The sequence below is a fragment of the Euleptes europaea genome, chromosome 9 (assembly GCF_029931775.1).
Source record: "Euleptes europaea isolate rEulEur1 chromosome 9, rEulEur1.hap1, whole genome shotgun sequence".
In the NCBI taxonomy this organism is placed as follows: Eukaryota; Metazoa; Chordata; class Lepidosauria; order Squamata; family Sphaerodactylidae; genus Euleptes; species Euleptes europaea.
The window spans coordinates 41,810,211-41,871,540 of record NC_079320.1 but is presented as its reverse complement, the minus strand read 5'-3'; the positions used below and the strand labels follow the sequence as shown (position 1 = coordinate 41,871,540).

Sequence of the window (61,330 nt, the reverse complement as noted above, 5' to 3'; positions counted from 1 at the left end):
TGTGTGGAGAACTGGTAAGAAGTTCAGTTTAGTGGTGAATTCTTCCAGGCAGTCTTAACACTGGTATGACCCTAATGGTGCCTATGCCAATTATGTATTATAAGAGAAGGGTAGATGCTGTGCATTTCTAAAATAGTTTTGCCTGTTACAATACAGTTTAAGACACTTTTGCACTGACAAATCCCTCAACAGTTGCTACAGGAAAGATTAATGAAATAACTCCTGATGCTTTTTTTCTAAAGCAAGGCTTATGTGATGAGTTAGTATTTAGTCTCTTTCCTTTATGCACTGTTAAGGCTAGTTATACTTTATAACACTCCTTGCTGATTTTTTTTTAAAAAGCAGTAGCAGTCTTGTAGAATGGGAGGCCTCTGTCCTGTTTTACAATATCAGTCTGATTGCTGCCTTCTGTAAGACTTTGTGTATATTTGTATATATGGGTGTAAAAGGTGAAGGTTACTTTTTACTCATGTCCAAGAGATTCTATAGCCTTTTTGAGCAGAAGACTTGAATGATACAATGTTTGTGAATTATCTTCAGCTGCATGCTGTGTACTTCTGATTAAAAACATGTTTGTTCTTTGACATAACATTTTATTGTATGCATGACTTCTGTATCTACTAGAACATATTTTCGATTTACAGCTACCAGAAATATCAGGTTTTTGACTGTAGAGCTGAGCAGAAGACAACTTCATGCTAAAATTACTAGTTACTGAAAGCCTGACCTTGAAAATACCTGCAGGTGTGAAAAAAAAGTTCAGCCATATTCCCGTGTTTTTCAGGCTGTGGGCACCTTTGCAACTTTGAAATAGGGACACACACTCCCATGACTGACTGATGGGAGAAAAGAGGAAAAATACACAGAGAAGCCTCCGCTACATACTAGCCCCCGCTGCCTCACAGGTCCTATTTATGGGATCCTGGTTCCTTCTCCAGTGAATGGTGGGAGAATTCAAATTAAAAGTCCCTTATTTGTGTGAAGGCAGTGACTGGCAGAGCTTACTTTTCCAATGCGCAGGGTGGACCTGGGGAGAAGTGCCTGTGGGTGCTACATAGGGGACCCTGAACTAGTAAAGATATTTCCAGTTGAAGTAGTAGGGTTCTCATTTACTTTTCCATATCATACTTTAAAGTTTTACTCCAGGCTGAATGCCTGTATGATCTCTCTGTTTTTGCCTAAGCATGAGTACATCTTCCACCGGAGGGATTATTCATTTTGAGAGTTAAGAAAAACTCTAGGACAGAGAATGCCCAGAGAATAAGGGGTTAGAATGAATTGTATGACAGTAAAACTGCAGGTGACAGATTCTGGCTTTGAATGTTCCATCACAAACTGTGCAAACGGAAAACTAGCTCAACAGGGAGGCTCTAGTATAGGAAAGCAGTGCAAAATGAAAACTTCAAAGAGTGCTCAATCTACCTCGCTCTATATGCAAGTCACACCTAAAACGTGAATGTTATTTCCATAAATGAGAAATTAATGGAAGTGCCAGCTTGCATGTCATAGTCAACTCCCACTGGAAGCAGGTAACATTTGAGTTTGGTGAGTCAGTTGACTGAAAGCTAGCTAAAAGTAAATTTGTATAAAAGAATCCAAGAGAATAGATAGCTGTACTAATTGGTAGAAGATATTAAGAATAGTGAAGACCCAGTATCGGTTTTGTTAAAAAATAAAGCCTTATGCAAAGTTAGTAGAATGTTAAAAATGTGACTCTGGCTCCTTGGAATTTGAAGAAACATTTAGTTGAGAATGTCTCCTAAACAATTTTAGCAGTGAGATCAGGTCGCTTTATAGTCTAGTGATTGGCTAAGCAAAGAAAACAGCAGGATTAGGAATAAAGTGTAGTAAAAATCCTCTAATATGTATTGAGACTGGTCACAGTAATGTAATCCAGTAATCCAGATTATAGCAGACACCAAACCCTAGGCCACAGGAAAGCTCCGCTCAACTTGAAATGCCAATAAGCTTTTCCAAGCTCAGACCATGGAATATTGCAATTTTCCTTACACAAATTAATAGAAAATTGGGGAGGGGATGTGGCTCAGGGATAGAGCAGCTGCTTGGCATGCAGAAGGCCCCAGGTTCAATCCCCAGCATCTCCAGTTAAAGGGACTAGGCAAGTAGGTGATGTGAAAGACCTTTGCCTGAGACTGGAGAGCCACTGCTGGTCTTTGTAGACAATACTGACTGATGGACCAAGGGTCTGATTCAGTAGAAGGCAGCTTCATGTGTTCAAAATTAGGTATTTCCCTTCCTCTTGCTATCCTACACACTTTGAAAGCAGAAATTCTCAGTGCTGCATGCTTAAACTTAGAGAATACCACCACAAATTCAAGTTGTATCAAGTGAACTACGCTTTCAACTAAGACTCCTACCTCTTCACCATCCCACGACAACAAAACAGCACTGTCAAAATGAATGTCTCCTTATGACAAGTCTTCCTATTGCTATAAATTAACAACTTAGCTGCGCAAGCCAAGTTAAGTATGTCAGCCTGAAGGGTATGGAGAAAAAAACCTGACAGCAATCGCATCCCTTTAAGACACACTATGCATATTATTTGAACTGTAATAATCAGCATCATTAACAACTGTAGGTTTAGGTGGACATTTATTTATGAAACCCTCAGTCAGAGAGATTCAAGTGTTTTTTTTTTTAAAATAGCAATCTATATTTTGACTTTTTTGTAAACCATCTTGTACAGAAACCAGCTTAAAGACTGAAAATTGGAAACATGTCAGCATTTGGTACATTAATAAGTTATATCTGAACCCAAATCTCCCCAAATTGTGAAAAAGTTCATTATCTCTTGGGATGGTAACTTAAGCTGTCACTGCTTTGAAATATTACATCCAAAAGATGGCCTTGTCACTGTTGTGGGGCAGTAGACCATGCCACTATTTTTATCTCTGGAATGAGTGCGGGATTTTAAAACCTGATTGAGTTTCATATAACAAAGGTTTCAGTTTTATAAACTGATTAACATTTCATTTAATCATCCAAGAAAAAGTAGTTTCCACTTTTCTTCTGTTCCACATCCTAGAAAAAAAAAAGAAATTAGCAAGTATTCATCTGTTGAATACCCCCCCTCCAGCTTTCAGTGCCAGCTCAAATTGTGCTCCTGCAGCTAAAGGAACAGCAAGGAGGGGAAATTGGAAGTCTGCTATGGGGGGGGGGGGGGAGATCATCAGGAAACTTCCTCCTCCTCCTCCCCTCTACAAACGGAAGAGGCGCTTCATCAGAGGAGCTGCTGCTGGGCCAACAGAACAGCAAATTACTTTGGACCCAATACCATAGATTTGGCTCACGGGGAAGAAAAGTTGGTTTTTATATACTGACTTTCTCAACCACTTAAGGAAGAATCAAACTGGCTTACAATCACCTTCCCTTCCCATCCCCACAACAGACACCATGTGAGGTAGGTGGGGCTGAAACAGCTCGAAGAGAGCTATGACTAGCCCAAGGTCACCTAGCTGGCCTCGTGTAGGAATGGGGAAACCAACCCAGCTCAGCAGATTAGTGTCCGCAGCTCATGCAGAGGAGTGGGGAATCAAACCCGGTTCTCCAGATCAGAGTCCACTGCTCCAAACCACCGCTCTTAACCACTACACCACACTGGTAGAAAGTAATTCATGTTAGGATTAGCTATGCCTGCTATTCTTACCTTGATTGAATTGAGTTTGTTTATTCTTGGTCTGAAATTGTTTGGATCTCTTCTGAAAGTAATCCCAAGCTGAGACAGAAATTTATTCATGCCGGCCAACAGAGATTGGGGACTGTAAAGAAGTCAAATGTACACATTACTTTCCCAAAATTAGCTTGTGATTAAATGAAAGCCACTCTCCATTTTTAATGCTCACTGAAACTTAGAAAGATTAGTAATTTAACCCTATGCATCTGCTTATACTTTAGAATGCAACAAGTGCTAGAGATGTCAGCATTTCAGCCACAGTGGGGTCATACAGTAATCCAAGCCAATGTTCCTGAACAATGGGCAGCACAATAGGATGGATTTCACATATACAATTAGCCATGAGCAGGTACTGTACAAAGAATCTGATTTTCAATTGTGCCGTACTATAAAATTTCCATCAGTACCAGACCTCAGTTCAGTTATATTGTGAAGATGGATATTTTTACAAATGACATTCATAATCCCTTTGGTTTTAGAACACACCACATACAAAATAAAACTTGGAAGACATTTTCAGTCCACCTGCTTCTCATGAAGGACTCAAGGTGCCTTATGGTCATGTCCACCAGACATGAAAATAAGAGCCGTCTGTCACTTGACATTTCCAACATGCACCTTTTTTCCCCCTGGAATTGTCATCTGGGAAAGCATATTAGGAGTCAGATACCATCTGTAAAAAGTTTTATACCAATTTTCTTTCACTTCTTGACAGACAGTATATTTCAATTCGGAAGTGCAAAGTTTTTCCCATAAATCCAAAACTACAACTATATTGGAAAAGAATTCATCGAGAACTACAGTTGATGTTAGATATGAAGTTCACATTCGATCCCAAATTCTATCTACTCAGTATAGTGCCGCCAAATTTACCTTCGAAATCGCATGACGTTTTCAAATATGCTACAACAGCTGCTAGAACAGTGTTAGCAAGAACCTGGAAACAAACTCATACACCTGAAATCGATGACTGGAAAGAAAAACTTTTGGAATATGCAAGTATGGCCAAAATGACATTCGAATTAAATCCTAAACTCAGCAAATCTACTGAGCAATTCAAGGAGAAGTGGGCGTCTTTTTATGTTTATATAAAATGTAGCTAATTTAAACGAAGCATGTTTAAACACTTATAATAAACCATGTACCATATTTTCTTACTCCAACTAACTGCCAAGTAGAATATGAATTTTTAGATATTAGAAACCAGCCTGACACAAGTATAACAAACTAATGATACTCTATAATTATGTTTTATTCAGAAATCATCTTATAATACTGTATTGTTTTTATAAATATAACGTTTACCCCTTCCCGTTTTTCTTCCTGTACCCTTTAATTATATAAATAAAAAACTATTATTAAAAAAAAAAAGTGCCTTATGGTGATAGCTAACAATACCACCTTGCTGCAGTGGTAACACAAATGAAACAATCCCTAACAAAAAGAACAACAAAAGGTCCTCTTTAAAGTTCTGCTTCATGTTGCATCCTAAAAAGAAGTGTGGGTACCATCCTCACACATTCAGGAAGGCCATTTCACTACATGGGATCCTTCACTGAAAAAGCCTGAAATTGAGCAGCAGATTTAACAAGCATGTGAACTGGGACAGAAGACCCTGAGGATCATGGGTGCTGCACGGGTTCCTATTTGAGTGCCAAACCATGAAGAGCTTGAAAGGTAAGAACCTCAAACCAGAAACAAATGGACAATGAGGGTAAACTTTTTAAAATGAGTAACATATATGGAGGACCTTGCTCCAGGCAGCAAATGGAGTTGCCACGTTTTGAAACTGATTTAAAATATTTGTAGATCTGAAAGGAATTTAAGAATATGGTGTGAGATGCAGACAGTTTGTCACTTGGGAAAACAGCTTTCAAGCAGAACAACAACATGCTTACACGAACTCATAAGGATGGAGATCTGGCTTCCTGTACCTGTTTCCCCAACATGAATCAACTGTTGAGAATAATCCAATACTTGCCTTGACCTCCCTTAAGGAACTCCGCGGCTGTAACTACCCTAAGTACCTCTATATTCTTTTTCCTACGGGCTGTCTAATTAATGCAAGCATATGGTTCACTTATCTTTCTATTACTGTCTTCAACTAAAGGAAATCTCATTGGGATTTCCCCCGCCCCCCCTCATTTGTATTCTCAGAGGGCATCAAAACTAAGAGTCAAACCTCATGTAATGAATATCCAGCAACTTACTTCTAGAAGCTCTAATGGGAAATTACAGCCCTCAAATAGAAGAAATTGTTTGAAACGCTGGAAATCTGAAAATGTGAGACATAGCAGTGATGCATGAGCTGAAAGACGAGAATCCTACATTTGTCAAATTTCCCCCAAAAGAGGCCCATTATCTCTGGAAATGCAGGAAAATGAGAATGTTACTTTTATCTCTATGTTTTAAAGTCTTGGAGAATAAACAGCCAAAGCGCAACCTTCTTTTCCCAGCCTCTTTCTACGTTGTCTTTTACTTCCACGTTCTCTTTTCCTTTTTACTCACATTAGATAACTATCTCTGCTTTGGTTAGCATTATGCTATGCTATGTCCACTCAAATTTCAATACCTTTATTGGAATACCATCAAGCAGTCAATCAAATAAAACCAACCCTCTAAACATCATTTAACCTCCGCCTCTTAACAATTTCATCAAAAAATTTAGCCAAATGTCCTTCACTCTAAAAGTGTACATCAATTAAAACAAGCTTTATTCATAGCCCAGGGCCTCTCACAATAGCTTTGCTGGATGGACATTCAAGAGCTAACTATGCAAATATACGTATAGGTTGTTGGCTTTCCAACAACTTAATCTTGATTGACACTAGAATGATAGAATCCTAAATTGCTATTCAAATGTTCCACTAATCCACATGAAGAAGAGGTAACTCTCAAATACATTCTTTACAACTGTATGATATGAACTATGATTGATAATTGATTGACTAACATACTAAGTTAACGATTACACTTTTCCCTAGGTGTTTTCTAGCCTGCTTCTAATGGTTATTGTAATGAGATAAGCATGTAATACCTTCAACGACACTTCCGTAATCATTCCAACCAAATTACAATAGGATGTGACTTCCGTTCAACTTTTATCCCAGCACATAATCCAGTGACAGAAATTAACAGGATTTATCATTAATTATCTGATTATCATTGTCTCATATCACTTGCATGACATTCTGTTTTAGTTTGCAGGCTATATAGGCTCTGTGGGGCTGAACGTGTCATGGAATAAGAATCTACATGGTCTTCGTCTGCAGAATATAGCTGCTTTGAAAATGCGAAACCCGTGCCTTGGGATCCCACAGAATGTGACCTTCCCACCTCCCCCTTCCTGCTGCAGCCCAAAATGCTGCTGCTGTGAGAGAGGAGGAGGAAGGGGGGAAAAGTCATTCTCCGCTGATGGTAATCCTTCCATTAGTACAAACATGCCATGTGATCCAACCCCATTTTCTAGCTGCAAAGGAAAAAACATGTAGTTGCTCCCTGAACTAGTGGAAGACACACACACACACACACACACACAGTTATGCATTATGTTTAATTCTTTGCTGCCCATGTTTCTCATTACCTGTTTGCCACTGTGCACTTAGATGGAATGCCATCAAACACGATAACACGATCTGCTAGGTAGGTGGCCATGATGAAGTCATGTTCCACAACAAAGGCAGTTTTTTTAGCATGAAGAACGAAACTGAAACACAAAAGTCACTCAGTGAGGCTTTTGAAATAATGTTTGTTTCTTTTAAAAGAATGACTGTCTATAAACGCATCAAAAACGAAATCAGGTAAGCGGCCCCCTTCCCCCTAGACTGCCCAGATTACCGTTTGATAACTCTGGCTGCCATCAAACGTTGCTCCGAGTCCAGGTAGGCAGAAGGTTCATCAATCAGGTAGACATCGGCAGGCTTCCCAAGACAGAGTGTGAGAGCGACCCGCTGTAGCTCACCACCAGACAATGTTTGAATCTATCAAAGGCAGAGTTAGAAGCCACGTTCATTTGCTGATTTTAACGAGTGGGAATACCGAGCATGATACGCTACAGACAATACCTCTTGATCAATGATATTTTCTATTTGGAGAGGCTTCATTACATCAGTCACGAACTGCGGGTGTGTATAGGCATCTCGAATCTTTTCATGAAGCAGCTGACGTACGCTTCCCTGTTCAAATAAGAAGCACACATATAGTGTACTGAAGCACTCTTTATCATTTATTATGCCATTTCCATTCTTAATGCCTTTAGTTTTTCCCCCAAACAAAAACAAAGCAACAAATACTTACTGTAGACTTAGGACTGATCTTCTGTGGCTTGTAACTGACATTTAAAACTGGCACTTCGTCTGTTAAAAAAAACACAGAGCGAGAGAGTCCGCATGTGGCCACCATTAACACAAATAAAACCAATGTTTTGAACAGTATATTAAATCAATTCAAATACATTACTTTTATCATCGGGTGTAAGTCTTCCTGCAAGCATGCGAATGAATGTTGTCTTGCCAGTTCCTAAAAGTTAAAAAGAAAACACCACTCAATATTGGCAAACACACAGCTGGCTAAATAGAGAGATCTGTGTGTGTGTGAAGTGCCATCAAGTCGCAGCCGACTTATGGCGACCCCTTTTGGGGGGTTTTCATGGCAAGATACTAGCAGAGGTGGTTTTGCCAGTGCCTTCCTCTGCACAGCAACCCTGGTATTCCTTGGTGGTCTCCCATCCAAGTACTAACCAGGGCTGACCCTGCTTAGCTTCTGAGATCTGACGAGATCAGGTTAGCCTAGGCCATCCAGGTCAGGACAAATAGAGAGATCTACATATAATTAAATTATCAAAACTATTACAGAGCTGCATTTTCTCTGAAGTTTTAAAAACATGGAGATACCCGGCAATTGTTGGATTAAAAATTTCTTACTGAAAGAGCAAAGATGATGATAATCAATTCAGTTTTTTAAAAAAAAATTTAAAACTTTGACATTTACTGTAAATTGCTGTACTGCTAGTTTATTGTCCTGTGCCGTGCATGAAACTATTGGGGGGTGACTAAGGAGCTTCACGTGGTGCAGAACGTGGCTGCTTGTGTGCCTCTGGCCAGTGCACGTCACAGAGCACACTACTGCAGTACTCCTGCTTCACATGCTCTCAATTCTAGATCAGGCACCATTCAAAATGAGTGACACTCTTTAAAGAACTAAAAAGCATCTATATCCTCAAAAGCCACCTCCTCCCTTATGTACTATCACTACCTTAAGGCACTACCCAGAGCACAGCTGCTAGAGAATACAGATATTATGCATGTATAATGGGACTGTTTTGCATTTAGGTACTGCAGTTCACAAAGTACTACAGAATAAGTGGTGGGATATAATTTAGTATGGTCCAGCCACAGAAGATTAGCAACTTCATTTGAGAGGGTTCTTGGTTTCACTGAGTCTGCAAATAGCAGAACAAACAAGAAAGGAGGGGGCATTTAAATAAAATTCACCACTAGCACCACCTTTCTCTTTGGAATACTGATTTTCAATCTGTACACTCATTTTGCCGTCCACTGGGACACCAAAATACTAGCATTAGCAATTAGTCTCTGTGTGCACCATCTCTACTACTAATGGGAATTTTGAAGTGTAAGCATTATTTGGGACTGGATATAACTGACACGGATAAAAGTGATCAGAAGCGAGAAATATCATTCAGCAATATACTTGACACACCTTTGGACTATAAAACTGGACCAACCATAATATGGAGTTTGCACTCACCATTTTCCCCCAGCATGACCATGATCTCCGAGTCAGTGAATTCTCCAGCAACAATTGCCAGCTCAAATTCCCCCATCTTTTTTCTCATTCCAGGATATTTATACATACACATCTTCTTTACTTCTTCTTCATTAGCTGTCTCTGCCACTTTGAAAACTAAGGACGCATCGCGGAACCTTAGATTCTCAGTGGGAACATAGCCATCCAAGAATATATTTATGCCTGTAAGAAAAAAAGCCTGCACTTGTAAACAAATTAGAATAAGAATGCCAGATTTAATAAGATTATTGCAGAACAACTGACTGCAAGAGAGATAAGTGAAGAGATCCATTATGGCAAATCATGCAGAACTATCTAAGGTTAAGAGATGACAAGTTATTTATATTCATTTACTAAAAAACCTGCTCCGCAAACTCTATCCCACCTGCACAGCATAAAGGCAGAACAAACTACTCAGGGAATAAGTAGAAACATCATACCATATGGAGGATAGCCAGAGGCCATTCAAGCCAGTAGTTGGTCTAATATAACTTACTTCATTGTATGATATGCCACAAAGAAGCTAGGAAGTGGTTTGATCTTTACAAGTACATTAAAAACAATCAATAGTTTTCAGTAGTAGAGGTACTAATTTTTTTTTTTTTTACAATTCATAGCACACAATGGAGCAGACAAAAAAGGATTTACCTTCTCTTACACTGAAAGGCATGGTAACGACTCCGTAAGCACTTGGCACACCATATAAGCAGCAGATAAAGTCTGAGAGATAATCCAGCACACTCAGGTCATGCTCCACAACAATAATGTATCTGGGAAAAATACAAATGTTATTTCAGCTTCAAATACTCAAATGTTTAGAGCAGGGGTATCCAGCATGCTGCCTGTGGGCACCGTGGAGCCAACTGACAACTTTCCTGGTGCCCACCGAGTGTTTTTAGAAAGTGGGTAGGACTAGGTGGGCTTCCTGCCTAACAGGGCCTCTGATACTGGAGAACTTGACTGCCTGTGCTGATTAAAATAACGTTGTTTTGTAGAGCAGCTGCCAACACAGTGTTGGTTTTATTCTTTTTCCCAGTGTCTTTTTTTTAATCACTCATTTTGTCCCCTGCACTTGGGCTTCCACTGTGGGCATGTGGTTGGCTCCTCTTTCCATGGAAGCCATTTTGTGGTTGTGACCCCCACCCTGGGTCAGAATTCCAAAAGTACCTGCAGGCTCAAAAAGGTTGGGGATCCCTGGTTTACAGATTAGCAAATGAACTTTTTCACCTTTTGTCCATTTCAAGCAAAAATGTTTGACAAACACAAAAACAACACTTTACTACTAATTTATAGTAACAGCAGTGATACTGTTAATAACGACCTCAACACCTTCTCAGCATGATGTGGTAAAGTGGTAGTATCCTAAGTTATATCAGTCTTCTTTCCAGAAACATGACATCAGTAGCGTTTGATAACGAATTCATTCTCTACTTCAGCTGACAATTACGTTCAACAAGACACATTACTGAAATGGTCTTTATCTTATCTTTCATTCTTAAAAAATATGTATAGGCAGACAAGATTACCAACACTGGGTAATTATAATTAATTTTACTCAAATGCTTTATTCCTCTATCATGTGTAACTATACCAAACAATAAAATGTTGTGTTATCCAAGCCATATATAATGACTTGTTATATTCAAAGTGGCAAAGTTAAGATTGCATTAAAAATCTATTAATTTTTAAAATTTCTCTCCAAATTTGTTTTCCCTACAGCTACAAAATGTCCAGAAATTTTACTTGTTGAGAAGACATGGAGATAGCAAGAATCCATTTACAGACAAATCTTTTCTATTACTTTGGTTAAAAGAAAGCCTAAGCTTATATTGTACTTACCTGTCTGGATTTATTAATGATCGAATAGTAATGGCAGCCTTCAGACGTTGCTTAACATCTAGGTAACTGGAGGGCTCATCAAACATGAAGCTATCCAAGGGGAAAAAACACATTAACTCATTAGGTACCCAAGGGGGAAAAACACACTAACTCATAAGCACTGGGTCAATACTGACCCATGGGGTGATGCCATATCACAATGTTTACCAGGCGGACTATGTTTTAAGGGGTGGTTTGCCATTGTCTTCCCCAGTCTTCTACACTTTACCTCCGGCAAGCTGGGTGCTCATTAGTCATCCCTAAATGACACTCACACTCAATAGCAGCAAAATTTCCCCTTTTCATCTGAGCTCTTGTTCAGCCATCTTATTAGGTAAGACAGGGATGGCCTACTGGAAGCAAAGAGACCAGGCTCAGCTTGCGAAGCAACACAATCTGACCCTACCAAATTTTAAGCAAGCAATGGTAGAAGGCATGCCTAATTTTAATCATAAGGCAACTAATTTTTTGTTTTGTTTTTGGAAGCTATCCTTGAATTGGTAGATAACATCCTGGCAGGAAGCTACTTGCAAAAACAGTGAGACATTCCAGTTTTGTACAAACTTTTTACTATGTTGCTATTTTATAAGTAAGTGTTCCAAAAAGCACTGTTTTGCTTTATGAGCCCTTCCTCCTGGGTGTGAAGGCTTCATATTAACCAAGCATATTACCCACTCCACAGTTATAAAGCCTTTGCTACTCTGTGACACCATCTTTGTTAGCAAGACTAAGCATGCATGAGGAGAGCGGGTTGATTGCTAAGTTATGTGGACAGTGTATTTGCCAATGTATGTATAACATGCTGAACAGTACTACTTTCAATATTCTCACACCGAAACTTCAGTTTTCAATAAAAGTGCTGCCAATTTCTCTCAGACTCGAAAGATGGACATTTGCCAGCACTGAAACCTCCAGACTTTTAACATCACTGCTTCTTTATCATTAGGGCAATACAGTATTCCAAAGCGAAGCTGGAACAGAACGTTCCCGAAAAGGTGGGGATTGTGACTCAATGCTATAGAAACAACAACAAAACTAATGATACCCTTCGCTGCAAAACTGTCTGGCCTGAATGGCAGAATAAGTAAAAGCCCGACAAGTTTATTACAAGCCATCAAAAATATCCTTGCCAAATAAGGCTGACTCCACCTCCACCCCCAAACTCCGCAGCCACAGGACAACAAGTTTATCCATTCTAACCACAGGGGGAAATTTCTCAGAGCACAGAATTTATTGAAATCACAGATTTCATACATACATGTCAGCTTTTTGAATGCAAACCACAGCACAGGCAAATCTTTGAAGTTCCCCTCCTGACAGATCTTCAACATTTCGTTCTCTAAGATGGGTCAAATCTGCAAAGATGGTTAACACTTGGCACACAGAAATGTACAGTAATGTCCACCTGCCACACATTATATAAGCAGTAAATAGCCCAATTTAGGTGCCCTTTAAGCATTTGAGTTTCACCTGTGTAAAAGAGGGTATATTCACTTTGACATTGGGGGTAACTGTGGCTGTAGTGAACACATTTATTTCCCTCCAGCAAGGAAGTGAATACTGAAGCTCCTACTTGGCATTTAGGTTAAGAAGCACAGCATACCTAGGAATGTGAGCCAAAAGGAACAGAAGTTGTCGTTTATTGTTAGTTGACTGTTACTATTAGGGCTCTGTTGCTACTAAAAATGTAAAGGTCTCAAAATTAATATGTCTGCAAATGACCACTGAGAGGTATCCGATAAGGTCTAAAAACAAAACCCATTTTTTTTTATAAGCGACTAACACAATGCAACTTGTGGTAAATGTATCACGTTTTTAAAAACTCAGTAAAGTTACCGAAGTGCATTTTCCAATATCCCGCACAAAAATATCACTTACCCAGCTGTTGACATACAATGGTCTGTGTTCCAGTCTCATCCTTCCTGTCCAATATAGAGCCCACTGTTCCCTGTCACAATAACGCAACTGTCAGCCTAAAACATCAGCCTACTCCTAACAATCTTAAGAACATTAGTGGCTTGAGCATTATTAAAAACTTGTCATTCCCCCCCCTCCCGTTAGCTTTACTCACTTTAGCAGCTTTAGGAATCTGGTCCACATACTGAGGTTTAATGATGGCCTTGAGGTCATCTTCCAGGATCTTTGTGAAGTAGTTCTGCAATTCAGACCCTCGAAAGTAAGTCAAGATTTCTTGCCAGTCAGGTGGGTCCTGCACAGAAGAATTTAAAACCAGGATTGAGAGACACAAATACACACCTCAGCACAATGATATACCAATTAAATGGCTTTTTAAAGGGCTGACAAAAGGGGTTGTGAGCGACTAAGAGTTCTTGGGACAATAATGCCAGATTTATTTGGCCGCTGCTGCTTTATCTCCCCTAAGTTCTCCCACTGTGACTCTCAAATCAAGGACTTGCCAACTAATATTTTCAGAAGGCATACTTAAACTGTACAGGAGGGACGTCTTCAAGAAACTAATTTAGTTCATCTGCACTGTATAGAATACAGCTAGGAAAGGTCACTCTGCATGTTCTCACTGAAAACTTCTCTTCTAGGAAAACTTAAATATGGATACTAAATCAGGCTAAAGAATACAGGGGTACCAATGCTTTACATATTGTGTAACAAATATCAAACTTTTTATAGAGCTATTAAAATGTCAATCCTAATATAAGAGTTTAATAGAAGACTTTTTGCCAAGCATGATGCTCATTTCAAAGTAAAATACTCCATAGCTACAGCTGGATCCAGCCAAGTTTCCCCTGTAATTTCATCCAATCTTCTTATTACAGCTCCTGTCCTAAACAGTTTTCATTCAGGCAGGCCCCATGATTTCCAATATAACCTCTTTGGTGGTCTTCTCCCTGTTCCACCAGAAGAAAAGCTGGTTGGATCCAACCTCTGTGCTTCATGAATACAACACTTTTTGCAAAAGGCAAGATGCTACATGTGTCCTTATATGAATTGAACCAAATGCACAGTTGTAAGAGGTGAAATGGTGCCAGGAAAGGAAGGTCTGATTCTGAGTAGTGTGAAGGAGTGACTGATGGGAAAGACATAACCTATGTGCTCTAATGATGTCCTCTTCCTATAACACTCTCCCTCTCCCACCTGTCCTCACAAGCGAGTCACAGTTAACAACCTAACATCAAAGAAGACATTGGGCGGGGGGGCAGACTGCTTTTAGATACTGCTGGTAATCAAAAAATGTACTGAAACTTAAGCACTTTTGCTGAAAACTAAATTTCCTTACATACTACTGTGGCTATTTTTTAAAATAATTATAAGGGCTCAACTTATTGGAAGTCAAGTTATTTCTACTAGCCTAGAAAGCTCAACTGGTTTTCATTTACGTAAGAACTCAGAAAATGCAAAATACAGGATACTCAAGTCATCACACTTTAGGTCGTAACTTTATTTGTAATACCTACATCATATTTCCCAAGGTTTGGCTTCTGTTTTCCTGCTAAGATTTTCAAGGCAGTTGACTTTCCAATACCATTCGTTCCAACTAATCCCAGCACTTCCCCTGGGCGTGGAATAGGCAACCTAAACCCAAGAGTAAATGCAATGGAAAATGGACACAGCACAAACAGGAGGACATCATATATTCAAGAAGTTTTCATCTCTCAACCTCAAAACGATATATTTACCAGTGAAACTGCAGTGCAAAGCAACACTCTCAGGGCCCCTTTACCACATGCTTGCATGGCGGGAATGGCTTCTCTCTTTTAAAGGTGAAGCTCGTCCCATTGAACATTTTATTGCTACCCAGACTGGTGTCCTTAAAGCGCTATTTAAAAAGCAACAACAACAACAACAAAATCAAACTGTGAGTGTACCTACTAATGAAAGCAACTGCCTGTCTACCAAAAAGAGCTGACCCAGCTTCCCTATAGCGGTCCAGCAGAAAGCTTTCTATGGACAAATGCCATTCTGTTGATCAATGGCTTGAAAATTGATAACCCAATCATATTCCTTTCAGGCTATTGTCTTCAAGCTCACACATGGAAAGAGCATTATGTGAAAAGAGCACATGCATGCCCACAGAACACAGCTTGGTTCTCAGTAGCACCTTGCAGAGCCACTGAGACTGTTACTTTAATCTATCTTCTCCATGCTGTTAGGGGTTTTACAAAGTCCAAGAACAATTGAGTGATGGGCATTCAGTGATAAAATCCCGAAGGGTCTGATACAGTATAAGGCAGCTTCATGTGTTCTCCAGCTGTCAGTCAAGGAATTTCATAGTTAAACTAAACCTTCTTTTAAAAATTCTACACCAGGTTTCCCCAACGCTGTGCCAGTGGGTGTCATGGAGCCTGCCAAGTTTTTCAGAAAGTGGGTAGGGCCATTGTATGGCAGGAATTGTTATTGGCTGCTCTCAAATGAAAGGGCTTTCCACAGCTGCAATATCATCTGCACTCACTAGAGGATCAGGACATATAAGCACCTGGGCTTATATGTGAGGTTCCATTCTCTCTTCAGGCTCTCCTTTTCATTTCCCCTTCTCTTTCTCCTACCCTCAGGCTTTTCTTCATTTCTTTTTATCCCCCTTCTGTGATCTTTTTACCATGTGAGGTTGGAGGTATTGCATTTGGCTCCACTTCCTGCAGCAGCCATTTTGGGTTCGGTTCCATCGTCACTAGCAGCCTTTCTGGGGTGGTGACTCACCACCCTCTCTCAAAATTCCAAAGGTACCTGTAGGCTCAAAAAGACTGGGGACCCTATTCTACACCAAGATCATATAAGTGAATTACATTTCATTTCTATGAATAACTTTCCACAGATTGTAGGAGATACCTGTGAAGTTTGAAGGCATTGGCACAATATCGGTGTGTTGTTTCTCTCTCCAGGTTGCTAGGTAAGTTCACAATTGACAAGGCTCCAAAAGGACATTTCTGTAACACAAAGAAAATGAGTTCATTAAACTGCACTGTAAGACATGGAAGGCAATTACAGTATTGTAACAAAATTTCTTTGACTAATTTATTATCAGTACTAACTACTCGGAAGTGACCTACATTCACTTTCTAATGTTTCCATATTAATTCACAAGCAAAATAAGATGTTCAGAACATTTCCCATCCCTTTCTAAAAACCAAGACTTAAACACACAGTACAGTCCTGCAAAGAATTATTTCAGTGGGCTCAGATTACAGTAACCCTGCAAAGGACTGCATTGTTAAACACACATTTGTGTCTGACTGGTTTCATCAGGATTCGATGAGACATGTTTAAACTTTGAAACAGTTAAGACAACACTAACTATGTTAGTGAAGAGGATGGAATTTCCTAATTACAAAACAGTAAAAACACAAGGTACTCAAGTTGAAGGTACCCAAGTTGAAATGAATTTATTTGAAAAAGCAGGATTAATTTACACCGAAGAACAATAAATTATCTTTTCACCTCCAAACTAAAACAATAGGGGTTAACTAAAGGCTCTCCTCACTACCCACATGGCAATACCAGGAACAGGCCTTGGCTTATGCTTATTTGAAAGAGCAGGAGAGGGGAAAAGAAGAACACTAGCCCAGGGGTTTCACCTGGCATGAAGGGAGGAGGTAAGGAGAAGAGAAGTCCAAGGAGCCTCAATGTTATGTATAAAAGTATGTCAGTGATAAGAGATAATCGTTACCTTAATGCAAATACCACAACCAATACATAGTGTTTCAGAAATCCATGCAATCTTGCACAGCGATGTTACTTCTATGCACAGTTTTCCTGGTGAAAAAGAATATTAAGGTAAGGCACAATGCCATACATTTGTGATTAAGTCTTCCAAAGGCCCTAAACTTAAGCTCCTGAACCCTTATTACGTGGCTTTAATTGTGCCTTGCGGATTCAGAAATTTAAAAATAGTGGCAAATGATATGCAAGATATCAATAAAAAACTGACTCTGCAGTTGAAGGCTTTACACATGTGGGAGACTTGGGGGGAGGGGAGAGAAAGGTGGTGAAATGCTGAAGTGGTAGACAGGACAGCCCCACAACAGGCTGAGGAGGATCAGATTTTGGAATGTTAGAACTTCCTAAAAAATAGAAAGCTGGCAGAGCAAGCAAAGATGAGATAGAAGTTTCCTTTAGGATCCATTCGTTTTTTATTTGCACTGAGGTATTTTTATCCAAAGGAACATTTAAAACTGGGACCCACCACCTGCAGTCCATTCTACCACCACATTCTCCTGCATATGTAAACCAGGCCTAAGAAAATGTAGCCAAAATGTTATTCCTACCCTCACTTTACGTATTTACAACTGTGTTTATATAAAACATCTTTACGTTTCTTACCCATTCGAACCACAGGACAGCTCTTCTTGCATTCCTGGCGGCATTTCTTTGGCTTACACTTGTCATGGTTGACAATAGCAATTCTTGTCAGCTTATCAGCCATAATGAGGAACTTGGAATTATGTATGTACACCAACTAAAGATTCCAAAATGAAGAGGAAAATTCAAATTCTAGACAGAAACAAACAAACAAATGATTAATAAGAGCAAAGAAATACTAGGTTTTGATAAAGAGGTATAGTCAAAGAATAAGCATACTCTGCCTTGGGTTCTTACCTTATTACAATAGTCTGTGTTTGTGTATGTTTGCCCATGGCCCTTAGTATCATATGTTTTGAGGCCACACTTTCCAGGGCAGGCTTCAGATACCCCAGTCCCAGGCCATGTAGGGCTTTATGACATGCTGATTGCTCAATAAGGCCCAGTTTCTCTGCCCCTCCACCCTTTTTCCATATGCACACTCTCACCCCCTGGCTCACTGGTTAGCGAGGGGGGAAATGTGCCTGGTTAGTTATGAAGGATCCTAGTCTCTCCCTCTCTATGATCATTCAGCTAGCCTCTGTACTGATGGGCAAGAAGGGTAATAACATTAAGAGAATTTGAAAGCATGTGATAATAGGGGAGCACTCCGTTAAACCAGGAAGAAGTCACACTCTGGTATAATGCACAAATGTTATTTCCTTAATACACCTTTTTCCAGAGAGGGTCCCAAAACTGGCCAAATGTTGACTGAAGTACCCATTTTTACAGACAGCCACAAACGCTGATAATAAATGCAATCCATCTTCTTGTATTCCAGGGGCATTAATTTTAATAAGATATACCTAATAATATTTGCCAGTATAGTTTAGTGGTCTAGATCAAATCAAGAATGAACTTTCCCTAGAAGCTAAAATGACTAAACTATGATTATTGTATTGTGGTCACATGATGAGAACACAAGAGTCAATGGAAGAGATAATAATGCTAGGAAAAGTCGCAGGCAGCAGGAAAAGAGGAAGACCCAACATAAGATGTCTTGACTCAATAAAGGAAGCTATGGCCCTCAGTTTGCAAGACCTGAGCAAGGCTGCTTAACATTTTGGAGGTTATTAATTCACAGGGTCACCATAAGTCAGAAGTGACCTGACAGCACTTGCATCTTCCCATTGCATCCTGCTGTACTCTCCAACAAGCAACTCCTGGAGATGAATGGACCCTTATAAACAGTGCAGGGCACAACATGGGGGACTGCAATGAATGGGGTAATCAGTAGAAATATTGTGCAAACAGATGTGTCTCATGTGTGAGTGGAAGGAGACTTTGCATCCAACACATTATCTGATCAAAAGCAGAACTAGCAAGTTTTATTAGCTTAATAATATGGTGTACACATTTTTAATTGCTTGCTCATATGAAGCTGACAACTGTTTTTCATCAGTATAGTCATCCAAGACAATGTGCGTATGGTATTATAGTCATTCTCTACAGGGGCGTCCGGTTCTGGGAAGGGCTGTATCTGTGGCTGTGCTTTGTCTTGCCTACTCTTTTATTTTATTTACATACTTGTATTTTATCTGTGGTTTTCATTCTGTACAGTAACCTGCCTTGTGGATACAAGTCCTTCCCTCCTCACCCTCTGAGTACATTTGTAACTTTTAAAAAATGCAGAACACGTTTATATATGGAAGGCCGCACATCCTACTGAAATTAATTATAAAATTCTTGTCATTTTTAATGGATTTATTTATTAAAGCATTTATACTGTGCCTTTCCTTTGGGGCTCAAAGTAGTTTACAATTCTAAATTAAAACCATCCATAAGACCATAAAATCCCGTTAACCCCCTTCCCCAACAAGAAAATGCCTACAACTCAAACCCTGTTAAAAGCACTAGCAAATAAAATAGTCTTCTGGTGCTTCCTAAAAATTCCTAAGGATGCACCATCTTCACCTTCTCAGGGAGACCATTCCACAAAGTGGGAACCATTACTGAAATAAATGGACTGAGTAGATGCTAGGTGGTCAATCTTTAGAGGAAGAACAGCCAGAATAAGGTGGCAGCTAGAGGACTGTAACAATGTGCCATAAGGGGAGAGATGGTCCTGTGCAGGTCCTGGGTCATGAATATCTTTTATTATTAAACGTTTATCTCCTCCTTCAGATGGTTTGTGTGGTTAACATAATCCAAAACTAAATAACTTCAATTTTAGATATAAACCAACAGCAAAAAAACAAACAAAAACCACTGGTCATGAAGGGACTGAAGTGACATAATAATGGAACAATGAAGAGAGACATCAAGTTTATGGTTAGGATGCTTTCAACATCATACTTTCTCCTCCTATAAAACCACCTCATTATCCTCAAGTACTGTGCTTTATTTACCATGGTTTCTTAAATGAATGCTACAAAATTACAAGGTGAACATAATACTAGCATACTTCTAGCTTCCATCTTTTGTCCTGGTCATTATCCACAAGTGCACTGTCTTGAAAAACAGGAATTACAAGAGTTAAACAGACCTATACTCAATTTTCCAGTGAAAGCTTTAACCAAAAGTACTTAGGTCACTAAAATTTGGACCCAAGCAGACATTTACATGTGCTAATGCTAGATAGGAGCACTGTGGGATGCTGTATTGCCCAGATAAAAGAACACACTTTGGTAGGAATCAGTATGTCCAGTATGGTAATATAATAGGTAATACAACAGGAATATTTTAGTCTTTCTGAGCAGGCTCTTGTAAGTGATTAGTCATTCAAGGACATGACAACAGGACAATACATGGAGATAACATATTAAGTAATGAAGCATAGGGAGGTGGGATAGAAAATTAAAGAGAAAAAGTAAAGTGGGACCCCTTACGATAGCATCATCAATTCCACTCCAGCAGACCTCCACAAGCTGTAAGCTACCAAGCCAAATACAGCCTCCTGGAGACAGGAGAAGTCTAGAAGTACAAAAACAATACCCCCACACACCCCACAAGAATTTATAAGCTAGCCATCCTTGGTATACAGCCCACATAAAATTTCTGCAGCACTGAGAATCCTTATCGTCTACAAGAGTATTCTCAAGATCATAAAAAGCTATTATTTCAAGCTTGTCAATTCTCTCACTATTTCTGGCCAGAACAGTAAGACTATACATATGTAAAAAACAAAACAAAACAACAAAACCCCCAACTTTTAATTCCTTCTGAGAACCAGGAAACAAATACCTGTAAGAAGGAGTTACATGCAGCCACATTTCATTGGTGTACCCTTTTTTTTAAAGCAGCATCTCTCTTGAAAAGGAAATCGTATACACAAAAATCAGGAAGCAGTATCCCTTCTTTTAATTCCAGGTAGCATTTCCACTGTCATATAGGTCCCCCCACGTACCTAAGATGGTTACGTATAACCCACAGAACTGCCAGAAGGTCCTCTACCTAGTCACTGACAGGACCCATACCTGCTTAGCTTCGGCATCATGGCTACATTATGTACCTTTTAATTATATTCTAGTATCACAAGAACTGTTAAGTTCTTCTGTTACTTCCAGGCATATCAGAATTTGATATTGTGACCAAGTGTTGAAGATGTGCACAAAATTACATGCTACAACAAATGTGTTACTTGTGATACAACAGACTGGCATAGCTAGTCTCTTACAAGTAATTTTAAATAAGCAATTCATATGTTCATGTATACACACAGAGAGAATGATGTCTGCCCACAACAGAAGACAGCTCCTACCCATCCACACAGAAGTGAAAACATAAGGACACCCCTTACCTAATCTCTGATACCTGGCATTAGTGAAAGAAACGGGCAGGGAGAGAAGTGCATGTTTGCTTATAATGCTGCATGCATTCTTCTGGAAATTATAGATTGCACTAACATTTATACTGCAAATAGGTCTAATCTACCAGCACAAGCAGCTTTTCTTTCACTCTACAGATGGTAACAGATTAATGGGAACACTATAGTGGGAAAACAGGCTAAAACAGCCTGGAACTTGCTCAGTTTGTGCAACATTCTCTCTTTGCATGTATTTAGAGAACATCAACACAAAAAGTCTGTGATAAACAGAGTACAGGAAGCAATAGATGGTCGCACTATTAAGGGTTTATTGGTTCTTGTGGGTTATCCGGGCTGTGTGACCGTGGTCTTGGTATTTTCTTTCCTGACGTTTCGCCAGCAGCTGTGGCAGGCATCTTCAGTGGAGTAACACTGAAGAGAGACACTGTCCTTCAGTGTTACTCCTCTGAAGATGCCTGCCACAGCTGGGGGCGAAACGTCAGGAAAGAAAACACCAAGACCACGGTCATACAGCCCGGATAACCCACCAGAACCAAGGAACTCTGACCGTGAAAGCCTTCGACAATATATTAAGGGTTTTGTTTGAAAGAACGAGACTACGATTTCAACATTTCTGACAGTAGAAAAGAGCAAGAGTCCAGCAGCAGCACCTTAAAGAGTAACAAAACTTCTGCCAGGGAATGAGCTTTCTGACAGTTCCCTACTCCATGGCAGGCTCTCTGAGCGTGAAAATTTGGACACCAACTGACGCCCTTTTCGCATCGCACGTTTTCTGCTCACACAGGCCCCTTTGACGTTGGCCTGCCTCGCTCGAAAGAGACAGACTCGCTATGAACGGGAGAACAGGCGAAAGCCAGCAGGCCTATCGGCCTCTGGTGACGGGGGAAAGGAGGCAAGGCCGCCCACCAACAGCCCTAATAGGCTTGTCGGGGAGCGTACTGCCGACCTGCAGGCGTCGCGGGACGAGGGCCTCATAACCCTGCCAGGGAAGCACCGCGACCCATCCCTACCCCCCTTGGGGCCGCTGCGGCCCGGCCGCTCCCTGCTGCTGTGGCCCCACCGGGACAGGCGAGAAGGAGCCGAGGAGACTCGGGATCGCCCTCAGCCAGGCCCTACTTACCACGGAAGGTGACGAGGGGAGGAACCTCCCGTCCGGGAGGAGGGGGGGCGGGACGGCGGGAGGCTCGCAGGGCTCGCGGCTGGACACGAAGACAACGTGCTCCCGCTGCCACCCGGCCAAAATGGCCGCCGCCCCGAAAGGAGGAGCCGGCGCCGCTCACCATAGAGATAAACGTCTATGAAGTCGCCGCCGCCGCCATAGGCATGGTTGAGCGCCGGAAGTACATAGAGTGGCGCCTCTGAGCTAGAAGGGAGACCGGGGGCGGTGATGTCACAACCTGGCGACGAAGTGTCTGTGAAGTGAGGAGGAGAAGGAGTGGGGGGGGGGGACTGGAAAGGCGATAATCCGCGAGGCCGGAGGCGGGACTGAATCGCGCCGGCAGTTGGAAGGGTCAGTCAGCGTTCCGTTCTCTTTCTCTCTTCCGCGGCTCAGAGGAAGAGCCTGAGCTTGGCATGCGGGTTCAATCCCCGGCAACTCCAGTTAAAGGGACCAGGCAGGTAGGTGATGTGAAAGACCTCTGCCTGAGGCCCTGGAGAGCCATGGGGAGGGGCTGTGGCTCAGTTTGTAGAGCATCTGCTTGGCACGCAGAAGGTCCCAGGTTCAATCCCAGGCATCTCCAGTTAAAGTGGCTAGGCAAGTAGGTGATGTGAAGGACCTCTGCCTGAGACCCTGGAGAGCTGTGGGGAGGAGGGGCTGTGGCTCAGTGGTAGAGCATCTGCCTGGCATGCGGAAGGTCCCAGGTTCAATCCCAGGCATCTCCAGTTAAAGGGACTAGGCAAGGAGGTGATGGGAAAGACCTCTGCCTGAGACCCTGGAGATCCTCTAGTGGAGGTGCTGTGGCTCAATGGTAGAGCATCTACTTGGCACGCAGAAGGTCCCAGGTTCAATCCCAGGCATCTCTAATTAAAGTGGCTAGGCAAGTAGGTGATGGGAAAAACCCCTGCCTGAGACCCTGGAGAGCCGTGGGGAGGGGCTGTGGCTCAGTGGTAGAGCATCTGCCTGGTATGCAGAAGGTCCCAAGTTCAGTCCCAGGCATCTCCAGTTAAAGGGACCAGGTAGGTGATGTGAAGGACCTCCACCTGAGAGCCGCTGCCGGTCTGAGTAGACAATACTGACTTTGATGGACCAAGGGTCTGATTCAGTGTAAGGCAGCTTCATGTGTTATTCATGTGTTCCTTCAGAGAGCCAGCGTGGTGTACTGGTTAAGAGCGGTGGTTTGGAGCGGTGGACTCAGATCTGGCGAACTGGATTTCCCCACTCCTACACACAAAGCCAGCTGGGTGACCTTGGGCCAGTCACCCTCTCTCAGCCCCACCTACCTCACATGGTGTCTGTTGTGGGGAAGGAAAGGTGATTGTAAGCCGGTCTGATTCTGCCTTAAGTGGCAGAGAAAGTCGGCATATTAAAACCAACTCTTCTTCTTCTTCTTCGTTTGCCGGTATGAGGAGGACGAACCCTCTCCTGAGGTTTCGCCTTTCTCTCAGAAAGAACAATTCCTAATAATGGCAATACGCATTTAAAACATTTAGTTCTCTAGCCCCAGTTAAAAGGGACTGTACAATCGGGTTTAAGTATAAAACAAAATCATCCGTCTTCTAAAAAAACCCAAATGAAGCACAAAATAAAAAAATCGTAGTTCAAAGCCTAACATAGTTCCCACACCAGACCGTATCCAAAAGCCTTGTAGATCGGCACAGTTTTACGGGGTCCCCCCTTATTTAAAGCTAACCAGAGACGGAAAGGGGGGAAATATTAAGAAGGCATCAGCCTACCAGAACAAACAACCAGTTGTCATAAGAAGTATTAATAATACGATGTAGGTTTTTTTAAGTGAGAAAGAAGTGTAGCTGCAGAAAGAGGCAATGCAGGAATTCACTGCTCAGAAAGCTGGAGAAAACGTTATGTATGTGAAAAAGTCTTTGTTATATGTAGAAGGATTTTAATGGCAAAAGTGCCTCTAATCATGGGCAGAGTGCCTTTCCATTGTTCCTTTTAGGATTGTTGTCTAGATCCAGATAGATACCTTGATCTGAGCCTTTCTGCCCAAGACAGTGATGCTCCTACCAGTATGTTGACTCAGTAGGATGGAACGAAATGGGGAACAATTGTTTGATGGGCAACAGAGGGGTTGTAGCTCTGATTTAGGTTTTGTTTTTTTAACTTTTCTGCGAAGTTGTATCTGGTAGAAATATTGCTGATGTGTGCACTTTGCACAACGTACCTCAGCTCCATATGTCTTGCGTTGAGATAAGAACATAAAAAGAGCCTGCTGGACCACACCTGTGGTCCATCTAGTCCAGCATTCTGTTTCACACAGCAGCCAACCCTGGAGGTTCCGTGGCTAACTGGGTACTTGGAATTTTGCACCTCTGGTTCTGGCTCTAAGAATTTGGGTTAGATCCAGCCAGCTTTCCCACCTAATCTTGCCCAGTTCCCTTCCTTATTACAGCCCCTGCCCCACATGTTTTTTGTTGATACAGGTCCATTGATCCACAGCATAACCTTTGTGAACAGTCAAAGGGGGACCCTCCTCCCTAGAGCCAACCCTTTGTCTCCTATAGGAACCTATCTACCTGTCCAAATCTTTTTTGGACAGGCTTTCTCTGAGCTCTTCTACATTCAAAAACTAGGCAGGTGACTACTAGAGAGAAGGCGTTTTCTGTGGTGGCACTTGAGTTATAAAGTCCCTCTCTAGTCAAGCTTGCTGGCACTTGTTAACGTTATGAATTCAAAGTGTTGGGTATGGCCTTTAAAGCCCTTTCCAGACTGGGACCCACATATCTAAAGAATGATCTCTTCCTATATGCTCCCATGCACCTGCTGCCACCCTCAGGCTGCTGCCCACTAGCTGTTACCCTGCTTTGGGTAACATACTGGGCAGCAGCCAGAGCCTGTCCTTTTTTCGTTGTAGCTCTCGCCCTTGTGGAACAGGTTTGGTGAGGGGGCTGTGGCTCAGTGGTAGAGCCTCTGCTTGGCATGCAGAAGGGCCCAGGTTCAATCCCTGGCATCTCCAGTTAAAGAGCCTAGGCATGTAGGTGATGTGAAAGACCTCTGCCTGAGACCCTGGAGAGCTGCTGTCAGTCTGAGTAGACAATACTGACTTTGATGGACCAAGGGGCTGATTCAGTATAAGGCAGCTTCATGTGTTCATGTGATGCTGTCTCTAGAGGTGGTAATACTTGTACTCAAAATCTCAATGTATTCTATGGAGAGGTAGAATTAAAATAATAATGTAAGAAAGGATTTAATAAGCTTTTATTTTTCCTGTTTTGCTAAATTTCTGAAAAGCATTATTTCTGTGTATGAAGAAACTGCTTCTGTGATGAGCTCCTCATTTGGTATTGAGGGCTGTTGTAAAAAGGAATCACTGCTTAACTTGGGGAGTGATCTACTCGGAAGTAAGATCCACTTTATTCAGTGGGGCTTACTCCCAGGAAAGTTTTCTTAGGAATGCAGCCATAGTACTTGCTGGCTGACTCTTCTGTAGCTTTAATAGGATCCCCTGTCCTTATTAATTTTAAATAAATAATTTTTTTTCTGGCACATGCTTTAGCATTAATTCTGCCCTATTTGGGGCATGGTTCAGATATTAAGGTATCTATGTATTTTCCTGCACTCAAGTGATCTCTGTTCAAAATGTGACTGGCGCTTACATATTTAAAACAATAAAAGCATCTGTGCTTTACACACACACACTATCCTAAATTGCTCTTTTCCATATGTATGAAGGAAAAAAGTCCCCATATCAGCTGGTGTTTGTGTGGGGGATTATGCTTTTGAGTAGAAAACAGCCAGAAGGCATCCTTCATACTGCTGTCTTTACATTAAGAATTGCAGCTTTTCATTAATTAAAAAAAAAAGATGAAGCAAAGTTGCATGCAAGTCGTGCGTAGTTTGGCCCTCTGTGTAACAAACCTGTAGTACATAAGGAGAGTTTGAAAAATGCAGTTCTCTGTTGTGGAAAGGGTTTATGTCCTTCTGTCCAGCCTCTGGGAGGAACAGTTGAAGTCAGAATCTCTTGGCTAGAGAAGGGATCAGAGGTTGCAACTAATAGATTTTTAGAAATGGAAAAAGATTTTAATCTCCATGTACTGTATTTTTGTCTTCTGAAAATAAAATAATGCGTTGTGGTGCTTGAGTTATTGTACATTAGCTCTGTAATACTGGGCCCATGAAAACCTTTGATTTTGTCATGTGAAAATTCTGTTTTCCAGCAATGAAAGTATACGTTCTGATTATTCAAATGGAAAACTGCTGCCAAAGAGAACTGCTGCCAAAGAGACAATTGGGTACATGGCTGCAAACCACATATTCTTGACATTTTGAAGAATGTGAAAAGAGTTTAGAAACCACATCTGACGCACTGGAAATTGTTCTTGCTATTAATAAGTTTGAAAGTATTCCAGTAGCTGTAACTAATACAATTTAAAGGTCTCTGTGACTTTTTCTCATCATATTAATAGTTATAATTAATTCCTGGTAATGGCTTTCTAGTGCGCTAGTCTCAACAAAAACCATAAAGAACAATTATACTCTTATATTGTTTATGCTAAACAGATGAAGACAAAGCAACAACAAAAACTAGTCCTGCTTTCTTCAGTTCAATATGCAAGGCACAGATCGTATTCCTGTTCAGCTCTCTAATAGGTAGGGTTGCCAACCTCCAGGTACTAGCTGGAGATCTCCTGCTATTACAGCTGATCTCCAGCCAACAGAGATCAGTTCACCTGGAGGAAATGGCCGCTTTGGCAATTGGACTATGGCATTGAAGTCCCCCCTTCCCAAACCCCGCCCTCCTCAGACTGCCCTAAAAACCTCCTTCTGGTGGCAAAGAGGGACCTGGCAACCCTACTAATGGGTCATGCCTCACTTTCTGTCCAGGGAACAACTTTCTGTGAAGAGCTCTCATAGCCCAGCCTTGTGTGCGTTCCAGAAGTTTGGGTTCTGTTGATTTCCGTGAGATGTATTCCTGTGTAGGTGTGCAGAGGTTTACAACCTAAACATTGGACTAGACCCCTCATTGTTGGAACCCACATGCTGCTTAGGCTTTTCCCACAAGGATGTTTGAGGAATAATAATACGAAGGGTTATAGTTTTAAGTACTGTGTCACTCTGTTCAATATTTAGTTTTATTGTTCAATACTTAGACATCAGCCTTAACTGAAGCTGTAGCACCCTGCTGACTGACTACATTCCCTGCATTTCTCCAATTTCTTGCTCTTTTGCCACTCTCTTCCTCTGATATTTTATCTTTAATTTAAAATGTCAGCGCGCTTTTGAAAAATGGTTAGTACTTTGCATGTCTAAGGTTGCATTCCTATGCACACTTGTGCATGTGTAAAGTGCCGTCAAGTCGCAGCGAACTCGTGACTACCCCAGCAAGGGGATTTCAAGACAAGTGAGAAGCAGGGATGATTTGCCTTTGACTTCCTCTTCCTTGGATCTCTCCCTTCCAAATACTGACCCTGCTTAGTTTATGAGATCTGACGAGATTGGGCTATGCCACGTTGCCTTCCCGCCCCCTGTGCACCCTTACCTGGGATTAAGTCCTACAGAACTCAGTTGGGTTTACTTCTGAGTATAACACCTTAGACTTGTTCCCTTGGTATATTACTGAAGACATAGAAAATGACAGCTGATCTTTTTTTAGTGTGTCTGTAGTTTTTAATGTTGGATGTGTGTTCATGTGTAAATGAAAGAGAGAGACTACGTTAACGGTAGCGGCTATGCTAACATCAAGCTTCACTGTTTTACTGAGGAGTTTCTATGCTTATTGTCTTTGAAAAGTTGATGACTAAATTTGCTGAGTTTCATTTTGTTTCTAGTTAAAGGGACTCTCTGGATCAGAACCAAAGATTGCTGCATTTATGGCAGATCTTATCAAACTGTTTTCTGCTTCCTCTTTTGTTACGAAAATAGAATTTTAAAAATAATCTTTCTCAAATGTTTTCTTTTTCTAGTGAAAAATGACCACCACTAACAAGACCCCTCCTGGTGCAGATCCAAAACAGCTGGAGAGGACTGGAACTGTTCGAGAAATAGGATCACAAGCTGTTTGGTCACTTTCCTCTTGTAAACCAGGTAAACTTCAATTCCAAAGGGCAAGTGGACCAACCACATACATCCCTGATGAATATGAGCTGCTTGGATGGAAAATTATTTTTCTGGGATATTTTGTATAAGCTGAGGATATCTTGGTTGGGAATTCTAATGGTTATTTTTAAACGCCACTCATTTATTGAAACAATTCCCTTTCAGGTCCACTTGTGCTACTTTGGTATCTTGATATGGCAAATCATTGCTTTGTCATAATATTGCATATAATTACCACTGTAAACATAGTTGGACTCTAATGTTTAGTAGGACTCTGACAATACTGTAATATCGTATATAATCACAGACCTGGTCTCCCTTTTATATATAGCTGTGTAAATTATGTATAACTATATATATATAACTTTATATATATATAGCTATATATAGTTCTATATATAGTTAATTCTTTGTGGTTCTGATAGATTGCCCCAGAGCAGTCCTGAGTCTCTAGGGCCAGTTCCTTGTCTCCAGCAAGGCATGTTAGAATCTCCATGCATGAATATATCTTGCTATCTAAATGCATGTCACAGCCTGGACGGTGCTCCAGCCTCAGGCAGTTTTCAGGTATAGCTTCCCCTATCATGAGCCTCATCCACTGACCCATTTATCTGGTGTGGAGCAAAATGAGACCCCTTCTTGTGATGGAGGGAGAAATAGGCAACGGGAGAAGTAGGGCTGCCGCTGCTGGCTTCTTTGTAGTTTTGGGACCGTTAAAGGGACCGGCATGTGCCCTGGCTTGAGTTTAACAGCGGGCTCACTACAGTTTAAAAAAGTCAAACAAGATTTGCTGATTGGTTGATAAGCGTATTCAGTATCCTGAACATATGGACAGGGTAGTTAATAGGCATTCAATTTATGGATTTCATAAATTGTATTATGGCCCCATGGCGCAGGGTGGTAATCTGCAGTACTGCAGTCCAAGCTCTGCTCATGACCTGAATTCGATCCCGATAGAAGTTGGTTTCAGGTAGCCGGCTCAAGGTCGACTCAGCCTTCCATCCTTCCAAGGTTGGTAAAATGAGTACCCAGCTTGCTGGGGGTAAAGGGAAGATGACTGGGGAAGGCACTGGCAAACCACCCCGTAAACAAAGCCTGCCTAGTAAACTTCAGGATGTGACATCACCCCATGGGTCAGGAATGACCCGGTGCTTGCATAGGGGACCTTTACCTTTTTACCTTTTAAATTGTATTATGGAGACAGTTGATTGAGATCTATCAAAGGATGCTTTTTACTGTGAGAAACAAAAGTTGCTAAATTTCCTATGCTGAAAATACCAAAATGTTGATGTAACCAAGACACATGACCTTACCTCTTCTGTCCTTCCCGGCATCCTGTACCAACCTATCACTGCCAAAGCTCTACATTCACATCCCTCCAGAAGAGTGCCACTGTCCTGCCATTGCTCATGTTCTCTCCTTCCTCTAAACAGGAAGCTGCTTTATTGGCTTATTTATCCAGTCTGAGTAGGATATTCAGGTCCACCTGCAGATGGTACTGATGCATTTGCCATTTTTCACTCAATTCATGGCTCCTTGATTCATGAGAGGAAAGGTGAAGTCCAGCGGCTCTTCCTCTTGTTCAGTTTATTGGACTGCTCAGGAGTTTCAATTGAAATAATTGGAAGCGACTTGAGACTTGCATACCTGCTGTAATACTGTGATGTTTGTGGGGACGTAGTGCCAAAACCCATGAGCCTTTTTGTTCATATTAGGATTTGGCGTAGACCAGTTACGAGACGATAATCTGGAAACGTACTGGCAGTCTGACGGATCACAGCCTCATCTGGTGAACATACAATTCAGGTATTGAATGTTTAAATATACGCAGGTTTGTTGGACTTTATACAGTTGCCTACTTACACTGAAAGGAGTTAGAAGCTGTGGGTGCAAAAGGAATTCATCATTCTGCCAGTTAAATTAGCTATGTTTTCTTCATTACATTTTCTTCAAATAGTGTCTGCATTGCAAATACCCAGTAACATTTGGAAACCAGTTTACTGAGGTTTGATGCAGTTGATGGACACTTGACTTTTTAATACAGCATAAGGGTCAAATACGATCAGGAAAACCTGAATCAGCAGCCCTTGTTTCTATAGGCACAGAATCCCATGGATTTCCTTGATTAGGTTGGGTCATTATGTTGCTGAGAGCTTGTATTGAACTCCATCTAGTTCCATGTCGACTTCTTTGCCTGTGTTATTATGGGGTTATTCAGCCTGAAAAAGAGTTAAGCTGAGAGAAACAACCTATCTAGTTTTTTTAAACTGTCCTCAAGTGCATCTGGTTTCATCCTTAACACAGCAACTGTGGGTTGAGTCTTACCATCAGCTGACAAAATGGATCAAATGGTATCTTTCATCAGAGGAGTGATGCAAAAGATGTCTTCTCTGAAACTTTGGATAGCTGCTGCCAGTCAAGAGTAAATGATACTGACCTTGATGTACCAGTAGTCTGACTAGGGATAAGGCAGATTCACGTGTGTACAGTTTGGCCTACTCACAGGGGGATGTGCTTATGGTTCTGCTCCTTCCTGAGTTTAAGGCAAGTGCTCTGAAGAACTGACGGTAAATTGTATGATCTTCGGTGTCTGCAGCTGGTTCTAGGGGTTAGAGCCAAGTGTGCAGAAGCACAGAGTCGCATATACCAGGATGAAAGTTTTCAGCCATAGATGCTGATAACTTTACAGTGTAGTCCTGTGTAGAGTTACTCTAGTCTTAGCCCATTGACTTCAGTGGGCTTACCCTGAAATATCTCTGAATGTGAATGTACTGTATGTCTCCCAGAGTCAGATTTAAGCCTTTTTAATGCTTTCCACCTGTCTCTCGGGCCACTTTATGGAGGAGAAAGGCACAGCAAAGTTCATAATGCAAAATATATTTTGGTTGGCATTTTTGAAATCAGCACCATGGTTTTGTGTGATAACACATAACCTAAAGTGTGTCCTTTTACAGGTATACTTTAAAATATGTATATCATATCATTTATGTATATAATATCATTTACCCCATGGGCCAGGAATGACCCGATGCTTGCACAGGGGACCTTTACCTTTTATCATTTGTGTGAAATAACTAACCCATGGGGTGATGTCGTATCATGACGTTTACTAGTCAGGCTATGTTTACCGGGTGGTTCGCCGTTGCCTTCCCCAGTCATCTGTACTTTACCCCCCCAGCAAGCTGGGTACTTATTTCACCAACCTCAGAAGAGTGGAAGGCTGAGTGAACCTTAAGCCGGCTACTTGAAACCGACTCCCATTGAAATCGAACTCAGGCCGTGAGCAGAGCTTTTGACAGCACTCTGCGCCACGGGGCTCCTGCAATAACAAAAGAGGCTGTTGAATTTAATTCCTGCTGCTTGACCCTTTCAGAATAAAATATAGGCATTTTCTTCTCACAAGGTTCAATGCTGATGTTTCTCGTTTCCAGAAGAAAAACGACAGTGAAGACACTTTGTATTTATGCAGACTATAAATCTGATGAAAGTTACACTCCAAGCAAGATCTCTGTCAGAGTAGGAAACAACTTTCACAACCTCCAGGAAATCCGGGTAAGTGTATCACACTGCTTAATATCTTATGTTAGAAAGGTATTCTTTGTTTTAAAATGACTTCTCTGTAGCATTTTACACACAGGCAGTACAAAAAGCTAACCTCTAACCATAAATTAAGTTCTTCCCAAGTTCTGATAATTCCCATTATTGCTTTTAAAAGCTCCATTTAATTGAATATGGAAGCCAGTAGAGGAAGCTGCTGGTTAAGAAATAAATTAATCTACCACCATGGAAAGGTATAAAGGTAAGTATGCATGAATTTTTGTCATTATTTACATGAACATTTCTTTTTATGTCATACAACAAAACATTCTGATATGAAATTATAATAACCTTTGTATTTCCACTGAGGATTGGCAAGCGATGCTACAATAAAATAATTGATGGAAATTCTAGGCGCCACAATGAAATTTCTCAGCAGCGTGGTAACCTGGTGCCTGGGTTTTGTCAAGCCCTGAAACAGTGTGAAATGAAATGTGGTGTTGGAGGCGAGTGTTACGGATTCCGTGGACTGCCCAAAAAACAAATCAGTGGGTTATAGATCAAATCAAGCCTGAACTGACCCTAGAAGCTAAAATGACTAAACCGAGGCTATCGTATTTTTGTCATGTCATGAGACGACAAGAGTCACTGGAAAAGACAGTCATGCTGGGAAAAGTTGAGGGCAGCAGGAAAAGAGGAAGACCCAACAAGAGATGGACTGAATAAAGGAAGCCACAGCCTTCAATTTGCAGGATCTGAGCAAGGCTGTCAAAGATAGGACATTTTGGAGGACTTTCATTCATAGGGTCACCATAAGTTGGAAGTGACTTGACGGCACTTTACACACACACAATACAGTGTTTGTGAAGTTTTCCCCCAAGTTCTGAAAGTTGTTGGTCATGTGTCTGGAAAGTTGCTGCTCAAAAAAAGGAAAGAAAACACCACTTCTTAAACCCCATTTGAAAACAGAACCACCAACTTCCTTCTTTTAGAGCTGGGACCATTTTTAAATTTATTTACATTATTTATAGTCCCATCTTTCTCACAGGGACTCAAAACGGATTACACAGAGTGAGTCAGTACAGTCAACAAAATGGGACGTTCACTAAATAATGTGTTAGGATTGTAGAAGTCTGGAACCAACAGGAAAGAAGTAAAGCATAGCATAAGTATTAACATGACACATTAACAGCGCATTCCTGGCTTCTGAGAACGAAAGTCCTCAGGAGGCCCGGAAGGGTATGCACCCAGGGCCTCCAATTCTCAGAATAGTGTTTTTGTTAGTCGAAAGGGAGGCCTCAACTTCCCTCATTGGCCAGTGGAAAAACTGATAGGATTGAACCCACTATTCAGAAAGCTTCCTGAAGGGGTGATTCCCCTTGCCAGATTTTCTGTGCACTTATTCTTTCAGGAGGACAGTAAGCTCTCCTCCCATTTTGAATACAGTTTTAAGATGCTTGGCAGTGTAAATTCTAGGTCTTGGTACAAACATGACATTTGCTGTGATTTAGGGAGTATTATAAGGATGATTGATTGTTCAGATTCTCCTCTGGCACAAATTCTCCTCATCTTCCACCTAAATTCAGTATTAAGTATGACAGCTGCCAAACTGGGTTAATGTGAATGAAAGGATGGTCTGCAACTTGACTTGAAGTTTTCACAAGTGAGGAGGAACATAGTGGATGATAACACATCATACATCACAGAATTCTAATCAGCACTTCACTGTACGCATCAATACTGACTGAAAATACAATTACACATATCCAAGGAAAATCCCAAAGACAAAAGGTACAGTTGCAAGTTATTTATTTATTTATTTACACAAGCATACTTGCATACATGGTATTGTAAAATATGATGCTTATACAGCAATACAACTTCATTGCATGACAAAGAACAACCAACAGGAATCCAGTATCTGCTGCAATATGAAAAAAGTTATCTGTTGTATTAATGGCTGCACAGAGATTTCAAGTTTGCCTTGTGGTATGTGAGCCAGTGTTTTCAGCAGCAGGTTTTAGTACAATCGCATATAGGAAACGTATCAACAGGGAACTCATCTGACTTAAGTCTTGCATTCTTCCGATGAAGAAAGTCTTGAAGCAGGATATAATACTAGATTCTTGTTGCTTGATCTCTGTTGTGTTCTTTGTTGTCCAATGGATTTGTATGTGTAAACTGCATATTTTATACTACCATATATGCAAATATGCTTGTGTGAAACAATCACTTGCAGCTGTACATTTTGTCTTTGGGATTTTCCTCAGATATGTGTAATTGTATTTGGAATCTTTATTCATGTGTACAGTGTAGGGAGAGTGCAGCCAAGAAATCAGAAGGAGATTGAAACTAGGAAGGGCAGCCATGAAGGAGCTAGAAAAGATTTTGAAGTGTAAGGATGTGTCATTGGCCACCAAGACTAGATTAATTCATGCCATCGTATTTCCTATTGCTATGTATGGGTGTGAAAGCTGGACAGTGAAGAAAGCTGATAGGAAGAAAATAGATTCCTTTGAAATGTGTTGGAGGAGAGTGTTACGGATACCGTGGACTGTCAAAAAAAATAAGTGGGTTATAGATCAAATCAAGCCTGAACTGACCCTAGAAGCTAAAATGACTAAACTGAGGCTATCATATTTTGGTCACATCATGAGACGACAAGAGTCACTGGAAAAGACAGTCATGTTAGGAAAAGTTGAGGGCAGCAGGACAAGAGGAAGACCCAACAAGAGATGGACTGACTCAATAAAGGAAGCCACAGCCCTCAAATTGCAAGATCTGAGCAAGGCTGTCAAAGATAAGACATTTTGGAGGACTTTCATTCATAGGGTCGCCATGAGTTGGAAGCGACTTGACGGCACTTAACACACACACAGTGTAGGGCTGATGAGCATTTTATAATTCAGGAAACTGGAAGACAAGATGTAGAAGCTGTGCAGTTTGAGAGCCAGCGTGGTGTAGTGGTTAAGAGCGGTGGTTTGGAATGGTGGAGTCTAATCTGGAGAACCGGGTTTGATTCCCCACTCCTCCACATGAGCAGCTGACGCTAATCTGGAGAACCGGGTTGGTTTCCCCACTCCTACACATGAAGCCAGCTGGGTGACCTTGGGCTAGTCACAGCTCTCTTAGAACTCTCTCAGCCCCACTTACCCCACAGGGTGTCTGTTACGGGGAGGGGAAGGGAAGCTGATTGTAAGCCGGTTTGATTCTTCCTTAAGTGGTAGAGAAAGTCTGCATATAAAAACCAACTCTCCTCCTTCTCCAGTGTCAGCAAACAGGATAAAAAAGTGAATGTTCTTGCAATAAGGTGTTTTTTTTTGGTGGGGGGAGTGGACACTTCTGCCTCAATTCTGAAAGCACTGCTTTCAACCTGATTATCAAAACAGGAGAATGTTCTGCCCAGACCTACTTTCCCTTTGTGCCTGTTTGTTTTGTTTTCCGTGTCCACTAGGTGTCACTGCTGGCTTTAAATGTTAGCTTTTGGATTCATGTTCTCCGGTCTACTCCACCAGTATTCAATAATTATGCTTTTATAATGGTGTTTTATTCCACATATAACCTTAGTAATTTGCAGGGGGGGAATCCTGAAAACTTCTGTTCTTCAGGCCACCCTTGATGTGCACGTATACGACAGGTTTTTGAGAGTGCACTTCTGCAGATAATTTTAGATATAACACAGGCTTTTGTAGACTAATTGTAAACTCTGTTTTCTGTTGTCAAACTAATATTTTCCTGGTATTTGTCCCTTTATGTATTTGATTTTTTTTTGCCATGGAGAAACAGCGATTTAAATGCAGAATTTTTTTGTTGTCTTACTACATTATTAAATGGTGCTGCATAGCAAAAATTTATTTGCAGCTCTTTTCTCCTTGTTAATTTAACAACAGAATATATGGGTTGATAGTTAACGAACTTTTAAAAATCCTCACATTTTTGTGAACAGTAATTGCTGATCGCCTTTTGAATATTTCATAACTTTTTAATGGTTACCTAAAATATGGAGTAAATACAAGGCAAAGGTGTTTTTCTCCACTGTCTCCTGATTCTGTGCATGTTTATTCAGAAGCGAGCATCGCTTTGTTCTATAGGATTTACTCTCAGTTAAGATGCATAGGATTGCAAGCTTAGGTGGGGGGGGAGGTATTCTCATGGTTCTGTGTTTTTACCCGTGAATCCAAATAGTTTGTGATTTGTCTGTACCTTTTTACCTTGAGGACTGAGACAAGTCATTAAAGAAGGCAGTGTGATAATAAGATCTTTTGACCAAAGTAACTTAATTATACAATGGTTCTTTGGTTTCAGGCTGATTAACTGCCTGGAAAATCCAACTAAACCTTTAAAAAAATTTTTTTTTCCATGGATGTTTGCCCAGCTCATGGTGTATAATGAAAATGCTGTGATGTACTCTTGTGTTTTCTCCCCGTTGCCAACTGATGAGCTATAAAACAATGACCTCTTAACGTCAGCTGCGGTTTTGCAGCTAATATGAAGTATACATTTATCTTCCCCGGAGTTGCTACTCTGATCTGGAAAAGATTTAAAGCTGGAAACCAAAATTCTTTTGTGTACTTTTGAAAATGTTCAACCTCTGGAAATAGCATTTGAGTTACATTTTTCAAACTGTGGAAATCAGGGTCTGTTTCAGAAGAAACGGTGACTTCGCCATATGGGCTAGTTATGCTAGTTGCTTTTTCATCACTCCACTGTAACTTGGAAAGGAAGAGAATTCTGCTGTGTGGTAGTCCAGGTCTCTGACTCCTGGCTGTGCCTCTTCTGTTGATGGCATTGTAAAAAATTTTTTACTTCACTTATAGCCCACTGAGTGTACAATCCTGAAGGGGGCACAGCATCACTGTTTGCAGTGGGCTTCCCCCCATTTTAAGGGGTTTTGTTTTTTAAAAAACCCTTTCTCCCCTCCCCGCAACAAGGGGAAAACCTCTATGGAGGTGGCGCCGCAGCCACGCAATCCTCAACCACTGCGGTTCCCAGGATTGCTCTGTGAGACTCAACGTGGGTTACGCAGTGTAAATCAATACGATCATAGGACTAGGACTGCAGCAATCTTAAAGCACAGCGTATTAGACACGATACGTTTACCAGTGCAGAAAATGGTATTGTATAAGCATAAAAACAAAGCAGCAAACAGGCATTACATACGGTCTGCAGTGGTATGTGGTTCACAGCCTTGGAGAGACCAACTGAGGTCATAACAGTCGAGGCAGTCAGAGTGACAAAAAGGTTGGGGAGTGGTGGTTATCTTTTTTATTTCTTTCTGCAGGCTGTTTTTCTTACTAAAATTGCTTTTCACCCTATGGGACTGTGCAGTCTTTCCCCTGAAAGGGGGAAAAAGTAGTTGGGGGTGATTTTGGTAAGAAAAAAAGCCTGAAAAACAAATAAGCACCCATCTTGGCATTGCATTCCAAACTGCAGCTTCTCATAACAACTTGGTCATGTGAATGTTTTCCTTAAGGAGGCTAAGAATTATGTGTATGGTATGACCGTGTTATCAATAAGCTACATAGTACTCCCTCTGAGATGTGCTATCAGTGTTTAATAAGATTCTAGTTTGTATGGAAAAACATCTCATCTTAATCTGTGTTGTAGCCCATGTGACAGGCAGCATGAACACTAGGGGAGGAAAGACTGTGGGGTTAGGGTTTCTTAAACAAAATACTTTTGCTTATCCTGGAAAGAACGCAATAGTCATTTGGTTCAGGGCGTTCTATTCCCTTGAAACCTTGATTTATATTCTAGTGTCCCAAGTCAGGGAAAGAATGAGCCAGGTTTAATCTTGGGCTCATGTGAAATCTCAGCTTTCATGCAAGAAACACCCCAGTTTGTTGACGCACTGGAGTTCAGGCATCAGGCAAACTGAGGCTAGGTTAAGGGTCCCCTAAACCAAGAAGTCTTCAGTCTTGGCAGTTCACATTAGTTGAGGGAGCACGTGAGACGGAGAAGGAACTGGGATAATTCTTGCCACAAGAAATTCCACTTTGATGTGTAAATACAGGGTTGCTGATGGCCAAATGAGCTCTTGTTGTTTTCTTTTTCAGTGTGCTTTCTTGTGAGAATATCAGTGCAAAGCTGAATTGATAGGCTCTTTATTTTGTGCTGCTTGTCATTTTTCTTGAGATTTCTCCCCTCTCTAGTGTCCAAGACAAGCAAAAATATTCCATCACCAAGCAGAAGACAGCAGCAATCTTCTTTTTACTTGGAAGTGTTGGGTGGCTAGGGAAGCCCTCCAAACCTGTTGGAGATTAGTTCCTCAGCCAGTTTGAATACTGACTTGCACTTGAATAGTTGCATTTGATATCTGTTGCTTTATCTTTGATAAGAAAATATAAGCTTGTGATTAGCTTTTTCAGTACTACAACATTTTGATATTTAACAAGGTAGTTTCACCTGTGATCCCCAAGTCATAGTTTTTAATAGTGGTTTTTTTAAAGGTCACTTAAATGCAAAAGTCTTTTTAAGTGCTAAGGTTAACTACTGCCAAATTAATCCATAGTTGTGATACTATTAGTAATCTGCAGTTTTATTAGTTGACACCATCTTTAAAAAGCACCTACTTGCCTAAGAAATGGAAATTGGCTTGCGAAAATTCTTCTTAGGCAAGCAGGTGCTTCTTAAAGATGGTGACAACTAATAAAAACTGCAGATCACTTTTAGTTTCACAACTGGGGATTAATTTGGCAGTCGCTGACTTTTTCTTTAAGCTGCTTGCTTTGTTAAGATTTGCAAAACAAAGGTATTTTTATTAAATCATAGGTAATAGGTTTCAGGTAGCCGGCTCAAGGTTGACTCAGCCTTCCATCCTTCCGAGGTCAGTAAAATGAGTACCCAGCTTGCTGGGGGTAAAGGGAAGATGACTGGGGAAAGCACTGGCAAACCACCCCGTAAACAAAGTCTGCCTAGGAAACATCGGACTGTGACATCACCCCATGGGTCAGGAATGACCCAGTGCGTGCACAGGGGACCTTTACCTTTAATATCTATTGCAGTTCTGAAAATGAGTAAAATGATCCTAGTTCCTTCCTTTCCACTGCCCTCTTCCCCTTTTCCCTCTTTCTCTCCCTTCTCTCACTTGAAAAGATAATTTAGGTACTACACAGGGGGAGGTGGCAACTGTATTCATTCTTCAGTTCAGAATGGGTACCTCCTTTCCTTTAAAAGCTGTGAGGTGTGCTTAGGGTTGCCACCAGTGGGAGGTTTTTGGGACGGAGCCTGAGGAGGGTGGGGTTTGGGAGGGGTGGGACTTCAATGCCATAGAGTCCAATTGCCAAAGTGGCCATTTTCTCCATGGGAACTGATATGTCAGCTGGAGATCAGTTGTAATAGCAGGAGATCTCCAGCTAGTGCCTGGAGGTTGGCAACCCTAAGTGTGCTGCAGTAGAGCCTTCTTTCTAACTTGGGATCGAGTGCTGTGGTACAAGTAACACTCCTCTCTCAGCCTTAATGGGTAAAGGAGAGGCAGGTTGTAATAGTGCACCAGCTTTCACCGAGCGAAGGAAAGAGTGTCACAGCACTGGGGTTTCTACATGGATTGTGTTCCTCCCATTGCTAAAGTAAAACTGATATTTTTTTTCTCTGGCTGGAAATAGCATGATGATATATTTTCCCCAACCCAGCGAAATGTGGTAGCCAGATGCATTGCTATATTTGTATTTGCCCTGGGGCAATTGCTGTTTACCCCATGAGCAGTTACTTTCAGTTCTGAATTGTGGCCAGCTGTTATTGCTTATTGATGAGACACTGGGTACTTTCCTATGTGAAGCATCTAGCATGTCTCCCCACCCCTTTTTTTCCTGGAAGAATCTGTGAGTATTCTCATGCTCTAGTCTAAATGTTGATGGTTTCTACTTGTTGAATGTCAGTGTGGACGGCACACCTGCTGCTTGTGCTGCTAGAAAGAGACATCATTAAAATGTTCTGAGCACTGCTGTCACTAAAATATTGGAGCTAATCTACTTTTGTTGGCTAAATTCGTTTTCTTAATATAAAGCAGTTTCCATGTATGTTTTAACAGTATCCATTGTGCCTATCTTTTCCCATCTAATCCAAACCAATACATCTCACTCTCCTCAGTGCTATGTTCTAGTTTTAGACTGAAAAACCAATTTACATGCTGTATTCCAAGTCCTGGCCTTTTGCCCATGTCCCCCCCCCCCAAATTTATTCCTGTCAAAGTGTGGCTACATAGTACATGTGTTCACAGTCCAGCTATCTGTGCAACTTAATCCATATGTCCACTTTGCTTTTGACTTGGAGTTTTTTTTTTTAATAACTACATGTTCCCTCCTTTCCCAAATGCACACTGCATGGCAAGATTTTTTTAAAACTTAGAGTATCAAAGAGGGTTGGAGAGTTTGCACATCCCTGAACAATGTATAGGAGTAGAGATCTGTTCTCGGTGAACTTATGCTTTCCCAGCAAGAATAAGTCAACTGCATGAGAGATCCAGGATGTCTCTTACCACACATGCCAGTTGTGTTCCTTCTTGAAGAACTCAGATGTTGCCCCCCTCATTCGTATCCTGGTATCTGAAAGGATTGATTTAGCTGCGCAGGGAGTTATTTCACAGAACCTACAGAAGCTCACAGCTGGTATATAATGCAGCTGCCTGCCTTCTGGCCGGGGAGGGGGTTAGTCATAGTGCATCTTTTAATCTGCAAGAGCCCGTGTCCTTCTCCTGAGCTTGAGCGGGTCAAGGGTTCTTCCAAACTTTGTGTTGAGCACTAGAGGCATTCAGAAAGTCGTTCTTGTGTTTCCATTTCTGGCACAAGAGGAATGGAACCCCAAAATGCTGGCATTGCTTTATGCGTATGTGTTGGATTTGTCCTGTTTTGGGGGATGCTACCTTTCATATGGCCCTGACCTGGATGGCCCAGGCTAGCCTGATCTCGTCAGATCTCAGAAGCTAAGCAGGGTCAGCCCTGGTTAGTATTTGGATGGGAGACCACCAAGGAATACCAGGGTTGCTGTGCAGAGGAAGGCACTAGCAAACCACCTCTGAAAGTCTCTTGCAATGAAAACCCCCAAAAGGGGTCGCCATAAGTCAGCTGCGACTTGATGGCATATCTCCCTCTCCCTCTCCCTCTCCCTCTCCCTCTCCCTCTCCCTCTCTCCCCCACCCACACACACACACACACCCCTTTCATATCACCTTTCATTAATAAAGATGAATGGGTGGGTGAGCCAGTCCCAGTTGCCTTCCTAGCTGGAATTACTCATTCTTTCTTTGACCTTTACTTTCTCCCTTGAGATTTTCATTTCTGCCAGTTGTCTTACCTGTATTCTTTCCTGGCACCCCTTAGCCCACTGCAGTTGCATCTCATCTCTGTTAAGGCATGTTTTTAAGAACTACACTAAATGATAGGACTTGATGTGGAAATGCAACCTAGGGATGGATACGTCCTTGTATCATAGACACAGCCGGTTGCTTTTGTTTGCTTCAGACTTTGGGGAGTGTTTGCCTGTTCCCTATGTAACTCCAGTTCTCTTTGACTCTTGGTTTCCAGACCTGTTAAGCACAGTGGTGGTCTTCGATCCTTTCCTTAGTTTGAGGGCATTTGGTTGGTAGGCAAGCAAATAGGGCTGAGGTGTGAATTGGCGTTATAGCTGTTGATAGCTTAAAGGCAATGACGGGTACACTATTTAAGGAGGGAGCATCCCTCACATGTGCCTAGGCCACATGTGATTGTTTCTCTGGAGAATTTACATGTCGAGTCAACTCACCATGTATGTATGCTGAGTGACTTTTTTAAGGGAATATATTGCTAGGTATTCATTGTAGGGTTCCTAACTACCTGGAGATTTAGTGGGTGGAGTTTGGGGAGTGGAGGGAATTTACTGATATATAATTCCATAGAGTCTCCTCCAAAGCAGCCATTTTCTCAGGGGAAATGATCTCTGTCTTCTGGAGATCAGTTATAATTCTGGGAGATCTCCAGGCCCCACCGGGAGACTGGCAACCCAAATTAATTCCAAAGGCACAAACGTTTGCTTCAACTGGCGTGGCGGGAAGGGGAAGATGGTGTGATGAGAATGGCTGTTTTCCCATATTGATAACGTTGTTGTAGTTACTTTGATGAGCTATAAAAAGGAAATAACCACAACAAATGCTCTTAGTTTAACCTTGTATGTTCAAAAGTAAACCCTGGGACCCTGTTGAATCTTGGATCTTTGGTTGTCCTCTTTCCCTCCCTGCTGTTCCTCTGGGGGGGGGGTTCTGACCCCTTAAGGCTGTAGAAAGCAGACAGCATTCTATAAGCATTTCCCTGGAGAAGTTGCCCTTTGGGCCTTCTGTCCTGGCAAAGGGTTGTCTGTGCTGTTCCCCTTTGCTTTCTGACAGTCTGTCCCCTGCTTGTGCCAGCAAGGCAGTTCAGAAGGAGAAGGCGGAGAGACTCAACTCTAAGGAGCCAGGAGGGTATTCCAGCTCTGTTTCAGCGCTTCATTGACTTAAAAGTTTTGTAACATTATCGTTCTCCAGAAACATCATGGAACTTCTAAGTTAAAAAGGCTTGACAAAAGGGAGGGGGAAGTGTAACAAGCAGTCTTTTGGCGAAGGGTCTATTAATTCATTCCTGGCAGACATTTAAATTTGCTTGTAGGGATTTCTGCAACTGAAACTGCTGTTTGTACTGTTCTTTGTCATAGGTTAAGAGTTGTCAAGGCTGCAGCTGATACCAAATCAGTAATTGTGGTTTTCCCATGAGATTAGTGGTGCTTCGGCTTCTTCCAGTCGTTGTAGCAGTGTGGTCTATAATTACTTTATTTATGGACTTTATCGTTTGCCTTTCTCAATGCGACTCAAGGCGGATTACATAGACATTTGAAAACAAAGCATAAAGTATTAGGCATGATGTGTTAATGCAGAAAATGGTATTGCATAAACAATATAGTGAGAGCAGGATAATACATGTATAGCAAATAGATGCTATTCGCAGTAGTAGAATCCACAGTCCCCATTCTTTTTATAACAGTGCCTTCCCTTTATAGAAGTGTCTGACTAGGTATATTTATTTTTTTACTTTGTTTACAGACTGCCTTTTTTGCTAAGGCAGATTACAGAATAAAGCGGTGAAGTCAGACAACGTAAGACAACCAAGGAATAGCATTTATCTCTAATTCTGTAAATCCCAGTCCTAACAACCGACTATGTAAGGCAAGATATGCTATAAAGAACACAGAGAATGGATCACAAGGTATGAGCCAATGCAGTGAAAGCAAAGTGATAGCTACAATAATCATCTCTGAAGAGTACACTTGCATTCCTTTGTCAAGGAGCCCTTCTGGACTGTTCCTTTCTACTTCAGTTCTAATCTTTCTTTTTAAAAAAAGCCCTCTTGAACATTACTGTTTTGCAAATCCTGTGGAATGATGGAAGCGTGAAGGTCTTCCTGACCTCTTTAGGCAGGCCATTCCACAAGGTGGGAGCCACTGCTGAGAGTGCTCATGAACAGGCGGCTGTTGATGTTACCCATTTGCCAGGTGGCATCTTTAGAAGGCTTTGTGGAACACCGCAGGAGAAATACTCCTGCAGGTATGTGGATCCAAAGCCGTTCAGTGATGGGGAATGGATGCTGTCCTCTTGATGTTAACCTACTTCTGTACTGAGTATGTGTTGATGTAAGGTACACTATGACCAGTGATGCATGCTGAGAAATGTCAGTCCAGAGTTTCGGGTTGGGTTGTCATCAGTATGCAGATGACACTCATCTGTATCTGTTGATGGACAGCTCTCTGGATACCATCCCAGACATATTATCTTAACACAAGTCTTAAGTGCCATCAAGTTGCTTCTGACTTATGGCTACCATATGATTTTTGTAAAAATATACAAGTGTACACTTAATCAAAATAAAATATTTGTTATACAGTACAAATCTGTGATGGCATTCATCTTTGGTACACATTAATACACACCTGCTTCTGAAATACTTAGGTAAATACCACTGTTACTTGTAATTCAGATATTGTATGTTCAGTGGAATATTAGATTAGTTGGAGCCAAAGCTTGCCAGGTTTCCTTAGAGGTAGTTCTATTATCAGAGATTGTCCCTGGAATAAGTGAAAAAATAAGCAGTGTCTTTCTGTTACCAACAAATGACCATAGTTCGCCACCTTTACAAGGCAGAAAACAAGATTTCCAAACGGTTTTTAGCCCTGGGACACTACATGTACACCAATTTCATACAGAATGTCACAAACTTGGAAGTTCTTGAGATTGAAGCATTTTTAGTAATTCCATTTTGTCAGGATTAAATTTCAAATAATTTATCCAGTCTTCAGTTGTCTTGAGACCCTGATTCACTACTTCCACTGCCTTCCTAACCGCTGCATATGCTCGCCCGGATTCCTTTTCCTTGTTTCTTTCCTTGTTATGGGCACACTGCTTGCAGTATGTGATGGCAGTATGCGTGTACCAGCTCAGTTCTTTGTTTATGTTCTTGCCTCACACCCACCTCTGGGCGCTCGGTGTCCTTGGCAGAAGGGCTGGCGACCGTATGAATTAATGACCTCCAAAATATCCAATCATTAACAGCCTTGCTCAGGCCTTGCAAACTGAGGGCCTTTATTGAGTCAATCAATCTCATGCTGGGTCTTCCTCATTTCCTGGCATTATTTTCTTTTCCAGTGACTCTTGTCTTCTCATAATGTGCCCAAAGTGCAATAGTCTCAGTTTGGTCATTTTAGCTTCTAGGGAGATTTCAGACTAGATTTGGTAGTCCATGATTTCCATATAAAGCTTTGAATTAGTTTAAACCACACTTCTTGTTACTCCCATATAAAGTTTTCAGCTCAAGTATTTGTTGCTATTGGTGCATAACATTAAGATGGGGTTCTTATTTGTTCACTAAGCCAAAGTTAACATACTGAATCAGATCTTTAGGGCTCTTCCTGAAAATCTACATAACAGGGGGAGGGGCCGGGAAGCTGTCTGAGCCAAGAGAACAGCTGAAAGTTAATGCTCTATTCCCTCCAAAAATAGTTACGATGGCCATAATGAGCTATGTGATGTTGTGGAGCAACACACTAAGTGTTTTGAGTTGTGCACCTGTGACCTAAACTAATATACTTTATTTAAAAAAAATCTTTATAATACCTTTCTGTGAATAGCATGCTTAAGGTAGCTTGCAAATACATCAGATAAAATACCATGTGATCATAAAAACAGCCAATACCTTAAAAACTGCAAAAACAAACAAATCCCAAAACATATTTTTTAAAAAGCAAACAGAAAATCCATCTGAATCCCATTAAGGTCTATTGGGCGAGATGCCTGAAATTGTAATGCTGTCTCCTTTCAAATGTTGAAGGGCTAGGTGTACTCTGTTTTTGTTTTTTTTACAAGTACTGCTACTGAACAGTCAATCTCTTGAATTTTTTCAAATGCTCAACAAGAATGATCCCCCCCCCCAAAAAAAAATTCAGGGAGTGGGGAGTGGGTTGCATATCACTAGCTGAAATAGTAACTGTGTTGCAGTCAGTGAGCATAATCCACTAGGGAAGTTCTCCTGTGCAAGTCTTGCACAACTCCTGTTCACTTCTATGGGGTTTGCTTAAATGAGATTCCTGGTGAGTTGCTCTCATAATCTTGAAGATGCAGTACATGTATTACATTTCAGCTAAATTGCTATGCAGGTTCAGAGGCTATCTTGCCAGTGCTTGTGATGAGAATTATGAGCAGCCAGTGGTCTCCCTATCTATGTGGGTAACTGCACTTTGTTTTGGGTTCTGAATGTGCTCAGTCAGACAGTTCACTGAGCTATTGGGCAGAATCACTAGTAGGTCGCTAGACTAATTGACCACGTCACTATATAATAGAAACACTTGCAAACAAAAAATATTCCTGCCAACAAAATTGCAAGTGAAAAAATTCCATAAGAAATCTGAGTATGTTCTGTGTGCCCCGAAGTGCTCGGGTTCAGTCATCAGAGAGAAGATCGTTACTGGATGTGTACATACCAAATATGTGTGAATTAGATAAGTTGTTCCAGTGTGTTAAAAAATGCTTGAAGTTTTTCTGCTTAGAACTATGTTTTCAAATAGTTGTAGAGTTTGGTAGTTAGCTAATATAGCAATGTCCCGTTGCCTTATTAGTCATGTTGCTTTCCTTTATTGTCTTTTTCTGAGGCAAAGACAAGAATGTTTGGCTGGAGACCACACTGTTGTAATGAGGGTGGAGTATGTTTGTCATTCTGTAGGGATGGCTGATTCCTGAGCCAATATTCAGTGCAGTACATCTGGGTGTTCAAGATCATGTCACCATGAGTCTCTTAGAACTGTGCACTAGTGGGAAGCAATTCCCATAAAGGGACATCTTATATGCTTAAATTCTTGAATGATCACCGTGATCCCCTTTTAAATTTGGTTATCATGGTGACAAAAGTATTACCTTTAAAAAAAATTTTTTTTAAAGCACATAATGTTTCTTTTGCCGGGAAAGAAATGTCCAGAAAAACAATTATCTGCTATATGATTTTGTCTGTTTGAATAATGTTGTGTCCTGTGGAAAAAAACTGCTTTGGTTTGGAAGAGTAAAGTGGGACACAACTATTTTTAAGTAATTCAAATATAGCAGTAAAAATAGAAAGAAGTTCTGAGAAATTCGCAGATGACATGCTTGGGTTCATTATACGCCACAGGGAAGTGATCATTTGTTTCCTTTTAAAAAGCAAAATTGCACCTGATATCTGAAATGATAGCTTAGTTGACTGGAAAGCTAGCTTACAGACGGTGGCTTTTTAAAACAAGTCCCTTAGATTTGTAATGAGGGGGAAATGATGGTATGTTTCACCTAAAGTAAGAGAGACAATGTGTAATAAGGGATTTTGTGGTTTTACAGCTCAGTGCATGTGTTTGAAAGCTGTTCTCTCAGCATCGTGGGTGGCAGGTTATGCTACCATATAACGTATTGTAGTTGGCTCTCCACACTTGTCAGGGTTAGCGTTCAACCATTCGGAAAATTTTCCCATTGTTCTAGCATGTGAACCAAGACTAGCGTTGAATTCCCAATAACTTGGCGGGGGGAGGAGGGGAGAAACAGTTTAATTAGAAAGTTTGAGATTTGATTACTTTTCTTGTTGTCTTGAATGTGTTTTTTTATATATATATATCATTCGAGCCCTTAATCTGTGAACACAATCTGTTTACAGTTGCGAAGCTGAAAAAGCAAATGTAACACCATCAGGCAACCTCTTGGGCAGTCTTAGAGCAATTTTGTATACTCTATTCTGCTTTTCTTCAGCGTTGGCTCTCCATTTCCATCTTAAACATCTTTGCTTTAGATGGACCATAGCTTTTGGCAGCTTTTGCATTTTTAGCAAATAATACTGTTTCTAGCAAGAGTTGCAAGCAAAAAAAAAAAAACTTTGTGTGAGGTCCTTGTAAACTGAACCTTGGGAACGTTATGTTTCAGTATTTTCTCCTTTGTGCTTCTTCCCTATTCGTGTCATGGTTATAAATTATATAGTTTGAAATGAAGAATTAAGAACATTCTATTTTGTGACTCTTAAAAAAAGAAAAAGTTAGAAGGGGTGCCGATCTCTCTCTTTTATGCGCCTGGCTTTATTTTCTTTTTACCTGTTGTTTTCAAGGCTGGCACACAGTGAAATAAGCAGTTATGGCATTGGCGCTCCATTGTGCCAGGGCTTAATCCAATAAAAACAGAATTACCGCCTGCTGAGTTGTATGCTGTGTGCTTGTGTGAACATCAATGTCTGCCGTTCACACACAGTTTTACCTTCCAAGTTTTCTCTCTGGAATATTGGAGAGTGTACTGAGAGGCCTTTTCTTTTTTTGGCCCTCGTGCTTGAAAGGGGTTGTAGTGAATATTGTTAAGTTTGCTTTGGTAGGCTCACTAGATGTATTTCACAGATGATCATTACTACATCAAAAAAAGGAAGGAAGCCGAGAGAGATGAGGGGGCTTGGGGTAAAGTAAACAGCTATTGTGTCAGGAGAAAGGGGGGGAAAGCCAGATACTCCTTTATTCTATATTTGTTTTTTTCTGACTTGAAAGGAGGAAAAATTGAAGGAGTGTGTGTGCATGTGTACATATGTGTGTGGTAATGCAGGAAATGATAGATTTTAAATATTGACACATAATAGTTGCAGATATTAGTCATTTCATTTTAGGCAACGTGTACCTTGGCTGGCTTTTAAACCAGCATGGTGGCACTTTGCACGGCAGCTAATTCTCGGACCTGGCATTAGAATGGTCTGCTTGACAGTGCGTAGATCAGCTATATTCCACATTTGATCTGATGGAGTACACTAATAGTTTCCAAGGGATTATATGGCACACTTAATATTAAATATTGCATTAATGCTTTTTTCCCCCTCCCTCATGTAATTTTTTTGGTGTGTTTTTCAGCTTCTCGTTAGAGATGCCGGTATACACTATTACTTAGCAGATTTTCCTGTCAGGTTAAATAAAACCGTACACAGAAATAAAACCGTACATAGAAAAAGAACTTGTTATCAGGCAGTCGTGAATATATAATGTTAAAGAAATGTAAGGTGGATTGCTGTGTATTGTTTCTTCAGTGACCTACATCCTTTGCCTGGTATTGGTGAAATAACACTGCCTTTCCAGCTTGCTAGTTCGAAAACAGGTGCCCAGAGACCAAACTGAGATTTAGAGCTACTGTTCAGTCCATAGTATCAGACCTGCCAAAGGCAAGGTGGACGTGACTCAAGTTCCTCTTTGACATCTTTTTTTAAAGACTTCAATAGAGGCTGGGAGCAAATACCTGTTGGCTTATATCCAGCATAAAATGTCCCATGCGTGAGGTGGGAACAAGACTATTCCTCCACAACTGGTGAGTTTTAGCCTAACCTCATCCCACCATCAGAGTTCTGTGTCCTTAGTATGTATCTCCCCCCACCCCAACATCCTAAAGATTCCCAGAGCAGTGGCCGTGTCTTAGTGATGTATTCTGATTTACTGTATTAATGTGGAGTTGGAAGCATGCATGTTGCAAACAATACAGATACAATACAAATGGTGTAAGGGGTGGGTGGGGTGGCCCCTTGATCTGCTCATCTGTAATAGTCTTAATATACTGCTCAGTTGTACAGATGCAAAAATACTTTATTTTGAGTGGGTTTTTTTGTACTTGCTCATTATATTCATATTCAGGAAATCTGTCTAGACATAACAAACAATTCTGAAAGTAAATTATGAAGTTTCTTTTTGCGCTTTCTTAGTCTGTTTTCATTATATATGATGAAAACAGGACAAAATGGAATTAACAGAGATTGGAAATGAAATTATTTTCCACTAGTCTTGCAGGCCACAGCATGGGAAAATGGTGCAGAACAAATTGCTAGGAAGTAACGAATTTCTTCTTAGCCTTTTGACCTGAACTTTTTTGTTTTTTGCTGCCTGTGTTAGAGGGTAACAAACACCTTGGGTTGAAGAACTATTATCGCATACGGGCTTATTCGCACATTACAAAGCCTTTTGGCTGTCGTGAAGATTTCGGATCACACATGCTCTGGGAGTTTTGTGCTTCTCAGGCATGCGTGGGTCTGATTGATATTGGGACCACGGCAGCACACGTGGAGAAGGGGCATCAGCCTTCCTCCCACACCATTTTCCTGACCAGGAACAGCCATTGTGTAGTCACTATTCACTATAGTGGGAATCTTACACGTGATGATGGTACATGTACACCTCCCAGCAGATCAAATTTCTTCTCCCTGAGGCCATTTCAGGTCTGGAGAATGGTGTATTGGGAGGAAATAAAGCCCCTTCTCCATGCATGGTTGAGTCCTGATCCAAAGACCTGGGCATACCTGGGGAGCCCAGAACTCCAGTGCATGTGTGACCTGAAGTCCTTGTGGTGGCAGTGAGGACTTTGTAATATGTAAATCGATCCAAAGGCATCTCAGATCTTTAGATAGGCATATAGCTGTGATGCAGCTCAGTCTTATGCATGCTTAATGAAAAGTTAGCTCCACTGAATTCAGTTGGTTTACCCCTAGGAATAAGGGTGGATTGAATTGCAGCATTGTAAGTGTGCCCAGTGACTTGTATTAATATAGCCGGTGGTTAACCTGTGTGAAGCTAGAATAGCAAATCTGTCCTAGTATGCTATCAATTACAAGAAGTAGTAAAGAAAGGATTCATGTTTTCTGGGGAAGGAAACCTGCAATCGCTCAAATGTTTGTTTAGAGAATTATCTTGTCTGTAGGGAAGAGTTTGTGTAATCTTTGGCTGAAGGAGCATAAAACCACTAGACTGGACATGTTGTCATTTCTGAACCAGTCCAATGTGACCTATACACACATCATCTGCACAGAAAAGAATTAAATCACTGCATGAGATATTGTCTAAGGTTTAGTCAATTGTTTGAGTGTGTTTCTTGCCTACCGTGTATGCCTGAGTCCCATCTTGAGCTGTTGCATTTGGAACTCCGTGGCACTCCAAAACAGACCTCACTTGAACTGTCTGAAATTGTTGCTGAAATTTCCAGAGGCGTACTCTGTAGGTTTTTTTTTTTGAAGGCCTCTGAAGTGTACTATTCATTGTCTATTATTTTGAATACCTTACAACTGAATTACACTGCATAAATTATTCCCATTTACACTGGTTCATGTCAGTCACACAGGCTGATTGTTCTATGGTAGCAGTTCCACAGCAGGCAGGTGTTTCTCTTAAATGAAAACAAATAGGGAATAAGCTGCTCAGCTTATCGTTGGGATTAGGTTTAGGTGCTGGATTGAAGGTTGCTCTTGTGCGGAGCCATATTAAATATTTGCATAAAAGACCAACCAGATCTGAGCATAGCAGCAAACATGACAAAGAAAGAAACAAATGGTTAAACCTTAATTATGCAAACAAACAAAAAATGAAATTGTTTTTCTTTGGCAAATATTGAGTTTCAAAAATAGTTGTCAGATAAATAACAAATCATCTATACTGCCGAATTTTTGACAGTACTAAAATGCCACATAGACCAACCTATGAATAAGAACACCTTATGAACATATGAAGCTGCCTTATACAGAATCAGAGCCTTGGTCCATCAAAGTCAGTATCGTCTATTCAAACCAGCAGCGGCTCTCCAGGGTCTCAGGCAGAGGTCTTTCACATCACCTACTTGCCTAGTCCCTTTAACTGGAGTTGCCGGGGATTGAACCTGGGCCCTTCTGCATGCCAAGCAAATGCTCTACCACTGAGCCACAGCTCCCTCCCTCCCTTGTCTGCCAGCCTTTCAAAGCACCAGAATTAGAGCTCAGGTACAGTGTTAAAAAGGAACATACAGAGCAAAGAGCTTGAGATGACTTACACCAATGGTTCCCAGCCTTTTCAGTATGGTGACCCAAAAATCCAAATTTACTTGATATGGGGACCCATCCAGGGACAGCCCAAGGTTTTTGGCATTCTAGGTAAACTGTGACCTTGGCACTCATCTACATCGACTAACCAGATGTTTCTGAGAAACCAACAAACATCACACAAAGGCTGCAGCTGCCCACACGATGAACCCGAAGCGTGGCATTCCAACATACACGGTCTTTGCATATGGAGGTTGCATTCCAGCCTTTGAACGCGCTTCTCCATTACTCCCTCTAATCCCCCCAAAAGAGTCTAAGAAACTCACTCAACTAACCATCAGGACATGTTTCACTTGATCAACATGTATATATGCAGTGAAGAAGAAAAATGCCAACTAAGGTCAGATCTTGATCTCCAAAATACAAAAGAGAGCAATGGAAAGGACAGAGGAAGCCATTAGGAAGGGCTGGCCCATGACCTACTTTCAGAGGCTTCATAACCCACTTCTGGGTCCCATCGCACAGGTTGGGAAACACTGGCTAACACTGTCTGCTATCATTGGTTTATGATTTTAGTTAAGCCAGTGCCTTTGGACTTCCTAGGTATTGCATCTAGCAGCAGGCCCAAGGACACAAGCAGTTAATACTATGTTAAACCTTTATTTAGTAAGTGCGCATTTGGTAATATCTCAAAATCTGGTTTCATTTTTTCAATATTGAATGTGGAAGAGAAGCTTGACAACAGATTACCTACCAAAGCAATGAACAAGGCAAAAGTATCCAAGCGGTTAAAGGATAATAAAGGTGGGAATTATTGATTTTATATGACTCCACCACAATTCTCTCCTCCTTAATGAAGAATACACTGTAAGAACTTAGTTAAACCATTTTGTGATATTAAATATATTAGATCACAGTGGGAAGGGGCTATGGCTCAGTGGTAGAGTATCTCTTTGGCTTGCTGAAGATCCTAGGTTTAATCCCTGGCATATCCAGTTAAAAGGAGCTAGTAGTTGTTGAAGGGAAAGACCTCTGCATAAAATCCTGGAGAGCCACTTCCAGTTTGGGTAGACAATACTGACCTTGATGGAGTGATGGACAGATTCAATATAAGGTACCTTCGTGTGTGTTCATAGCGTTTCACATTTTGAAAGCAGGTAATTTTACAAATACCCTCAAGGATGTGAGAAAGACTATATAGTTGAGTCAGAAGGCATGGATTGGGACTATTTGCAGGTAATGATCCTCTCAAGCTGAGATGCTTAATTTGCTTTTGGTAATACCTTTCATATACTTACAGAGCAGACTGTCAGCATCAGGTACTTGTTTGAATTATGTTTCTTGTCTGCTCTCATGGCCATTATCTTTATTTGTGGGAACCTAAACATATTATTTAAGGAGATAAATCTTTAGAGCTATAGAGCTATCCTATGTGCAGAAGGTGTTTATTAATTAGCTAACATGGCGTAGTGGTTAAGGTGTTGGACTAGGACCTGGGAAACCCAGGTTCAAGTCACCACTTGGGCTGTGGAAGTTTGCAGGGTGACCTTGGGCCAGTCACACACTTTCAGCGCTGACCCTGGCTTGTATTTGGATGGGAGACCTCCAAGGAATATCAGGGTGATGCAGAGGCAGGCAATGGCAAACCACCTCCAAATGTCTCTTGCCTTGAAAACCCTATGGGGTCGCCGTAAGTCAGCTGTGACTTGATGGCAAAAAAAAGTTTCCTTTGTAAAACTGTCCCCATTTTCATTATGCGTTGCTGTTTTATTTATTAACAGATAGTCTGCTGCAGGGTTAGCCGTAGTAAATGATAAACTAAACTAAGCATTGTGTGAGTTGTGACGCATTTCAGTGAACTTCCTTTTTTTATTGAGCATGTGCATGAGTGAAACACCACATATGACTTTGGCTTGTTTGTTCAGTCACCAAAATCAGTGTAGGAAGCCAAAAATCTCATATAAAATGATCTATATTATCAACAATGTCTACTATACAAATATCTACGTGACCAACAAAATTAATTGACAAGTAGACATTGCTGATAATAATTATAGATCATTTTATATGTGATTTTTTTGTAATTTTGGTGACTGTGTTAATTTAGCATAGAGGTGATCTTTTTGCATTATTAGCTTGTTTGTTGGCAGCACTGAGCTTGTTTATTTGTAGTAGTTCCCACTGCCAAAGAGGGAGGCATTTCCTGTTTATGGTTTGACACTCCAGTCTTTGCCTCTTGCTTTGACCTTTCATGACTGTGTAGCCTGGCACCTGTTATGTTTAATACCTACCATATTTGTTTGCCATTGTTTTGTTTTTTACATTTGGCAATTATTCTATCAAATTTGTTTTTAATACCTTCAGCAATTTTGGCTTTAATAACTCAGGGCTGTATCATACATGACAATTTTTCCTACCTGGATAATGTGCAGTTGCTCCAATCATGCATACACCAAGTATGTATTCAAGCATTTGTGTTTTTTTTACACCTGATGATGTTCCACATTTTTTTATCCTACACCCATGTAGGAAAGATTTGAATGTGGCATAAAAGACCATTGCTGTAAACCTTCCTTGGAGTGTGCCTCAAGGTCTTGTCATAATTTTTCTCTTGGTGGTCTTTTCTTTTTCTGCCCGATTCCATCTTCAGAAACGGTCGCTGAAATATACTCTTCATATCTGGCATTTATTTGGAGTTGGACTGGCTTCCTGTAGACTCCTTGGGAATGTCTGTTTCAGCTTCTGGAGTGAATAGAAAGCTCTTCTGACCTAATGGACTGAACTAAGCCACGTCTTGACCATTTACAGGAGGTGACTGATGGTGGCCACACAGTCACCTCCCTAGGTGGTCGTTGCTTCACCAGGGCAAGCGAGCTTGCTTTTCACAGTAAGTTCTTTGACTGAACTTACTTCTGTGTTTCTTGTAAAGCTTCTCTTGTGGTGTCCCTCCTTTTGACTCACTTGGAATTTCTGAAGTTTCTCTTGGATATGCTTCACTTTCTAGCTGGAACTGGTGTATCATTGCTATTAACTTGTTCTCTTCCTTCCTAAGTGAAGAGATGGCAGGCGCCCAAAATCTGCTACTTCATGTGTTGACAGTTCCAGTTTTGGAACTGCACAGCAGCCTGTTGAAGCCCAGTCCTTGTAGTTATGTTGTGGTGCATGGGAATCATTGTGGGAGTTGTAAAAGTAAGAAGAAGGTTTTCTTTCTTTTACTGTTCATAAAAAGTTGCACATGTAGTATCAAGGAAGTGCAGCGAAGCAGAAAAGGATGTTTCAGACTGATATCTGCATGACTTGGTGCATGGGTAAATGAGAAGAAATTATGGTCCTCAAAGATTAGATTAAGTAGTAGTATATTTTATTTGAAAACAAAAGTCAAGCGGAAAGTGTGTTTTAAAATTCAGGCTTCATACATGGTGTAACAGAAACTACAGTAGAGAGAAAGAGTGAATGGAAGGTTGGGAGTGCAAGATACAGCAAAAACAAAAGTGAATTAGAGCGAATAATTGGGAGGCTGGCTACACTGGAAGGAAAGAGATGCTACAAGCTGAAAAGCATGGTAGACTGTAGTTGAAGAGGATCTCACTTCTACAAAGCACTGCAGGAGCTGTTGGAGTCGGGAGACTTGGAGCTGTTGAATGTACAAGACTTCTAGGGCCTAGGATAATCCTAATTTAGTTGCAGAACTATTACATTGTAGTATTCAATTCAGCAATCTCTTCTGATGAATTTTCAGATGCATGCCATTTACTTTGGGGTACCAAAGCTGTTCTAAAACCATGCCAGAAGACAAATTGGAAAGAATAAAAGTGCATGGTCTTAGCATAGTTGGGGTTGAGTGCCTGATTGTAGCAAATGCACACACCGGATTTCCCTGATGATGTTTTGGGTAACTTACCATCAGTGCATTCCTATAATTTTCTCCCTTCCTGCAAGTGAAGACAGTGTACTGGAGCAGAAATGAGAAAGGACTAAGCCCATTGATTTCACTTGGCTGAGATTAGAGTGACCTTTTTTTTAAGATTGCATTGTAAATATTCATAACTAACACAATAATTTAATGCATGACCCATTGATCAAATCATATACATTTCTCTTTATTTTGTTTTAACAAAAACCAGCTTTCCTGTATGCATGTGTTTGATATTGTTAAGTGGAGAGCCAGCGTGACCTGGTGGTTAAGGTGTCAGACTAGGATCTGGTAAACCTAGGTTTGAATCTTCACTTTGCCATGGAAACTTACTGGGTAACCTTGGGACAGTCACACACACCCAGCCTCAACTCTGGCAAGTATTTGGATGAGAGACCTCCAAGGAATACCAGGGGCATGATGCGGAGGCTGGCAACGGCAAACCACCTCTGAACATCTCTTGCCTTGAAAACCCTCTGGAGTCAGCATAAGTCAGCTGGACGATGGCAAAAAAAGGGGGTTAGGTGGTTAGTGTTGAGATAGTATGGGTGTAAATTTAACACAGTGGATCTCAAACTTTTGAAGTAGGTCCCATCCCGCTTTCAAATTTTTTGGGATCCACCTGTGAAGAAATTCTACATTACTTTCCTCTTTGCAGCGTAAAATGCAAGAAATTTCACGCAAGCAATCCTATATTTTCTTTTTCATGCTTAGTATTAAATGTATAGCATCACTGAGCAATGGGCATTTCACTAACTATGCAGAAGAAAACCCGAATGTTGTCACTGAGTTCTTTCTCCCAGCTCACCCTGTGACCCACCTGTGAGAGAGGTGCACCCCCTTTTGTGTCCCAGTCCATACTTTGAACACCATTGTCTTAACGTACATGTGTTACATTCAAGTATCACTTTAAACCAAATTCCCGGTATTTTAAATTAAAATCATTTTATTGTTGTCAGTGATTATCTTTGATCTGATTAAATATATAATTCTGCCCTGCATAATACAAATCAAATAATTACTACTTTGGCATATCCAAGACCTGGTATCTGAGTTTTTACCTCTGCTTCATTTCTTAGCCTATTTTCTATTTACCAAGTTCAGTTGTTAATTGCTCACGCTAAGTGATCAAGTCAGCCTGTTTCAACTGATATTTCTTTTCTCTCTTTGCCTCCCCAGCAACTTGAATTAGTGGAACCAAGCGGTTGGATTCATGTTCCGTTAACCGATACTCACAAGAAACCTATTCGCACTTTTATGATTCAGATTGCTGTTTTAGCTAATCATCAAAATGGAAGGGACACTCACATGCGACAAATTAAGGTTTATACACCAGTGGAAGAAAGTTCTATTGGTAAATTTCCTAGATGCACCACAATTGATTTCATGATGTATCGGTCAATCAGGTAAACAAGAGATAGTTTTGTATTTAATTTATGTCATTGTATTTTTTGTAATTTTTTGAATAAAGGCTGAAAATATACTTGTCTGGTGACTTTTTAGCTTGACAAACATAGTTGGAGGTGTAATTTACCGCTACAGAATTGGTTTACTAAAATATAATTTTTGCTTTTTTATTTGGAAACAAGAACGGTGAATTCTCAGAAGATTCTTCAGAGCAATTATCCATTCATTGTCCTGTTCTTAGATTGAGTCCCCCAAAGTATGTTATAACACTTCTTTAACATGTGATTATATGATTCCCCATCCACCCACCCTGGTGTTTAAAGAAATTAATGAACCAGCTAAGATGAGTTAGCCTTACAGACTCCAGTAGGACCAAATTTGCTTAAATGCCAGATTGGTGTAGTGGTTAAGAGGGGTGGTCTGGATTGGTGGGCTCTAATCTGAAGAACCGGGTTTTATTCCCCACTCCTCCACTTGAGCGGGGGATGCTAATCCAATGAACTGGATTTGTTTCCCCACTCCTATGCATGAAGCCAGCTGGGTGACCTTGGGCTAGTCACACTCTCTCAGCCTCACCTACCTCACAGGGTGTCTGTTGTGGGGAGGGGAAGGGAAGGTGATTGTAAGCCGTTTTTATTCTTCCTTAAGTGGTAGAGAAAGTCGGCATTTAAAAACCAACTCTTGTTCTTCCTCTTGTATTAAGTTTAAGAAATCCCATAACATGCAGTCTTCTTAAGAGGTTTCATTAAGGCTGAAAAGAAGCAGCAGCTGCCACTAGGGGTTGTAGGGGGATACTTCCCCATCTAGCTTCCATTAGCTCTTCAAGTTGTGCAGCATGTCAGTAACTAAGGGAGCCGCACGCAAATTTCCTTGACCATGTGAACAGGACTTGGGTCCAGGCTGAAACTGACAGGAATGAATACTGATTGCCCAGAGCCTTGGGACTGAGAAGTGACAGAACTCCAGAGCAGGCTCAGAAAGGAAACAGAAGCTGTAAGTTGATATGGTCAGAGATAGTTTAAGGAGAATCAGGGCTACATCCAGCAGTTGGAGACATATTTCAATGTGTTCCTCATCTTAAACTGGAATACAGAAAACCGATGGTGAATGCGTGAAAATTATGCTGAATCAGACCATTGATCTGTCAAGGGCTATTTCTAGAAGTGTACCGTTCAAAAATTATTGTTTTAATTCTGTCCTGGGAGTTGGGAAGGGCATGATTATTTCTTCCATTAAAGGCTGGAATATTGTGATTGTTCCAGATAGGGTGTGCTTCCTCCCCCTTCTTCTCTGCTCCTGCTGCAGAGGCAACAGAGCATCCATATGGCAATTTCCCCCACCATTTAGCTGGATTCAGTCCCCTGTGAGTGCCATTTCCCCCCTCCCCAATGCCACTGAAGGCTTTGGGGGGCTTTTAAAAAGTTGGTAATTGCTATATTGCTATAGCGTTACATAGCAATCTTTTTTTTTAATGGAAAAAGGCCTCCTGTGGCATGGAAGATGGTGCTAATGTGAGTGGGACCTTTGTGCACATTCCCATGCTTGGGGCATAAAAATGCAATCTTTCCTAAAAAGTTGTATCAAATCCAGTTTGGGAGAGGTGACAGCAAAGCAGGGGAAAACCTGGATAGTGGATGATTGGGACAGGATTATACGTATACTTTAAAAAATCATCCTCTAGTTTGAATGCTAAACTGAAGTGAAACCTGCATGTGGAAGAAAGCAAGGCCAGTATTGTCTACTCTGGACTGGCAGTGGCTCTGCAGGGTCTCAGACGGAGGTCTTTCGTATAGCCTGCTGCTTGAAGCTTTAAAATGGATATACTGGAGATTTGATCCGGGGCCTTCTGCGTGCAAAGCAGATGCTTTGCCCCCTCCCTCACGCACTTTTCAAGACACAAGGCAAATCTAATGGCAGTGATGCTGCGCTTTTCAGGGACAATTCAAGTCAGGCATCTTTTGGAGACCCAAGACGATCAGTAGATCAATCAATCCAACAAAATCACCATTCTCATTTAGCCTGATTTATCCCAGAAGGGTCAGTGGCAGCTCAAGAGACATGCAAATTGATAATTCTCATCTCTTTGGGGTTGAGAGTCCCCCCTTGCCACAAACAGGATTATTCAACCACCAGATCAGTGTCAACATTTTGTGCAAGTAAGACTGGGATACTATAAATCCCTGCGTGAAGACAAAAAGACATCGCTCAGCTTTGACAGCCCACTGAAGTCCTAATTTCAGCTTGAAGAAAGTGGAATCATCCTTGCATGCAAACTATGCCCTTATTCTGGTGTCCGACTCTGATGTTTTTGTCCTCAAATATATTCAAAATGCCATTTGGGGCATTTTTTTGGCTATTCTAACAATTGGGGAAAATTGGAAAAAAAATAGGTTGTCTCTCTATTTAGCGCCTTATTACCTGCCTTTCCATTGGCAGCAGTACCAGTTTAATATTTGGGTGTCTGGATTTCCAGACGCATACAGATAATGGTAAGGGAGAATCTGGATCTAATTTGTTCATTCACTTTTGATTTAGACATGTGGCAACTCCAATTCTATCATTACAAGGGCAAGTCCAAATAAATGTGCTGCCTCACTAGGTTTGTGTGGTCACTGTTACTGTCCCCTTAATATTCAGTCAGGAGACCTGATCATTACATTTTGTTGTTTTCTCTGGGTCACAACTCTCACATGAAGATAACATTTTCTAAATTATAACTACCTACTCAGAGTAGATGATCCCAGATTTATGGTTTTACCATGTGGCGTCCCTCATCTCCATGGGACAGATTAGACAATGAATGTGAAATTTTAAAATACAGATCTATATAATGTATCCTAATCAATAGACATCTGTCTTGAGTAACTTCTAATTTTTTTCACCTTAGAACCACCAGAGCCAGTGTGATGTATTGGTTAAGAGCGGTGGTTTGGAGCGGTGGACTCTGATCTGGAGAACCGGGTTTGATTCCCCACTCCTCCACATGAGCAGCGGAGGCTAATCTGGTGAACTTAATTTGTTTCCCCACTCCTCCACATGAAGCCAGCTGGTGACCTTGGGCTAGTCACAGCTCTTAGAGCTCTCTCAGTCCCACCTACCTCACAGGATGTCTGTTGTGGGGAGAGGAAGGGAAGGTGATTGTAAGCTGGTTTGATTCTTCCTTAAGTGGTAGAGAAAGTCAGCAGAAAGACAGAGACACTGTCCTTCAGTGTTACTACTCTGAAGATGCCTGCCACAGTTGCTGGCGAAACGTCAGGAAAGAAAATTCCAAGACCACGGTTACACAGCCCGGATAACCTACAAGAACCAATGAACTCTGACCGTGAAAGCCTTCGACAATATTTCAGCATATAAAAACCAACGCTTCTTCGTTTAATGTAGTGCTTGGGCATATGGCCATCTGACAAAAAAGTTTGTTGATATGAGTTCTCTGGGAAGAAAATTATAACTCTTCTTTGGATGCTGGCTTTGCCCTTATACACTTACCCTCTCTAGGGTAGATGGCAGAATCTTACGTTCTTATTGCCAAATTTCAATGCAAGTTCTTAGTGATGTCAATTTTTTAATAGCAATTTGCATTACAATAATTCTCTATCCTGTCCTAGACAATCATTTTGGGATTCTAAATTTCCTGAGACACTGATTTATTTGATCATTCTGTTTCTGTGACACATTTATAATTAGGCTTTAACTTGTTCCAGCACCTCTGCTGTTAAAGTATTGATTTGAGAACTTTGCTTATTAAACCTGAATGTACAAATTGGAATCAAGTTAATCTGAATGTACATGAAATGGGTATTCAGCTAGATAACCTTAACTGTGAAATGGAGGTTAACCTTAACTGTGAAATGGAGGTTAATCCCTAACCATGATAATTATAAAGCTAGGATTGCTAACCTTCAGGTATGACTTGGCGATCTCCCAGAGTCACAACTGATCTCCAGACTACAGACATCAGTTCCTCTGGAGAAAATGGCTGCTTTGGAGGGTGGACTTCATGACATTATATCCTGCTGAGGTCCTTTTCCTCCCCATACCCTTCCCTCCCCAGGTGTCAGATATGGAACATAGCCTTCCTTTTGGAAAGTCATCAGGAAGGGTTTTTTTAGCTGCAAGCACAGCCTGTCATGAGAAAGAGTGATCAGTTCTTTTTCTGTGAGAGGTAGCTCAGAATCTTATTCGCTTGCAAATCCTCTTCAAACCCACCCCCACAGAAATGGGGTCTTTTTCCAGTCTGAGTTTATTCAACAAATAACAAGCATTAAAGGCGGTTCTCAAGTAGTGACAGCCACAGCCCAAAGATCCCAGATTGTACTTAGGAAGCAACCAGACAAACGCACACAAAGACCATATCATAGCTAGCTAGAAACTGCGGATGAAATGACTTTTGTCTGGACAGGGTGGGGCTCAGGGAGAGAAGCCAACCTGGAGCAATAGTGGCCTTGTTATACCCTTTATGCAACATGTACCTTATAGCGTGATTATGCATCACGCTAACCAAGCAGAAACCCTTCTC

General features: G+C 41.1%; 2 protein-coding genes across 2 annotated transcripts; one reads left to right on the top strand and one right to left on the bottom strand.

The window, feature by feature from the left end:
* Positions 1-2,596: 2,596 nt before the first annotated feature.
* On the bottom strand, positions 2,597-17,839 carry ABCE1 (ATP binding cassette subfamily E member 1). The gene is made up of 17 exons (XM_056855487.1): positions 17,669-17,839; positions 17,016-17,101; positions 16,178-16,275; positions 14,809-14,926; positions 13,449-13,586; positions 13,256-13,325; positions 12,636-12,732; positions 11,339-11,428; positions 10,148-10,269; positions 9,461-9,682; positions 8,153-8,212; positions 7,991-8,049; positions 7,759-7,869; positions 7,532-7,674; positions 7,278-7,400; positions 3,668-3,779; positions 2,597-3,042 (listed from the first exon to the last, which is right to left on the bottom strand). The coding sequence occupies exons 1-17, from the start codon at positions 17,769-17,771 to the stop codon at positions 2,995-2,997; spliced, it is 1,800 nt and encodes a 599-aa protein (XP_056711465.1). The 5' UTR covers positions 17,772-17,839; the 3' UTR covers positions 2,597-2,994.
* A 10,699-nt stretch (positions 17,840-28,538) lies between these two features.
* ANAPC10 (anaphase promoting complex subunit 10) lies at positions 28,539-56,861 on the top strand. The gene is made up of 4 exons (XM_056855592.1): positions 28,539-28,653; positions 30,381-30,471; positions 32,097-32,217; positions 56,587-56,861. The coding sequence occupies exons 1-4, from the start codon at positions 28,539-28,541 to the stop codon at positions 56,815-56,817; spliced, it is 558 nt and encodes a 185-aa protein (XP_056711570.1). The 3' UTR covers positions 56,818-56,861.
* The last annotated feature ends 4,469 nt before the right edge of the window (positions 56,862-61,330 follow it).

What these genes read in the sequence shown, in the direction of transcription:
- ANAPC10 (XM_056855592.1), top strand. Translation starts at nt 28,539, where the DNA reads ATGACCACCACTAACAAGACCCCTCCTGGTGCAGATCCAAAACAGCTG. An exon ending in ACTTTCCTCTTGTAAACCAG is followed by an intron (nt 28,654 to 30,380) that starts GTAAACTTCAAT and finishes TGTTCATATTAG; the next exon opens with GATTTGGCGTAGACCAGTTA. An exon ending in ACAACCTCCAGGAAATCCGG is followed by an intron (nt 32,218 to 56,586) that starts GTAAGTGTATCA and finishes TTGCCTCCCCAG; the next exon opens with CAACTTGAATTAGTGGAACC.
- ABCE1 (XM_056855487.1), bottom strand. Translation starts at nt 17,771, where the DNA reads ATGGCTGATAAGCTGACAAGAATTGCTATTGTCAACCATGACAAGTGT. An exon ending in GGTCATGCTGGGGGAAAATG is followed by an intron (nt 8,213 to 9,460) that starts GTGAGTGCAAAC and finishes TTTAACTTTTAG; the next exon opens with GAACTGGCAAGACAACATTC. An exon ending in ACTTACACCCGATGATAAAA is followed by an intron (nt 8,050 to 8,152) that starts GTAATGTATTTG and finishes TTTTTTTAACAG; the next exon opens with ACGAAGTGCCAGTTTTAAAT.